The sequence below is a fragment of the Perca fluviatilis genome, chromosome 18 (assembly GCF_010015445.1).
Source record: "Perca fluviatilis chromosome 18, GENO_Pfluv_1.0, whole genome shotgun sequence".
Classification (NCBI taxonomy): Eukaryota; Metazoa; Chordata; class Actinopteri; order Perciformes; family Percidae; genus Perca; species Perca fluviatilis.
The window spans coordinates 35378751-35450839 of NC_053129.1; the positions used below are offsets into that span (position 1 = coordinate 35378751).

The 72089-nt window shown below is 41.2% G+C and overlaps 2 protein-coding genes across 2 annotated transcripts; one reads left to right on the forward strand and one right to left on the reverse strand.

The window, feature by feature from the left end:
* The first annotated feature begins 10958 nt into the window (after nucleotides 1-10958).
* ccr6a (chemokine (C-C motif) receptor 6a) lies at nucleotides 10959-24519 on the forward strand. Its single transcript, XM_039781774.1, has 4 exons — nucleotides 10959-10970; nucleotides 11487-12112; nucleotides 15384-15902; nucleotides 24196-24519. Exons 2-4 carry the CDS (start codon nucleotides 11496-11498, stop codon nucleotides 24260-24262), a joined length of 1203 nt encoding a protein of 400 aa, XP_039637708.1. The 5' UTR covers nucleotides 10959-10970; nucleotides 11487-11495; the 3' UTR covers nucleotides 24263-24519.
* Nucleotides 24520-35140: 10621 nt separating this feature from the next.
* Nucleotides 35141-43281, reverse strand: LOC120546663 (kelch repeat and BTB domain-containing protein 11-like). The gene is made up of 2 exons (XM_039781782.1): nucleotides 42488-43281; nucleotides 35141-36570 (listed from the first exon to the last, which is right to left on the reverse strand). The coding sequence occupies exons 1-2, from the start codon at nucleotides 42725-42727 to the stop codon at nucleotides 35671-35673; spliced, it is 1140 nt and encodes a 379-aa protein (XP_039637716.1). The 5' UTR covers nucleotides 42728-43281; the 3' UTR covers nucleotides 35141-35670.
* Between the last annotated feature and the right edge of the window lie 28808 nt (nucleotides 43282-72089).

Genomic DNA, 72089 nt, shown 5'->3' on the forward strand with positions numbered 1-72089 from the left:
GTATCTGTCCCTATTCAAATAAACAACAAATAGTCAAGTCAAGTCATTTTATTTGTATAGCACATTTAAACGAACAACAGTTGACCCAAAGTGCTTTACAGGTAGAACAGGGAAGGCAGAGACAATATGCCTTAAAAATACATAATCGTATATGCGAGGTACCATGAATATAAATAGGCAAAGAAATAATTAATAACGTAACATAGATTAAAACAACAAAGGAACAATGTTTGTTAAAATAAATAAACTAGGAATTAAGGAGAGTTAAAAGCAAGAGAGAAAAAATGCGTCTTCAGATTTGATTTAAAACTAGCAATTGTATTACATGATTTGATCTGGGGTGGCGAGGAGTGGTTGGGTTGTGGACCTGAGGGCCCTGGTAGCAGAGTCAGTAGACAGCAGATCAGAAATATACGGAGGGGCTTGACCATGGAGTGCTAACGCCGACTGTCGCTAATTAGCATCAAACCGCTTCCATTCCGACTGCAGGCGAGATACATAGCGTGGGTGTATTCCCCCCAATGCCGGTTTGTTTACATGCGATACATACCTAGGAACCTTTTGCATGCACTGGTTTCTCGTAGGACCGGTCGGAGTGGGAGATACATCCGGTTCACGGAAGCAAAATTAAACCTAACCCCTACACCTAACCCTAAACTTAACCCTAACCCTAACCCCTAAAAAGACTACTGTCAATGTTAGGGAGTAGGAGAGTGTTTTCTGTCTTGCCGTTGTCAAGATTCATTTATTTGTCAATTACAGTTTAGAAGTTCTAACAACTTTGTGACATGAATAAAATCTAATGTGTTTTATTAATTTTACCATTTTGTAAAGAATTTTACCATAATGCCTGTTGTCGCTAATTTGCATCATACCTAAATTTATATCTATTCCATATGCTGTAGACAAATTAACAATCTCAACTTAATTTAGCATCAGCTTGGAGCCAGAAACACACATGATATTTTGTTTATACAATTGTGAATAAATTCAGGCGTAAAGGGGTTAAAAACAAAAAGTAAAACTTCTAAATCAATTCTGAATTTCACTGGCAACCCATGAAGCTCAGCTAAAACAGGAGTTATGTGGTCGTACTTCTTGGTGCCAGTGAGGAGTCTAGCAGCAGCATCTGGACTAACTGGAGTCTGTTCAAATGATGTTGGGTTAGGCCAGTGTACAGTCAGTTACAGTAATCTAGGCGTGAAGTAATAAAGGCATGAGTGATTGTAAATACATTTAAATAAAGTGTTTGCGAAAAACAATGAAAAAAAGGCGACAAATACATTATTATGAATACATTGATAAATATTAAACTGTTGAAAAGCAACAATGTAGAAAAAAGCGACAACATTTTTTCAGTTACACCACACAAAATATAAATTAGTTAGCTAAAAGCTCTCATATATAGGTATGTTTTTATTTGTTTTTTATATTCAGTGATGTCGTCTGATTGCAGCGTGCTCCATAGCTCTGGTGCATCGCGGCTAACAGCAGCTTCTCCACTCAGCTTGTCGAGCACTTTGGGTACAATTAACCAACAGTAGTCTGCAGAGAAGAGCAGCCAGCATCACCCCCCACTGGCTATATCCTGTTTGACACCCTACCCCCCCAGGCAGGCTCGGGGTCATGAGGGCGCAGACAAACCACATGAGAAACAGGTTTTTTCCCAGGGCCATGCATGAGCAGCTGACAGGCTGAGCTAAGCTGGACTTGAACCATACTGTGTTTGACAATGCACCGTGCTTTCTTATTCTATATTTATCTATTTATTTATTGATTTATTTGACAGGGACTATGCATATTTGTGAACATAGTTGTATAAAAACACCATGTAAATATGCCAGAATTAGTTAAAATAACTACTTTCCACCTGCAGTCCCCTAGGCAGATAACATAGGACTAACAAAGACAACCAGCAGTCATTCACTACATTACATTAAAAGGTACACATAGTAGTGACATAGACAAAACAAAACAAAACAAAACAAAACAAAACAAAAATGCATATTGCTGCTAACACTACTGCTGTCACTTTTCATCCTTCTATCGTTTACGCTGCTAAGTGAGTGATTGATGTCATCTTAATTTCGTTGTGCAGTGATATGCAATGACAATAAAACTGTCTGTCTACTGAAGGAATCAGAGGCGCTGATTCTGTTCTGGCTCATTCAGCATTTGTCGCATTTTCCAGAGTTTTTGGTGCTTTTTTCTGACATTTTCGACGCCTTTTCCGGCAGTTTGTGCACTTTTTTTCAATGCTTTGAGCGCTTTGTTTGAAAGTTTTTGACACTTTACTCAATGTTTTGCCACTTTTTTTGGAAGTTTTTGGCGTTTTTTTACGATGTTTTTGTCACTTTCTGATGTTTTTGTCACTTTCTGATGTTTTTGGCACTTTCTGATGTTTTTGGCACTTTTTCAGACAATTTTGACGCTTTTTTTCGGCCTTTTTCCAACTTTCTTGGCGCATTATTCAACGTATTTGTCGCTGGCTGAGGAACTTTTTTGACAAACGTTTTTGGGGCTTTATGAGGCCCAAAATGTAAGCGAGACATGAGTCATGCAATAATACAGTCAAAATATTGACTGCACAAGGTGCCCTACCACACGTATACTTCATGACTTTGTGGTGATGTCTGAAGGTCTACCACAGACTCTGTAACCGTGGTTACCTTGTTCCAAGCCGTTCTAGCGCGGTGTAGAAAGCCTGCAGGAAGACTCGGCTCGATTTGTGCCAGTTCTCATTAATATTCAACAAGCTAAGCTGCTTGAATCTGATTGGCTAACAGCTAGCCAGTGAGAGCCTGGCTGTTTTGGCTCATTTCTAACCTAAAACTAGAGAAATGCAAGCTACAGCTCAAAAACTATTATTAGCAACATTAGTAAAAATGAAACTAAGATACTGGTACTAAAAATGAAACATGACACAATTTACACATTCTGTTCTGGCTCAAAAAGGCCAGAGCTTTACTGACTCCACTTGGTCACTTCTCAAGCTAGAAGTGACTGGTAGGCAAGGAAATCAACACTCAGGATTCGTTCAATTTAAGTTATAATAAAAGCTTTAGTAAATGATATTGCAAGCAGAATACAACTTATGCATCATGACAAACAGGTACCCATGCATGAGGACCAGACCCCCCTTTAAGACACTCGTCCTAACCAGGGTTCAAAATGAGCACCATCTACCAGCAGCCAAATGCTGCTTAAATATGTAATGTAAGCGGCTGGTAGATTTGGCCAAAACAACAATGGTAGTCTATTGAGTGGCCGGTCCAATTTGATCGTCCAGTAGCCATTTGGCTTGGTGACAGAAATGTTCATTTTGAAGCCTGATCCTAACGCCAACAGTCTGTTTGGGAATCTGGTCCCGTCCTATCCTCTTCCCTCTCTCTCTTTCATCCTTCTCCAGGTCCCTCCTTCCGTCACGGTGTCTGTGCCGCTGATCAGGTGGTCATAGCTCGTACGTTCGGTCTCTCGTGAAGATAGCGAAATATGCGCGAAGCCCTGGAATCACTCCTCTTCTCCTGGCCTCCACATTCTCTGTCACTATTATTATTATTATTATTATTATTATATTGGATGCATTCTGTCACACATGTTTATCAGGAGCAATTGGCTCCTTTTGTCTTATTTTACACATTAGAATAGATTAGATTAGATAATACTTTATTCATCACACAATGGGGGAAATTCACTTGTTACAGCAGCAGTGTTTCCACTGTAAAAACCAACCAACAGCAGACAGTGTGCAGAAAGTACTGAATGAATGTAAAGTGGCATTATATAAAAAGTAAAGTAAAGTGAGGTGGCCATAGTACAAAAAATATTGTAATATAAGTAAGTAATTGACGTGAAATTAGATTGAATAATATGTAATTAAATAACATAGCAAAAGTAATTAACCATAATATAAATCATATTGAAAAAGTAAGTACTCTGAGTGGAAAAATACAAATACAGATAATAACAATAAAGATATACATAGATCACGTGTCAAACTCGAGGCCCGAGGACCAAATCGGGCCCCTCACAGGTTTTGATCCGGCCCACCTAGTCTTTGTCGCTTTTTCCAGAGTTTTTGGTGCTTTTTTCGACGTTTTCGACACCTTTTCTGGCAGTTTGTGCACTTTTTTTCAATGCTTTAGGCACTTTGTTTTAACGTTTTTGATGCTTTACTCAATGTTTTGCTACTTTGTCTGAATTTTTTGGCGCTTTCTGATGTTTTTGTCAGTTTTTCAGACAATTTTGACGCTTTTTTTGGCATTTTTGCAACTTTCTTGGCGCTTTATTCAACATATTTGTCGCTGGCTGAGGAACTTTTTTGACAAACCTTTTGGGGCTTTATGAGGCCCAAAATGTAAGTGAGATGACTACAGCACATGAATCATAATACAGTCAAAATATTTGACTTTTTCTCTTAAAGGTGCCCTGCCACACATATATTTCATGACTTTGTGGTGATGTCTGAAGGTCTACCATGGACTCTGTAACCGTGGTTACCTTGTTTCAAGCCATTCTACCGCGGTATAGAAAGCCTGCAGGAAGACTCGGCTCGATTTCTGCCAGTTCTCATTAATATTCAACAAGCTAAACTGTTTGAATCTGATTGGCTAACAGCTAGCCAGTGAGAGCCTGGCTATCAGAATCCTTTACCCAGCCCAACTGGGGGAGCTCATGAATAGTAATGAGCTCAGGCAGTATGATGTCAGACTGACCAGCTGTTGTGATTGGTCTGATTTCTCTGATTATTTCTGATCAGTGTCTAGAGCTGACAGAGGAGGTAGCAGTTCATTTTCACATTCACCACATAACACACACACACATATGGACCGTACAGATTTAAATAAATACAAGGAAAAACGGTTTTGTATGGCAGGGCAACTTTAACATGAAACAGACCCGAAATCACCATCACCAAACTCCACCAGACTCCATGTAAATAATCAGGACTTTTAGCGTGTATAGAGCCAGCATATCTACACCAGACTCCATGTTAATAATCAGGACTTTTAGCGTGTATAGAGCCAGCATATCTCCACCAGACTCCATGTAAATAATCAGGACTTTTAGCGTGTATAGAGCCAGCATATCTCCACCAGACTCCATGTAAATAATCAGGACTTTTAGCGTGTATAGAGCCAGCATATCTCCACCAGACTCCATGTAAATAATCAGGACTTTTAGCGTGTATAGAGCCAGCATATCTCCACCAGACTCCATGTAAATAATCAGGACTTTTAGCGTGTATAGAGCCAGCATATCTCCACCAGACTCCATGTAAATAATCAGGACTTTTAGCGTGTATAGAGCCAGCATATCTCCACCAGACTCCATGTAAATAATCAGGACTTTTAGCGTGTATAGAGCCAGCATATCTCCACCAGACTCCATGTAAATAATCAGGACTTTTAGCGTGTATAGAGCCAGCATATCTCCACATGTAAATGGGTGAATTAAGGGTTTATTTTAACCAAACCAGTTGAGGTGAGTGTTGGGTAATTGAAACAGGAACAGAAAACTACAACATTATGTGGTGGTGCTGCAGGTGTTGTAGAGGCCAGGCAAGGACCTGCGGTGCCTCTCCTTCTTACGCTGCGGTTAACATGTCAGCCATGGGGAGAGAGCGAGGCCTTCCCCAGCCTACAACTCAGTCTATTCTTAAAACAATATATTTCTACACCCTCTTTTTCCACAGCAGAACGCTGTGGAACCTAAAAAAACCCTAATCTCTAAAAATGAAACTATGATACTGGTACTAAAAATGACATTTTGGTGTGGTGCGTGCGTCTTATATGTAGATTTTAGCCGCTGGTGTAAGCTGCACATTTACTTTGTCTTTTATATATTGTACCCAGACTGATGTCATGAAGTGGCGCCTATTCATTGCCATTTTAGTCACTTGTTTTGAAGTTCTTGTCATTTTTTCGACATTTTTGACCCTTTTTCAACGTTTTTGTCACTTTTTTTTTAAATTGTTGTCCCTTTTTCAATGTTTTTGACAATTTTTTAAACGTTTTTGTCACTTTTTTTGAAATTTTTGTCACTTTTTTCAAAGTTTTAGTCACTTTTTTTGACAGTTTTGTAATTTTTTTCAACATTTTTGCACTTTTTTTTGACATTTTAGTCACCTTTTTCAACTTTTTTGTCACTTGTTTCGACATTTTTGACATCTTTTTCAAAGTTTTTGTTACTTTTTTCGACATTTTTGTCACTTTGTCAACATTTTTGCACTTTTTTCAACATTTTAGTCACTTTTTTCGCCTTTTTTTCACTTGTTTGGACATTTTTGACACTTTTTTCAAAGATTTTGACACTTTTTTCAAAGTTTTTGTCCCTTTTTCGACATTTTTGTCAATTTTTCAAAGTTTTTGTCACTTTTTTTTAATATGTTGTACCCAGACTGATGTCATGTAGTGGCGTATGTATGACACGCCAATTCGTATGCCATTATTGGCGTGTTATCAAGACGCATACTGGCTTTTCAGCGTGTTTATCAACGCCATTTGGCTTCCGTTGACTTACATTACCTTGCGATTGTGTGTGAATTGACACCGTAGTGAGTAGTATGAACGGGAGAAAACACACAGGACCTTCACCCAGGAGACCGGGGATCAGGTCCTGTGTGTAGCCTCACGATAACACGCCACGTGGCTTTAGAAAGTGCCGTGTTTTCGCCCTTTCATACTACTCGCTACGGCGTCAATTCACACGCAATCGCAAGGTAATGTAAGTCAACGGAAGCCAAACGGACGTTTATAAACACGCTGAAAAGCCAGTATACGTCTTGATAACACGGCAATAATGGCATGACGAATTGGCGTGTCGTACATACGCCACTACATGACATCAGTCTGGGTACAACATATAAAAAGACAAAGACAGTTTTGGGGTCTTTCTTGGCATCTTAACTTTTATTCCCCTGATCAACATGACGTCATGACTTCATGTAAACATACAAGCCCACTTTCCTAAAGCCAAGTGGCGTGTTATCGTGAGACTACGGTTGGGTTTAGGAAACGTCACATGCGGGTTGGGTTTAGGAAAAGAAGAACTGGTTGGGTTAGGGTTAAAAAACAACAAAAATGTTGAAAAAAGTGACAAAACTGTTGAAAAAAGTGCAAAAACATTGAAAAAAGTGCAAAAACATTGAAAAAAGTAACAAAAAAGTGATAAAATCGTTGAAAAAGGACAAAAAAATTTACAGAAGTGATAAAAACGTTGAAAAAGGACAAAAAAATTGAAAAAAATGTCAAAACAATGTGGAAAATAGTCGCAAAAAGTGACTAAAATGTCGAAAAAAGTGGCTAAAATGACGAAAAAAGTGATAAAAACGTTGAAAAAGGACACAAAAATTGAAAAAAGTGACAAAAATGTCAAAAAAAAGTGACTAAAATGTCGCAAAAATGTGGAAAATGTCACAAAAAGTGACTAAAATGTCGAAAGAAGTGCAAAAACATTGACAAAAGTGACTAAAATGTCGAAAGAAGTGCAAAAACATTGAGTAAAGTAACAAAAAAGTGATAAAAACGTGACTAAAATGACGAAAAAAATGACACCTGAGACAATTTCATTATTTTTTAGCAGCAGAACAAACTCCAACCCTCCTGTTACACCAGTATCAGTCTGAATACAACACATATTTAAAAGACAGAGAGAGTTTTGGGGTCCTTCTTGGCATCTCTAAGCCTTTGAGCAGCCAGTCTGAGAACAGTCGTGCGAGAGAGGAGAAGAAACCACACGGTGCTGATGATCTGGGTCACTCGGCGCTTCACACCCAACTGACCTGGTTTCTGCACACTTCCTCTCGCCGAAAAGACGCATTCGCTCCACCACAACTGGGACAGTTTCATCACTTTTTACCAGCAAAACCAGCGCCAGACCTCCTGTTACACCAGATCATCAAACACTGTGCCACTTTCATATCATCTGAATATTAAAGTTATTGTTCAGCTTGTTTTTACACATCAGACTGAAGGAGAGCTGGAGACAGTCAGAGTGAGATCAGGCGTATTACTGTGTGTGTGTGTCTGTCTGTGTGTGTGTGTGTGTGTGTGTGTGTGTGTGTATGCGGGTGCGTGTGTGTGTACTGTGTGTGTGTGTGACTGTGTGTGTATGTGTGTGTTTGTGTGTATCTGTGTGTGTGTGTCTCTGTGTGTGTATCTGTGTGTGCGTGTGTGTATCTGTGTGTGTGTTATTGTCTCTCTGTGTCTGTGTGTGTGTGTGTGTGTGTGTGTGTCTGTGTGTGTGTATCTCTGTGTGTGTGTTCTATTATCAATGTTTCTTTACATGCTATTAAATTGACTAAAACACCCAAATCCAACCAAACATAGTGACCTGATTATGTGCTTATCTTGTGCAGAGCGTTGTAGAGAACCATCCACGTTAAATTTCTGAAATCTAAACTTTATGAAAATGGGTCCCGAGGACAACAGCAGGGCTAACGGTTATAGTCTGAGTTACAGACAAACTCTTCAAAATCCTTAAGGTGAAACTACTTTTTGTCAGTTTGATCAGAGGAGGAATATATATATATATATATATATATATATATATATATATATATATATATCACTATATAGTTTATATTACTCTGTTCCACCTTCCTTTTCTGCTCTTTTTGCACTTCTGGTTGGACGCAAACTGCATTTCGCTGACATTGTACTCTGCACAATGACAATAAAGTTGAATCTTATGTAATGTAATGTAATGTAATATAATCTAATCTAGGCAAGGCAGCTTTATTTATAGAGCACATTTCAGCAACAAGGCAATTCAAAGTGCTTTACATGAAACATTAAAAAACAGTTAGAAAACAATTAAAAACAATTTCAAAGCATTAAAAGACAAGAATAAAATGGAAAAGAGCAATTAGAAAATAATTAAAAACAATTTAAAATCATTAAAAGACAAGAATAAAATGTACAGTGCAGTATAAGAATTTTAAAGAAAGAGCAGTTAAAAATAGGTTATTTAAAGAAAGGCAACATTAAAAAGATATGTCTTCAGCCTGGATTTAAAAGACGTGAGAGTTGCAGCGGACCTGCAGGTTTCTGGGAGTTTGTTCCAGATATGTGGAGCATAAAAACTGAACGCTGCTTCCCCCTGTTTAGTTCTGACTCTGGGGACAACAAGTAGACCTGTCCCAGACCACCTGAGAGGTCTGGGTGGGTCATAGGGTAGCAGACCTGTCCCAGACCACCTGAGAGGTCTGGGTGGGTCATAGTGTAGCAGACCTGTCCCAGACCACCTGAGAGGTCTGGGTGGGTCATAGGGTAGCAGACCTGTCCCAGACCACCTGAGAGGTCTGGGTGGGTCATGGTGTAGTAGACCTGTTCCAGACCACCTGAGAGGTCTGGGTGGGTCATAGTGTGGTAGCAGATCAGAAATGTATTTTGGTCCTAAACCGTTTAGTGATTTATAAACCAGTAAAAGTATTTTGAAATCAATTCTTTGGGGCACTGGAAGCCAGTGTAGAGACTTCAGAACTGGAGTGATGTGATCCACTTTCTTGGTCTTAGTGAGGACTCGAGCAGCAGCGTTCTGAATCAGCTGCAGCTGTCTGATCGATTTTTTAGGGAGACCTGTAAAGACACCGTTACAGTAGTCAAGTCTACTGAAGATAAAAGCATGGACAAGTTTTTCCAGATCCTGCTGACACATAAGTCCTTTAACCCTTGATATATTCTTAAGGTGATAATATGCTGATTTTGTAATTGTCTTAATGTGGCTTTTAAAATTTAGGTCTGAGTCCATGACTACACCAAGATTTCTGGCTTTGTCTGTTGTTTTTAACATTGTCGTTTGAAGCTGAGCGCTGACTTTCAATCGTTCCTCTTTAGCTCCAAAAACAACCACCTCCGTTTTTTCTTCATTTAATTTAAGAAAGTTCTGGCACATCCAGTCATTAATTTGTTCAATGCACATATTCAATTTTTGTATTGGGCTATAATTCCCTGGCGATAAGGTTATGTAAATTTGTGTGTCATCTGCATAACTATGGTAATTTATTTTGTTGTTTTCCATAATCTGAGCCAGTGGAAGCATGTAGATGTTGAACAGAAGAGGCCCCAGAGCTGAGCCTTGGGGAACTCCGCACGTCATATTTGTATGCTCAGATGTATAATTACCTATAGACACAAATTAGTCTAATGTAATGTAATGTAATCTAATAGATTGGTTCGTGTTTCAGAGTGTTACCAGAGACTGCTGCTCTTATCCCTCCTGTTGTTCTCTAATCTGACCCATTTTCAACAAGTTTCTACATCAGAACATTTGGGTTTCTTTCAAACTAATGTTAAAACAAAATAACATGGGTGGTTCACAAGTTAGGGTTTTAGTCAATTTTATAACATGTAAAGAACCATTGATAATAGAACACGAACACACACACACACACACACACACACACACACACACACACATACATAGTGTGTGGTACTATCTTTGTGGGGACCGCCATTGACATAATGCATTCCCTAACCTTAACCATCACAACTAAATGCCTAACCTTAACCCTAACCCTCACCCTAACCATAACCTAATTCTAACCCTAATCCTAAAACCAAGTCTTAACCCTCAAACAGCCCTTTAACCTTGGGAGGTCCAGCATTTTGGCCCCACAAAGCTGTTGGGACCCCACAAGTATACTGGACTCCCGGTTTTTGGACCCCACGAATATAGTTAAACAAGAACACACACACACACACACACAAACACACATAGACACAAACACACATAGACACACACACACACACACACACAAACACACACAGCCTCCCTCCCTTCCTGAGAGTCCCTGTTATTTTGCCTACTCCTTACCACATCGTCCTCTACTCTCTTCTTCCATCTTTTCCTCACTCGCTCCCATGGCCCTGTCGTGGTCACTCTCCTCCTCCTCGGCTTCTTCCCTGTCATGATGCTGTTTCTGCTTCTCTGTATAGCCAGCCACCTCTCCTCCTCCTCTACTTCAGGTAATGCTGATGTTGAAGCAGCTACTGCAGCCCCAAACAAGTCAGAAAGTTTGGCACATGTTGAGGAATCCGCCTGTAGATTCTTAATATTTTTCTCCGGTAATTTCTCTGCACCTCCCTTTGCACTTTGGTGGTCGTTTGTCCATTTTAACGTGGATGCTAAACTTCCAGCATCACTATTACAGCTCGTGTCTCAGGGCCCAGGAGTGGGGAAGGGGGTTCCTGGATTTGATTGGATCAGGCCAGTGCCAATAAAGACAATTAACCAATGGGCCGCTGTCAGTTCACAATAGTATAAAATAGCAAAAGAATTGCCAGTGCAACACAGATGTCTTCTTACTTGATGGTTTTATTTCTTAAGGTGCATAACAGTCACTGTTATGTGACAAAAATTGTGTCACTTTTTTTTCAATGTTTTTTCCAACTTTTTTGTCACTTTTTTCCTATGTTTTTGTTGCTTTTTTCCATCTTCGCTGCACAGTTTGACATTTCTCTCTGTTCTGTCTTTGTTTACAGTGGAAGAAGATGGAGCAGGAAACGTATCATATAGCTGACTACGACTACAACTATACCGACTATACCAATGAGCTGATTGGACCTTGTACCTTCCAGAACAACAACAGCGTTGAGCTGGTCATCGGCCCGTACGTGCACTCCATCATCTGCATCCTGGGCTTCGTGGGGAACAGCCTGGTGATCGTCACGTACGCCTTCTACAAGCGGACCAAGTCCATGACGGACGTGTACCTGCTGAACGTGGCCATCGCCGACCTCCTCTTCGTGGTGACGCTGCCTCTCATCGTGTACAACGAGCTGTCGGCGTGGCCGATGGGGCCGATAGCGTGCAAGCTGCTGCGCGGCTCCTACAGCGTGAACCTGTACAGCGGCATGCTGCTGCTCGCCTGCATCAGCACCGACAGGTACATCGCCATCGTGCAGGCTCGCCGCAGCTTCAGGCTGCGCTCGCTGGCCTACAGCCGTGTCATCTGCGCCATTGTGTGGGCGTCCGCCGTACTGCTGTCCGTCCCGGACTTTTACTTCTACCACTGGTACGAGCCGTCCCACAGCGTGGAGATGTTCATGGACGAAGACGAAGAATCAACAAATATCTCCACGCCTCCTAGGCACGTCTGCGAGTTCAGGTGGGTAGATCTGACATAGGATAGGCATTCATGAGCTTTAGCTTCAGCCTAATCCTTTCAGTCACTATTTACTGTTTGTGTTTGCACTGTGATGGGAGCGTGGCTATGTTCCCACAACCCTATGTTCCCAAAGCCCTATGTTCCCACAGCTCTATGTTCCCAAAGCCCTATTTTCTTTCAAAATTAGGCCCTATGTTCCCACATTTCTAAGATTTCTTTCCAAAATTAGGCCCTATGTTCCCACATTTTCTTTTTAATAAATTTGTATCACATTTTATCCCCCTAACCCCTCATGTGTTTTAAACCTAACACTAACACTCTTGTGGGAGGATAGGGCTTAAATGGAAGGGAAATGTAGGAACACAAGACCTCATTTTGAAAATGTCCTAGAAATGTGGGAACATAGGGCTGTAGGAACATAGGGCTGTGGGACCATAGGGCTGTGGGAACATAGGGCTGTGGGAACATAGGGCTGTGGGAACATAGAGCTGTGGGAACATAGGGCTGTGGGGACATAGAGCTGTGGGAACATTGGGCAGTGGGAACATAGGGCTGTGGGACCATTGGGCTGTGGGAACATAGGGCTGTGGGAACATCGGGCTGTGGGACCATAGGGCTGTGGGAACATAGAGCTGTGGGAACATAGGGCTGTGGGGACATAGAGCTGTGGGAACATTGGGCAGTGGGAACATAGGGCTGTGGGAACATAGGGCTGTGGGAACATTGGGCTGTGGGAACATAGGGCTGTGGGAACATTGGGCTGTGGGAACATTGGGCTGTGGGAACATAGGGCTGTGGGAACATAGAGCTGTGGGAACATTGGGCAGTGGGAACATTGGGCAGTGGGAACATAGGGCTGTGGGAACATAGGGCTGTGGGAACATCGGGCTGTGGGACCATAGGGCTGTGGGAACATAGAGCTGTGGGAACATAGGGCTGTGGGAACATAGAGCTGTGGGAACATAGGGTTGTGGGAACATAGGGCTGTGGGGATATAGAGCTGTGGGAACATTGGGCAGTGGGAACAGAAACTGGTAACTTCACAGACACACATGCCAAAGTCGGGGCCTTCTGTGTGGTGCAATTTCCTCTTCTATTCTCTTAACTTTAACTGTTTTTCCTGTTTTGCTGCTTATCTATGTGATACACAATGCACCTTATGTTCATCTGAGTTCACCCGGAGTACAGCCACTTCCTCAATGACTGCACATAGCCCTTTTGTAACACAATGCAATTTTAACAGTCAGCAACTTTCATTCAACCGTAGATCTAATTGATGAGAACAAAGGACATGCATATCTACACAAACGTCCGTAGAAATACGGGCTGATATTCTGTGTTGATATGAAGGAATTTTCTGCAATGACTTCTCTCCGGAGTGTTTCTGTATTTAGATTTTTGGATTAACAGAAACATCTGTTAAAGGTACAGAGGATATAACTGTAAATCTACATCTACTATTTTCTGCCAGGACATTATCCGTTTTTCAATGAATTTGTTTCTTATGGGCCGGCTGCATTGCATGCGCAACGAATGCGGAGCGGACGTCCCAACTAGGGATGCACCGAATCCAGATTTTTGGGGTTCGGCCAAATACCGAACCCACTGGTTGAGATTGTGCTGACTCCTCCTCCCATCCTCAGTCCATGAACCCAGTAAACACATGAATGAAGTAAACAGGGACTGTCCTTCCTTTGCCGTACCTGAAGTTGCTGCATTCTGGCTGCTGTCTGGAGATTCCTTCGTGCACAACTCGTATTCTTTCGGATGTTTCAGACCAGATGTTGTACCAGCGGCCATGTTGTGTATAGTTTAGGGTCCTCACCACCACCAGACCAATCAGCATTGAACAGATTGAACATGTAGCTGGACTTGAATGGCCTTCTTTTGACTGAAAGTACTGCCAAACAACAACTTTTTCTGCTCACCAGTTCCATTTCCACTTTCTCACAGCCTACTGCATTGAACGCTCCACCTACGTAAACACCTTCCCGTAATCAACGGCGCCGCCATTACGTGACCAGCGTAGCGTGCATAGTGCAAGCGTAGGGTTTGCCTCGGTGGGAAAAAATTCTAAGGTTCGGCAGAAACCTAACCCCCGTCAAAAAGCCCAATATTCAGCCCAATCAGAAGCCCAATCCTGGATTCGGTGCATCCCTAGTTCCAACACTACACTTCCACTATGATCAATAAAACTGGCGACACCAGACAGAGAGTAAGTGGTGCATCTGCGTGAGGTGTGTTTGGCTATTTCACACAGAAATGGATCATAAATTGTCTTTATTTCTTTTAAATCAAACTACCGATATACAGGAAACGACTTAATGACTGTCAGTGAGCGTGATGGCCGTTTCGTTTTGAGAGTTTCTGTTTTTATTCCTTGATTCCTCTGATAACAGCTGACAGTAAATTAATGTTTCACAGCTCTGTGCCGGCTCCAAAAACTGAAGAAACAACAACAATCCCAAAGCAAAAGCTCTCCGTCTCGCGTGTGATTCACACAATCCTACGCCGTGCGGCGCTGCAGGTGGAAACGGTTAAAAGATATCCGCTATCGGTCCCCATACGTCATGTGTTCAATGTAGCCAAAAGGTTAGGCCTCCTGCACACTGGCTGCCTGGTGTGAGCGTTTTTATTTCAGCTCCCATGTTAACAGGTTAGAGCGTGCACACTGCCTGTGTAACATTCACGTCTCAGGCGCTGCTTGAACCGCGCCGAAAACACGTGCATGCTAGAAATGGGACCAATTTCTATTTTTTACGGGACATACATAGGGGGTTGGATGCGTTTCCATTCAAAATAGAATACAAAAAGATGTTTATAGGTCATTTTGACATAAATACATTTAATAAATGACATTTTGAGTCTCTAGGTTTTGACATAAATGTAATTTAAACCGATAACATGGACTTTACTATCTCAAGAAAGGGAATTGAAATATAATATATATATATCTATCGAAATATGTGCAAACACAAAAATATTGACAAAATAAAGTTGAAGAACATCCTATTATTTCATTTTATCAATTGGAAACATACATGTGTCCAGACAAGGCTAGCAACAGCAGCGCCGCGTCAGACACCTTTCTGGTGTGCAAAGATGCACCCAGGCCTAAGAGTGTAGCAGTAGCTTAGGATGGGATAGGCATGAGCTTTAGCTTCAGCGTAATCCTTTTAGTCACTATTTACTGTTTGAGTTTATACTGTGATATGTATATAATTATTATTTTAATGATGACTGAATAAACTACTACTGCTACTAATACTAGGTTCACAGACAACAACACAGCGTTGACTACCAAGATAGCAGTGCCCAGCACCCAGCTGGCCGTGGGTTTCATCCTGCCCCTGCTCGTCATGGTCTTCTGCTACACCGCCATCATCGTCACCCTGCTGAAAGCCAGAAACTTCCAGCGACACAAAGCGGTGCGGGTGGTGCTGGCCGTGGTGGCCGTGTTCGTCATCTGCCACTTGCCGTACAACGTGACGCTGTTCTACGACACGGCCAGCATGTTCGAGCTGCAGTCGTGCCAAGACTCGGACATCCTGCAAGTGGCCAAGACGGTGACGCAGACCATCGCCTACCTGCACTGCTGCCTGAACCCGGTGCTGTACGCCTTCGTCGGCGTGAAGTTCAGGAACCACTTCAGGAGGATCATGCAGGATCTGTGGTGTCTGGGGAAGAGATACATCGCCCCTCGGCGGTTCTCCAGGGTAACCTCCGAGATCTACGTGTCCACCCGCCGCTCGGTGGATGGATCCAGCGAAAACGGCTCGTCTTTTACCATGTGAGGATGCCCGGCGGGTTCATGTGTGGACCAGTAACTTCCCTCATGGACCCAAAGATTAGAAACTTCCCTCCTAGACCCAAAGATTAGAAACTTCCCTCCTAGACCCAAAGATTAGAAACTTCCCTCCTAGACCCAAAGATTAGAAACTTCCCTCCTAGACCCAAAGATTAGAAACTACCCTCTTAGACCCAAAGATTAGAAACCCTCCTAGACCCAAAGATCCAGAAACTACCCTCCTTGACCCAAAGATTAGAAACATCCCTCCTAGACCCAAAGATTAGAAACTACCCTCTTAGACCCTAAAATGAGAAACTACCCTCCTTGACCCTAAGATTAGAAACTACCCTCCTAGACCCAAAGACCATAAACATCTCTCCTAGACCCAAATATTAGAAACTACCCTCCTAGATCCAAAGATTAGAAACTACCCTCCTAGACCCAAAGACCCCAGAAACTTCCCTCCTAGACCCAAAAGATCCAGAAACTACCCTCCGAGACCCAAAGATTAGAAACCCTCCTAGACCCAAAAATCCAGTAACTTCCCTCCTAGACCCAAAGATTAGAAACTACCCTCCTTGACCCTAAGATTAGAAACTACCCTCCTAGACCCAAAGATTAGAAACTACCCTCTTAGACCCAAAGATCTAGAAACTTCCCTCCTAGACCCAAATACCAGAAACATCCCTCCTAGATCCAAAGATTAGAAACTACCCTCCTAGACCCAAAGACCAGAATCTTCCCTCCTAGACCCAAAGATCCAGAAACTACCCTCCTAGACCCAAAGATTAGAAACTATCTTCCTATACCCAAAGATCCAGAAACTACCCTCCTAGACCCAAAGATTAGAAACTACCCTCAGAGACCCAAAGATTAGAAACTACCCTGCTAGACCCAAAGATCCAGAAACTACCCTCCTTGACCCTAAGATTAGAAACTACCCTCCTAGACCCAAAGATTAGAAACTACCCTCTTAGACCCAAAGATCTAGAAACTTCCCTCCTAGACCCAAATACCAGAAACATCCCTCCTAGATCCAAAGATTAGAAACTACCCTCCTAGACCCAAAGACCAGAAACTACCCTCCTAGTCCCAAAGATCCAGAAACTACCCTCCTGGACCCAAAGAATAGAAACTACCTTCCTAGACCCAAAGATTAGAAACTACCTTCCTATACCCAAAGATCCAGAAACTACCCTCCTAGACCCAAAGATTAGAAACTACCCTCCTAGACCCAAATATTAGAAACTACCCTCCTAGACCCAAAGATTAGAAACTACCCTCCTAGACCCAAAGATTAGAAACTACCTTCCTAGACCCAAAGATCCAGAAACTACTCTCCTTGACCCTAACATTAGAAACTACCCTCCTAGACCCAAAGATCCAGAAACTACCCTCCTAGACTCAAAGATTAGAAACCACCCTCCTAGACCCAAAGACCAGAAACTTCCCTCCTAGACCTAAAGATCCAGTAACTTCCCTCCTAGTCCCAAAGATTAGAAACTACCCTCCTAGACCCAAAGATTAGAAACATCCCTCCTAGACCCAATGATCCAGAAACTACCCTCCTTGACCCTAAGATTAGAAACTACCCTCCTAGACCCAAATATTAGAAACTGCCCTCTTAGACCCAAAGATCTAGAAACTTCCCTCCTAGACCCAAAGATCCAGAAACTACCCTCCTAGACCCAACGATTAGAAACTATCCTCCTAGACCCAAAGATTAGAAACTACCTTCCTAGACCCAAAGATCCAGAAACTACCCTCCTTGACCCTAAGATTAGAAACTACCCTCCTAGACCCAAATATTAGAAACTACCCTCCTAGAAACAAAAATTAGAAACTACCCTCCTAGACCCAAAGACCAGAATCTTCCCTTCTAGACCCAAAGATCCAGAAACTACCCTCCTAGACCCAAAGATTAGAAACCCTCCTAGACCCAAAAATCCAGTAACTTCCCTCCTAGACCCAAAGATTAGAAACTACCCTCCTAGACCCAAAGATCCAGAAACTACCCTCCTTGACCCTAAGATTAGAAACTACCCTCCTAGACCCAAAGATTAGAAACTACCTTCCTATACCCAAAGATCCAGAAACTACCCTCCTAGACCCAAAGATTAGAAACTACCCTCCTAGACCCAAAGATTAGAAACTACCTTCCTAGACCCAAAGATCCAGAAACTACTCTCCTTGACCCTAACATTAGAAACTACCCTCCTAGACCCAAAGATCCAGAAACTACCCTCCTAGACCCAAAGATTAGAAACCACCCTCCTAGACCCAAAGACCAGAAACTTCCCTCCTAGACCCAATGATCCAGAAACTACCCTCCTTGACCCTAAGATTAGAAACTACCCTCCTAGACCCAAATATTAGAAACTGCCCTCTTAGACCCAAAGATCTAGAAACTTCCCTCCTAGACCCAAAGATCCAGAAACTACCCTCCTAGACCCAACGATTAGAAACTACCCTCCTAGACCCAAAGATTAGAAACTACCTTCCTAGACCCAAAGATCCAGAAACTACCCTCCTTGACCCTAAGATTAGAAACTACCCTCCTAGACCCAAATATTAGAAACTACCCTCCTAGAAACAAAAATTAGAAACTACCCTCCTAGACCCAAAGACCAGAATCTTCCCTTCTAGACCCAAAGATCCAGAAACTACCCTCCTAGACCCAAAGATTAGAAACCCTCCTAGACCCAAAAATCCAGTAACTTCCCTCCTAGACCCAAAGATTAGAAACTACCCTCCTAGACCCAAAGATCCAGAAACTACCCTCCTTGACCCTAAGATTAGAAACTACCCTCCTAGACCCAAAGATTAGAAACTACCTTCCTATACCCAAAGATCCAGAAACTACCCTCCTAGACCCAAAGATTAGAAACTACCCTCCTAGACCCAAAGATTAGAAACTACCTTCCTAGACCCAAAGATCCAGAAACTACTCTCCTTGACCCTAACATTAGAAACTACCCTCCTAGACCCAAAGATCCAGAAACTACCCTCCTAGACCCAAAGATTAGAAACCACCCTCCTAGACCCAAAGACCAGAAACTTCCCTCCTAGACCTAAAGATCCAGTAACTTCCCTCCTAGTCCCAAAGATTAGAAACTACCCCCTAGACCCAAAGATTAGAAACATCCCTCCTAGACCCAATGATCCAGAAACTACCCTCCTTGACCCTAAGATTAGAAACTACCCTCCTAGACCCAAATATTAGAAACTGCCCTCTTAGACCCAAAGATCTAGAAACTTCCCTCCTAGACCCAAAGATCCAGAAACTACCCTCCTAGACCCAACGATTAGAAACTACCCTCCTAGACCCAAAGATTAGAAACTACCTTCCTAGACCCAAAGATCCAGAAACTACCCTCCTTGACCCTAAGATTAGAAACTACCCTCCTAGACCCAAAGATTAGAAACTACCCTCCTAGACCCAAAGACCAGAATCTTCCCTTCTAGACCCAAAGATCCAGAAACTACCCTCCTTGACCCTAAGATTAGAAACTACCCTCCTAGAAACAAAGATTAGAAACTACCCTCCTAGACCCAAAGACCAGAATCTTCCCTTCTAGACCCAAAGATCCAGAAACTACCCTCCTTGACCCTAAGATTAGAAACTACCCTCCTAGACCCAAAGATTAGAAACTACCTTCCTAGACCCAAAGACCAGAATCTTCCCTTCTAGACCCAAAGAACCAGAAACTTTCCTCCCAAAGATCCCTTGAAAAGCCTGCTGGTCTCTGGAAATCTAAAACTGACTCAAGTAAATAATTCAGTTGCCTTTTTTTTTATTGGATAGGACAGCTAGGTGAGACAGAGGGGGGAAGACATGCAGGAAATCATCATAGGCCGGACTCGAACCCCAGACCTCTGTGTAAGGCATAAACCTCTCAGTATATGTGCGCCTGCTCTACCCACTGAACCAACCCGGCCACATTGTCACATATTTCAATGTTTTTGTCACTTCTTTTCCACGTTTTCGATGCTGTTTTTCACTAACACCAACTTATTGCCAATAGTTTTACACGTATTTTTGGAATTCATGGTCAATAAATCTCATTTCTAGGAGATTATACCTGATTTTGAAATGATGAATGATTTTGAGTAATATTTGAGGAATGTATGTTTGTGGAGAATCTCAGAAGTGTGTATGTCAAAGTTTAGTCAGGTTTTGAAACCATTTACATTTTTTCAAATGCTATGAGATTTAATACCCACAAGTCAATGAAAGTAGTAATTAAGTACCTACAATTGTACTTAATTTTTTGATTAATTTGGTTAAAAAGAAACCCATATTTCTGATATAGAAGTTTTCAGAAAGGGTCAAATTTGACCCGAGGACAACATGAGGTTTGAACTGTAGGTGTGACAACATAAATCTGATGGTTTTAAGATGATTCAAAATGTAAGAAAGGAGACCAAAACTTGCACAAATTCAAATAATTTAGAGACTTTGTTTTAGTTTTTTTGCCAAAATCCTTTAAGTCTTCAGCTCCGAACCGCTGGAGCTGTTTTATCTGCAGCAGCTTCTCTCTGTTTAAAGTTAATCAGAAGATGTCACACACACCTACACACAAACACACACACACACACACACACACACACACACACACACACACACACACACACACACACACACACACACACACAGACACACACACCCTCCACCACCAGGATTAAAAACTGCTGATAAGTTTCTGTAGAAGGAGTCTGAGGATCAGTCAGCTTTGGATTTAATTCAGACTTTTAAATGTCAGATTGGACTCTGTGTAACCTGAGATTCAGATGTTATGTAATGATCTTCCTCTCATCATCCTCTTCCTTTTCTTTAGCCTTTGTGTCCTGTAATATTTGACTTCTGTCACTTTATCTTTTTTTTATAACATTGAAAGCAAAAAGAAACCGACGAATGTGTTTTTCTGCTGTTCATTCGTACTGTGTAGATGTATAAGAATAAATGTTTGTTGTAATACAGGACGTTTTTTATCATCGTTTTATCACTTTTTTGTCATCTATGTGTCGCCCTTTTTGTCGCCATTTTTTGCCTTTTGTTGTGTTTTTGATGCATTTTTGTTGTATTTTTGTCGCGTTTTTGTCACATTTTTGTGGCTTTTTTGTGGCCTCTTTGTTGCCGTTTTGATGCCTTTCTGTCGCCTATTTGTCGCCTTTTTGTCATGGTTTTGTCGCCCTTTTCGTCCAAAACTAACAAAGCGGTAAATTGTCTCAAAACTCTAAACTTGTAATTCTGCGTGTCAACACCAGATGACAGCATCCACAAAGATTTAATGAAGATGTCACTCTTCAGTTTTTTGTCAGGAAAACAGGAAACTCACCACACACACACACACACACACACACACACAATTGATTTATGGTCCTGTGGAGGCTCCGCGCACAGAGCTTTCTCGTAAATGGCCTAAAGATTATACTATTATACTACCTATTATACTTATATTATAAGAGTGTTTGTGTGTTTGTGTGTGTGTGTGTGTCTGTGTCACATAGATATGGTTATATATACAGTGTGATGTGCAGTGTGAGGTATTGATATTGCACAGTAATGAAATTGCACAGAATTATCAATATTATCAAAAGTATTAAATATTAATATTGCACAGTAGGTGGGTAGAAGAGAGTCCGGGGGTTGGGGGTAGGACTGTGAAGTCAGTGCATGTGAGGTTATGGATTTTGGGAAGAAACTTTAGAGCGGCTTTGATTCAATTTGCAGGGAGTGATGATGTTGTTTCTGTGTTTGATTTGATTCTGCAGGAAACAGGATGTTGGGGGGGGGGGAGGGAGGAAGTTTTTGTCTGCTCATGGAGAGACTTCTGCTCAGAAGTAATATATTTTATTTTATCATTACAGTTTTTTACGATCGCTATGACACTTTTTCCAATACTTTTAACAACTTTCCTAAACTCTTAACACAGTTAGCACAACATCTGTCTGTGTAGGCTATACAGTTAACACATTTCTTGTTGCTTTGACACAAAATGCATACAGTTAACACACATTTTAAAAGCTTGAACTTCTTTTACACACAAGCTCAAAACCAAAACAATGGATCTTTATTACCAAATTTAAATGCTTTTACTCTGTATGTCAGAACAGATAACATCATGTTCTAAACCTAACTTATAGGCTAAAGTCAAAGTGAACAGCGGATCATATTGTAAATTGAAACACAAATATATCCCCTGCATTTTATACATGCATTTATTGAGAAACAGCTGATTGAAGTTATGCAAATAGATCAATCATAGCTGATTCCCTTCTAGGAAACATACTCAGGTGTTGAGGTTCTTTCAATCGCATGATCATATGGTAGTCCAGTAAAAGAGGACCTATGGTAGTCCAGTAAAAGAGGACCTATGGTAGTCCAGTAAAAGAGGACCTATGGTAATCCAGTAAAAGAGGACCTATGGTAGTCCAGTAAAAGAGGACCTATGGTAGTCCAGTAAAAGAGGACCTATGGTAATCCAGTAAAAGAGGACGTATGGTAGTCCAGTAAAAGAGGACCTATGGTAATCCAGTAAAAGAGGACGTATGGTAGTCCAGTAAAAGAGGACCTATGGTAATCCAGTAAAAGAGGACGTATGGTAGTCCAGTAAAAGAGGACCTATGGTAGTCCAGTAAAAGAGGACCTATGGTAATCCAGTAAAAGAGGACGTATGGTAGTCCAGTAAAAGAGGACCTATGGTAATCCAGTAAAAGAGGACGTATGGTAGTCCAGTAAAAGAGGACCTATGCTAATCCAGTAAAAGAGGACGTATGGTAGTCCAGTAAAAGATGACCTATGGTAGTCCAGTAAAAGAGGACCTATGGTAGTCCAGTAAAAGAGGACCTATGGTAATCCAGTAAAAGAGGACGTATGGTAGTCCAGTAAAAGAGGACCTATGGTAGTACATACAGTAAAAGAGGACCTATTTGAACAATATACTGTAGATGAATACAGAAAATAAGAAAAATGCCTTCACAAGGGAGAGGAAGAGGAGTACCAGGACAATTCTGTCTCCTTTTTTTTTCATAAACCGTACATTCTATAAAGCTACTCTGAGATGGGTCAATAATTTTTTCCATTGAATTACTGCAGCAACAAAAACAAAACGGTGGCCGGGTTGGATCAGTGGGTAGAGCAGGCGCACGTATACTTGGAGGTTTATGCCTGGACGCAGAGGTCCAGGGTTCAAATCCAACCTGTGATGATTTCCTGCATGTCTTCCCCTCTCCATCTCTCTTTCTCCCCTTTCTCAGCTAGCTGTCCTGTCAAATAAAGGCGGAAAAGCCCAAAAAATGATCTTTAAAAGGAAAAATAAATATGCATGAACATGTATTAAATCAACAATTACGAGTTTTTCATTATACTATTGTCTGTTATATATCAGTCCCTCCAGAAAAACGTGATTATGCAATCGCATAATTCAACGCATAATCAGCCAATATTTTTTCAAATATGCCGCACTTTTGCCGCATAAATTGCCGATTTCCGCGCAAAATATGCGGTTATTTGCATGATTTCATAACCCCCGCATTTTCGTTGCAAAAAAGTCCCGTAATATATCTTAGCAGAAAGTTGAAAAATGTTACGTTTACTTCACACAAGAGCAGCCGTTTCCCCCTGTTGCCATGGGAAAGTTATGAAGTGACGAAATTATGCGATGTGAACATCATCGAAAAGCAGGGTGTTGGGGGGAAATCACTTTTTTTTGTCTTTGTCATCAAACCGCAGTTTTTGCAAGTTTCATCACATAAAATTGCATAAATATCATATAGCATATTCCATCGCATTTTTTAAGAAAACGTGGCGCATAATCAAGGATTTTTGCCCGCAACAATCACTCCACATTTTTCTGGAAGGACTGATATAAGGGCAGACCTGACACATATAAACTAATGTAGTTTCTGTAATTCCATGGGATGTTAGTGTTTTGTATGATATTGTGCTATGATTGACTAAATGTTCCTGTTGGGAGAGAACATGTGTTAGTGATTTGGAAGAATTATTTGACTTGACTGAGACATGATTGCATTGTTTTGGTAGACATAGTGTATTGTGTTAGTGAATTATTGTATTTTGAAAATCAGTGTTAGAGTTTAGTTTACAATGTGTGATTTTGAGCATGAAATTAACCTTTTAGCCAATTGTGTGTAGTAGTGAAGTATCTGTTGTTGTAAGTTTATTTGATTAGGACAATGCATATTAATCAACATTTCTGTAAATTACCATTCTATATAGTTTGTACTTGAGTTTTGTCTGAATTATTATCATTATCTATATGACTTGTAGGTTCGGCATAATGATGATCCAAATGAACATAGGAAATGACCACAGGAAAACATCAGGGAAGCATTAGTCGTGAGGCCTCATCTTCATTACAGAGGGGTCTTTGATGGACATGCGCCAATTAGTCAATTATTGCTCCCACCCCCACCTTATGTTACTCAAATTAGAGGACATATATACCATGGTTTAACAGCAGAACGTCTCAGTGACTATTCAGAGAATTGGTTGCTGTCGCTCTCCGGGCTCTGCAGGACTCTGCAGGACTCTGCAGGACTTGTAAATTGATGCTGAATTCTTTGATGTAAATAAACCTTTATGATCAAGAACAGTGTCAGCGGATTCCTCTCCATACAGCATTACAGCATCGCTACTTAAATACGCCACATATTGAATTGTTGTATTTTGAAAATTAGTGTTGGAGTTTAGTTTACAATGTGTGATTTTGAGCATGAAATTAACTCTTTTGCCAATTGTGTGTAGTAGGTGTGTTGGTGCGTTAAGAGTTTAAGAAAGTTGTTAAAAGTATTGAAAAAATTGTCATAGCAATTGTAAAAAAACTGTAAATAATAAACAGCTCCTGGAAACAACCATGTGATATTTGAATCTGTGTTGTTGGCTGTAGATGTTTCTTTCCTTAAAGGGTAATCACCATCACCAAACTCCACCAGACTCCATGTAAATAATCAGGACTTTTAGCGTGTATAGAGCCAGCATATCTCCACCAGACTCCATGTTAATAATCAGGACTTTTAGCGTGTATAGAGCCAGCATATTTCCACCAGACTCCATGTTAATAATCAGGACTTTTAGCGTGTATAGAGCCAGCATATCTCCACCAGACTCCATGTAAATAATCACGACTTTTAGCATGTATAGAGCCAGCATATCTCCACCAGACTCCATGTAAATATTCAGGACTTTTAGCGTGTATAGAGCCAGCATATCTCCACCAGACTCCATGTAAATAATCAGGACTTTTAGCGTGTATAGAGCCAGCATATCTCCACCAGACTCCATGTAAATAATCAGGACTTTTAGCGTGTATAGAGCCAGCATATCTCCACCAGACTCCATGTAAATAATCAGGACTTTTAGCGTGTATAGAGCCAGCATATCTCCACCAGACTCCATGTAAATAATCAGGACTTTTAGCGTGTATAGAGCCAGCATATCTCCACCAGACTCCATGTAAATAATCAGGACTTTTAGCGTGTATAGAGCCAGCATAACTCCACCAGACTCCATTTAAATAATCAGGACTCTTAGCGTGTATAGAGCCAGCATATCTCCACATGTAAATGGGTGAATTAAGGGTTTATTTCAACCAAACCAGAGTGGTGATTGTTGGAACAGTGGAAAGATGAACCAAGATGGATGTTGATAGTTTTATTTAGTTTCTGTCCACTTTGAGTGTTCTCCACAGAAGCTTTTTGTTGATGAAGATTAAGATGCAGGAAGACAACAGATCGACTGTGTATGTGTGTGTGTGTGTGTGTGTGTGTGTTTGTGTGTGTGTGTGTGTGTTCTGTGTGTGTGTGTTTGTCTGTGTGTGTGTGTGTGTGTCTATGTGTTTGTGTGTACGTGTTTGTGTGTGTGCGTGTTTGTGTATGTGTGTGTATGTGTGTGTTTGTGTGTGTGTGTGTGTGTATGTGTCTGTGTGTTGTGTCTGTGTGTGTGTGTGTTTGTCTGTGTGTGTCTAACAGATCAAAGACTTGTTACTTGATGATTGATTTTATCAGATAATACTCACATTGTTACTACTCAACCATCTTTTTCCCACAGAAACACAGAAACCTTCCTGTTCTCTGTAATACCCAGAAGTCTTTGCATGAAGCATCGTTTTATTGGCTGTCATGCAGCGACAAAGATCCAGTTGTGAGTCATGTGACAGACAGATGTTTCCTCTGTTAGTCACTGTGCGGTTCATTGAATGGCCTAACTATCTAGGGACGTCCTGGGACATAGCAGCATGGCTTGAGAAAAGTGACAAAAACAAGAACATATGTATGTAGAGAGACAGCAGTAGAGAGTAGTATGTAGAGAGACACCAGTAGAAAGTAGTATGTAGAGAGACAGCAGTAGAAAGTAGTATGTAGAGAGACAGCAGTAGAGAGTAGTATGTAGAGAGACAGCAGTAGAGAGTAGTATGTAGAGAGACAGCAGTAGAAAGTAGTATGTAGAGAGACAGCAGTAGAGAGTAGTATGTAGAGAGACACCAGTAGAAAGTAGTATGTAGAGAGACAGCAGTAGAGAGTAGTATGTAGAGAGACAGCAGTAGAGAGTAGTATGTAGAGAGACAGCAGTAGAGAGTAGTGTGTAGAGAGACACCGGTAGAAGTTAGAGACAGCGTGAGAGTAGTATGTAGAGAGACACCAGTAGAGAGTAGTATGTAGAGAGACACCAGTAGAAAGTAGTATGTAGAGAGACAGTAGAGAGTGAGTATGTAGAGACAGCGTGAAGTGAGTATGTAGAGACAGCAGTGGAGAGTGAGTATGTAGAGACAGCTGAGTAGAGAGTGAGTATGTAGAGGCAGCAGTGGGGAAGTGGTATGTAGAGACAATGTTCTGGTAGAGTGAGTATGTAGAGAGACAGCAGTAGAGTGAGTATGTAGAGAGACAGCAGTAGAGGTAGTGTAGAGAGACAGCAGTGGTGAGTATGTAGAGACATGATGAGAGTGTGTAAGGGGTGTGATGAGAGTGGTATGTAAGAGAATTGTTTTAAGTAGAGAGTAGTCTGTAGAGAGACAGCAGTAGAGAGTAGTATGTAGAGAGACAGCAGTAGAGTAGTATGTGGGGAACAGCAGTGAGAGTAGTATGTAGAGAGACAGCAGTAGAGAGTAGTATGTAGAGAGACAACAGTGAGAGTGGTATGTAGAGAGACAGCAGTGAGAGTAGTATGTAGAGAGACAACAGTAAGAAGTGGTATGTAGAGAGAGACAGCAGTAGAGAGTGAGTATGTAGAGAGAGACAGCAGTGAGAGAGTAGTATGTAGAGAGACAACAGTAGAGAGTGGTGTAGAGAGACAGCAGTAGAGAGTGAGTATGAAGAGATAAGGTTGGCCATGTATTGCTAACAGGAACTCACCACACACATCACACCACACACACACACACAATTGGATTTATGGTCCTGTGGAGGCTCCGCGCACAGAGCTTCGTAAAATGGCCTAAAGAGATTATACTATTATACTACCCATTATACTCTATATTATAAGAGGTTTGTGTGTTTGTGTGTGTGTGTGTGTGTCTGTGTCACATAGATATGGTTATATATACAGTGTGATGTGCAGTGTGAGGTATTGATATTGCACAGTAATGAAAATTGCACAGAATTATCAATATTAATAAAAGTATTAAATATTAATATTGCACTGTAGGTGGGTAGAAGAGAGTCCGGGTTGGGGGTAGGACTGTAAGTCAGTGCATGTGAGGTTATGGATTTTGGGGAAGAAACTTTAGAAGCGGCTTTGATTCAATTGCAGGGAGTGATGATGTTGTTTCTATGTTTGATTTGTGGATTCTGCAGGAAACAGGATGTTGGGGGAGGGAGGAAGTTTTTTGTCTGCTCATGGAGAGACTTCTGCTCAAGTAATATATTTTACTTTATCATTACAGTTTTCAACGATCGCTATGACACTTTTCCAATACTTTTAACAACTTTCCCAAACTCTTAACACAGTTAGCACAACATCTGTCTGTGTAGGCTATAGCAGTTAACAACATTTGTTGCTTTGACACAAAATGCATACAGTTAACACACATTTAAAAAGCTTGAACTTCTTTTACCAACACAAGCTCAAAACCAAAACAATGGATCTTTATTACCAAATTTAAATGCTTTTACTCTGTATGTCAGAACAGATAACATCATGTTCTAAACCTAACTTATAGGCTAAAGTCAAAGTGAACAGCGGATCATATTGTAAATTGAAACACAAATATATCCCCGCATTTTATACAGGCCATTTATTGAGAAACAGCTGATTGAAGTTATGCAAATAGATCAATCATAGCTGATTCCCTTCTAGGAAAACAACATACTCAGGTGTTGAGGTTCTTTCAATCGCATGATCATATGGTGAGTCCAGTAAAGGAGGACCTATGGTAGTCCAGTAAAGAAGGACCTATGGTAGTCCAGTAAAGAAGGGACCTATGGTAATCCAGTAAAAGAGGACCCTATGGTAGTCCAGTAAAGAGGACCTATGGTAGTCCAGTAAAGAGGACCTATGGTAATCCAGTAAAGAGAGGTATGGTAGTCCAGTAAAAGAGAGGACCTATGGTAATCCAGTAAAAGAGGACGTATGGTAGTCCAGTAAAGGAGGACCTATGGTAATCCAGTAAAGAGGACGTATGGTAGTCCAGTAAAAGAGGACCTATGGTAGTCCAGTAAAAGAGAGGACCTATGGTAATCCAGTAAAAGAGGACGTATGGTAGCCCAGTAAAAGAGGACCTATGGTAATCCAGTAAAGAGGGATTATGGTAGTCCAGTAAAGAGGACCTATGCTAATCCAGTAAAGAGGGACTTATGGTAGTCCAGTAAAAGATGACCTATGGTAGTCCAGTAAAGAGGACCTATGGTAGTCCAGTAAAGAAGGGACCTATGGTAATCCAGTAAAGAAGGGGCATTATGGTAGTCCAGTAAAGGAGGACCTATGGTAGTACATACAGTAAAGAGGACCTATTTGAACAATATACTGTAGATGAATACAGAAAATAAGAAAAATGCCTTCACAAGGGAGAGGAAGAGAGGTACCAGGACAATTCTGTCTCCTTTTTTTTCATAAACCGTACATTCTATAAAGCTACTCTGAGATGGGTCAATAATTTTTTCCATTGAATTACTGCAGCAACAAAAACAAAACGGTGGCCGGGTTGGATCAGTGGGTAGAGCAGGTACGATATACTTGGAGGTTTATGCCTGGACGCAGAGGTCCAGGGTTCAAATCCAACCTGTGATGATTTCCTGCATGTCTTCCCCTCTCCATCTCTCTTTCTCCCCTTTCTCAGCTAGCTGTCCTGTCAAATAAAGGCGGAAAAGCCCAAAAAATGATCTTTAAAAGGAAAAATAAATATGCATGCATCTATTAAATTCAACAAAACAGAAATGTGGAGAGGCTTCAAGAGAAACTGCAGTGCAAAACGCAATCTGTGATCAATACATTATACTATTGTCTGTTATATATCAGTCCCTCCAGAAAAACGTGATTATGCAATCGCATAATTCAACGCATAATCAGCCAATATTTTTTCAAATATGACGCTTTTACGCTATAAATTGCGATTTCCGCAAAATATACGGTTATTTGCTGATTTCATAACCCGCATTTTAGTTTGCAAAAAGTCCCGTAATATATCTTAGCAGAAAGTTGAAAAATGTTACGTTTACTTCACACAAGAGCAGCCGTTTCCCCCTGTTGCCATGGGAAAGTTATGAAGTAGGAAATTATGCGATGTGAACATCATCGAAAAGCAGGGTGTTGGGGGAAATCACTTTTGTCTTTGTCATCAAACCACGATTTTTGCCAAAGTTTCATCACATAAAAATTGCATAAATATCATATAGCATATTCCATCGCATTTTAAGAAACGTGGGCATAATCAAGGATTTTTGCCGCAACAATCAACTCCACATTTTCTGGAAGGACTGATATAAGGGGCAGACCTGACACACTTATAAACTAATGTAGTTTCTGTAATTCCATGGGATGTTAGTGTTTTTGTATGATATTGTGCTATGATTGACTAAATGATGTTCCTGTTGAGAGAACATGTGTTAGTGATTTGGAAGAATTATTTGACTTGACTGAGACATGATTGCATTGTTTTGGTAGACATAGTGTATTGTGTTAGTGAATTATTGTATTTTGAAAATCAGTGTTAGAGTTTAGTTTACAATGTGTGATTTTGAGCATGAAATTAACCTTTTAGCCAATTGTGTGTAGTAGTGAAGTATCTGTTGTTGTAAGTTTTATTTGATTAGGACAATGCATATTAATCAACATTTCTGTAAATTACCATTCTATATAGTTTGTACTTGAGTTTTGTCTGAATTATTATCATTATCTATATGACTTGTAGGTTCGGCATAATGATGATCCAAATGAACATAGGAAATGACCACAGGAAAACATCAGGGAAGCATTAGTACGTGAGGCCTCATCTTCATTACAGAGGGTGCTTTGATGGACATACCGCCAATTAGTCAATTATTGCTCCCACCCCCACCTTATGTTACTCAAATTAGAGGACATATATACCATGGTTTAACAGCAGAGCCGTCTCAGTGACTATTCAGAGAATTGGTTTGCTGTCGCTCTCCGGGCTCTGCAGGACTCTGCAGGACTCTTGCAGGACTTGTAAATTGATGCTGAATTCTTTGATGTAAATAAACCTTTATGATCAAGAACAGTGTCAGCGGATTCCTCTCCATACAGCATTACAGCATAAGCTACTTAAATATGCACACACATATTGAATTGTTGTATTTTGAAAATTAGTGTTGGAGTTTAGTTTACAATGTGTGATTTTGAGCATGAAATTAACTCTTTTGCCAATTGTGTGTAGTAGGTGTGTTGAGTTCGTTAAGAGTTTAAGAAAGTTGTTAAAAGTATTGAAAAAATTGTCATAGCAATTGTAAAAAAACTGTAAATAATAAACAGCTCCTGGAAACAACCATGTGATATTTGAATCTGTGTTGTTGGCTGTAGATGTTTCTTTCCTTAAAGGGTAATCACCATCACCAAACTCCACCAGACTCCATGTAAATAATCAGGACTTTTAGCGTGTATAGAGCCAGCATATCTCCACCAGACTCCATGTTAATAATCAGGACTTTTAAGCGTGTATAGAGCCAGCATATTTCCACCAGACTCCATGTTAATAATCAGGACTTTTAAGCGTGTATAGAGCCAGCATATCTCCACCAGACTCCATGTAAATAATCACGACTTTTTAGCATGTATAGAGCCAGCATATCTCCACCAGACTCCATGTAAATATTCCAGGACTTTTAGCGTGTATAGAGCCAGCATATCTCCACCAGACTCCATGTAAATAATCGCAGGACTTTTAGCGTGTATAGAGCCAGCATATCTCCACCAGACTCCATGTAAATAATCAGGACTTTTAAGCGTGTATAGAGCCAGCATATCTCCACCAGACACCATCTCCCCTCCATCCCTCCATCCATTCTCCTTCCTCTCTCTCTCTCCTTCCTCTCTCTCTCTCTCTCTCTCTCTCCCTCTCTCCATTCCATTTCTCCTCCTCTCTCCTCTCCTCTCTCTCCTCTCCTCTCTCTCTCCTCCTCTCCTCCTCTCCTCTCCTCCTCTCTCTCCTCCTCCTCCTCTCCTCTCCTCTCCTCTCTCCTCCTTTCCTCCTCTCCTCTCCTTCCACTCCTCTCCTCCACTCTCCTCTCCTCCTCCTCCTCCTCCTCTCCTCCTCTCTCCTCCTCCTCCTCCACCCTCCTTCCTCCACTCCTTCCACCTCCCCCCTCTCCATTCCTCCTCCTCTCCTCCTTCCTCCTCCATCCATCCTCTCATCCTCCTCTCCTCCTCCTCCATCCTCCTCATCATCTCCATTTCCTCCCCTCCTCTCCCCCTCTCCTTGCCTCTCTCCATCCATCCTCTCACTCACCTCTCCTCCTCTCCATCTCACTCATCTCTCACTCATCTCACCCTCTCCATCCATTTCCTCCATCATCTCGCTCGCCCATCATCTCCGTCTTTCATCATCTCATCTCTCATCTATCATCTCTCACGTTTCTCATCATCTCGCCCTTTCATCTCATCTCGTAAATTTCTCGCTCATCATCATCGCGCTCTTCATCGTAAATATAAAGACAATAAAAATGTCTCAAAGACAATAAAATGTCATGAACAACAATAAAGTTATATAAAACAATAAAATGTCTCGTTTCTCAATAAAGTAAATATACCGGCAATGTTACGGCAATCGCTCCTTCAGTTTCAGACTCACAATCATCAAACATATTATATATTATATTATTAAAATATTCACATTGAATCTCGTCCATCAGCTGGATTCTCCAGATGTTTAATCTCTTTTTCATGCAGCAGCAAGTCAAAACATGTGTCCAGTTAACTGAATATCTTTGAGTTGTGGACAAAACAAGACATTTGATGACGTCATCTTAGGCTTTTTGGGAAACACTGATCCATATTTTTAAAGACAGAACAACTCATCCATTCATCCAGAGAATAATACACAATAAAATAATTGGTAGTTGCAGCTCTAGCAGTGGTGTAGTCTACATGATACACTGGTATACGCAGCAAAGTCATGATGCCATGTTGGTAAATTGGTGTATAAAAGTGTATCCGAATACAGGAAATGAAGTTGTTGACACTCAAAACTCCCTTGGGGGAGGACACCCAGACCCCCCACTATTATATAACCCAAAGGCAGATTCTGGCCAATATATATATACAGTACAGTATACCCATTACAATACATTTGACTACACCACTCACATTCAGTCACTTCTCCAGATGTTTAATCTCTTTTTGCATGCAGCAAAACATCAGCACATGTTTCCAGTAAATTGAGTAATTTGTTGAAATCAGAAGTTACAGCAAAAGGCACAGCTGAGGAAGAGGAAGGTCCGCTTTCATGCCAAACAATGATCGTCTGCCCCGTACCCTAAATTACAACCCATCCGGTCCTTGCCAAAAAGTGATCGCAGCTCCTACTTTAAGGACTGGAAAGCTGTGAATGAATGTCCTGTTTGGTTTAATTAATCCTCCTGTTGTCCTCGGGTCAAATCTGACCCCTTTTCAAAGTTGTCTAATATCAGAGATGTGGTTTCTTTCAACAAAATTTCCCAAAAATAACATGGATGGTTGAACGCAGCGCTCTTCGCAGTTAAAATGTTTTAAAAAACGTCAACGAATGTTGACTAAAATGACATAAAAGCGCCAAAAACATTGAAAAAAAAGCGACTAAAAGGCATTGAAAGCCTAGAAAAACAGCAGAATAAAGCTTTGAAAAAAGCGTCAAACACAACAAGGCACTGACAATGTTTTAAAAAGCGACAAAAATGTTAAAAAAAACCCGTCAAAAATGTCAGGTAATAGAGGCAAAAACTGTCTGATGTTCCATAGCACAGGTGGGGTAGTAAACAGCTTTACTGATCCTGAAATGAAGGCGATAGTTTCCCAGGAAGGCCTCCTGCACACTGGCTGCGTGGTGTGAGCGTGTCTGCTGCGTGGCCTGTCTGTTTATATTTGGGCTCCCATGGTAACAGGTTACAGCGTGCACACTGCCTGCGCGACACGCACGTCTCAGAAAAAACACGTGCGTGCTAGAAATAGAACCAACGACTATTTTTCACGAAGCGCTTCCAGACAAAATAGAATAGGAAAAGATGTTTATATGTCATTTTAACACAAATATATTTAATAAATGACATGTTGGTGTTCTGGGTCTGCCGAGGTTTCTTCCTAAAAGGGAGTTTCTCCTCGCCACTGTTGCAACAGCCACTGCTAATGCTTGCTCTTATTGGAATTGTTGGGGCTTTGTAAATTATAGAGTGTGGTCTAAACCTACTCTATCTGTAAAGTGTCTCGAGATAACTCTTGTTATGATTTGATACTATAAATAAAATTGAATTGAATTGAAAGTCTCTAGGTTTTGACATAAATGCAGATATATAAATGTCATATTTAAATGTAAAATTATTGCACCTGTCAATCCAGAAGGAAATATTCTGGAGCCTATTCTGCCGTCAATACGGCCGACATGGTCTCTGCTGTAATCAGATCAGAATATATTTATGTTTATGTTTATGGAAAACATCCATGTGTCCAGACAAGGCTACGCAACAGTAACACCCAGCCAGTGTGCAGGAGGCCTTAGAGAACTTTTGCTACAGAGAGACTGAACGACTGAACGGGAAATGACACACACACAAGTTAAAGTTATTTTAAAGCCCTCTAAGATTGGGGTGCTTGGGAGGAAAAACATTGGGCGCTGCAGCCCGAGAGGCTCCGCCCCCCCGAGACAGCTGTCCCGGTTTAGACCAGTGTTTTTCAACCTTTTTTGAGCCACGGCACATTTTTTTACATTAAAAAAATCCCGCGGCACACCACCAACCAAAAATGTTACAAAATGACACATTGTAGCCTAATCAGATCAGAATCTGCATTTTTCCTTTTTAAAAATGTATCCATCGCTGTTGCAGGCTTACATCGATGATCTGGGCCCTACTGCTTACATCCTGGCACTGCCACCAGGTGGCAGTAAGTCATTATTGCGCTATACTGCCACCTACTGACACAGAATAGGATTTAATTTCTCTGCCAGTCATCACATTGTTAGGCACAGATGCGCAACAATGGCACATTATTTGCAGTAACTCAATAAAAAATGTTGTTGGACCAATTAAGTAAAATCTGATAATTTCCCACGGCACACAGGACGATCTCTCACACTAGTGTGCCGCGGCTCAGTGGTTGAAAATCACCGGTTTAGACCCTGTTTACACGTACGTGGTTATTTTTACAAACGGAGACATTTCTCTTTGTTTACACGCAAACGGAGAACTCTCCTCTGAACCGAGTCTTTCTAAAAACTCCGGCCAGAGAGGAGTTTTTTGAAATCTTCGTTTGCGTGTTTGCACGTAAACTGAGACAAACGGAGGTTTAGGCAGCCGAGAGAGAGGAAGAGGAAGTGATTGGTTGCTGTTGTTGCTATTTTCTGGATTCTGATTGGCTAACGTGGGCTTGAGCTTCTCGTTACACCTCCACCTACAGGTCTGGTTACACCTCCACCTACAGGTCTGGTTACACCTCCACCTACAGGTCTCGTTACACCTCCACCTACAGGTCTCGTTACACCTCCACCTACAGGTCTCGCTACACCTCCACCTACAGGTCTGGTTACACCTCCACCTACAGGTCTCGGTACACCTCCACCTACAGGTCTCGTTACACCTCCACCTACAGGTCTCGTACACCGCCACCTACAGGTCTCGTTACACCTCCACCTACAGGTCTGGTTACACCTCCACCTACAGGTCTCGCTACACCTCCTCCTACAGGTCTCGGTACACCTCCACCTACAGGTCTCGGTACACCTCCACCTACAGGTCTCGCTACACCTCCACCTACAGGTCTCGTTACACCTCCACCTACAGGTCTCGTTACACCTCCACCTACAGGTCTCGCTACACCTCCTCCTACAGGTCTCGGTACACCTCCACCTACAGGTCTCGTTACACCTCCACCTACAGGTCTCGGTACACCTCCTCCTACAGGTCTCGGTACACCTCCTCCTACAGGTCTCGGTACACCGCCACCTACAGGTCTGGCGTGCTCTTGGCTGCATTGACGGCACATATATACACGGGTACGTGTAAACGAACACTTATCTGAAGACTGACAGCTGTGCGCGATGTTACTTTTGAAAACAGAGAGGTTGAAATGTCCGTTTATGAAAATAGCCGACCACGTGGAAACGTAGCGTTAGAGAGCGAGAACGAAAGGCACGAGCGCTCCTCGGGTATCCGGCGGCGAGGGCAGCGCGTCGGGCAGGAAGCCCTCTCTGTCCTCCCGCACGTCGAACAGCAGCGTGCCGCTCCGGTTCACGCAGTAGATCCGCTCGCCGAGCACGGCGCAGCGAAACGGCAGCGTCTCCGAGAGCGGGAAGCTGGCGCCGCCGTGCCACGCCTTCGCCGCCGTGTTGTACTTGTACACGCTCACCGCGGCGCGCTCGCGCTCCACGTCGAAGCGGTACACGAGGCCGCGGTGAGCCACCATGTCCGTGGAGCGGCGCCGGCTCTCGTTGAACGGACACTCCTCCCACTCGTCTCGGCGCGAGTCGTAGCGCAGCAGGCGGTAGAAGAGCGAGCCGCCGGACACGAACAGCTCGCCGCCGCACGAGGTCGCCTCGTGAGCCACGGCGAAGGAGCCTTTCGGCAGCGGCGCCACGGCGCTCCAGCGGTCGGCGCGCGGGTCGTAGCGCTCCACGGTGAACAGACACTCCCCTCCGACGGCGTACAGATGCCCGTCCATGGACACGAGCCGAAGCTGGCAGCGCGGCTCGCCGAGCGGTCTGATCTGGCTCCACCGGCGCGTCCGCGGGTTGTAGCAGAAGACTCGATCCGACGCTTTGGCGCCGCTCATGCCGCCCGCCACGAACAGGTAGTTGTACAGCGTGCACATCGCCGAGCCTTTGGCCGGGATCTCCTCCGGCAGTCGGGTCAGCTCCTCCCACTGCCAGCGCGCCGATTTATGACCCGCTTGGCTTTCCGTATCGAGGTAAAACAGCCGCCTGGCGCCGTCCTGCTGCGGGCTCTGTGGCCGGCTGCTCTCCCGGCTGCCCCCCCGCTCGTACACCTCGCTGGTTTCAGCCACCGCCAGCACCTTCACATGACAAAAACATACATGGCATGAAAATGTCACTTTGAGTTTTTTTTTAACATTAATATGAGTTCCCCCGGCCTGCCTTTGGTCCCCCAATTGGCTAGAAATGGTGATAGGTGTAAACCGAGCCCTGGGTATCCTGCTCTGCCTTTGAGAAAATGAAAGCTCAGATGGACCAATCAGGAATCTTCTCCTTATGAGGTCATAAGGAGCAAGGTTACCTCCCCTTTCTCTGCTTTGACCACCCAGAGAATTTGGCCCACCCATGAGAGAGAGACATCATGGCTTTCAAACGAGCAAAGTGGCAGCTGGTCAAGGCCACACCCCCACCCTTCACCTTCCCCCCTCTCCTCCTCAATAGCTACCGACACAGAAATGGCACATCCTAAGGAAAGCTCATTGTGGGACTGGCTCTAGTGGCTGTAATTCTGCACCAAGGCTGAATTTCGGGAAAGAGACTTCAGATACAGTATTAGGGGACCACTAAGGTCTATATAAAAGAGACTTCAGATACAGTATTAGGGGACCACTAAGGTCTATATAAAAGAGACTTCAGATACAGTATTAGGGGACCACTGAGGTCTATATAAAGAGACTTCAGATACAGTATTAGGGGACCACTAAGGTCTATATAAAAGAGACTTCAGATACAGTATTAGGGGACCACTAAGGTCTATATAAAAGAGACTTCAGATACAGTATTAGGGGACCACTAAGGTCTATATTAAAGAGACTTCAGATACAGTATTAGGGGACCACTAAGGCCTATATAAAAGAGACTTCAGATACAGTATTAGGGGACCACTAAGGTCTAAATAAAAGAGACTTCAGATACAGTATTAGGGGACCACTAAGGTCTAAATAAAAGAGACTTCAGATACAGTATTAGGGACCACCAAGGTCTATATAAAAGAGACTTCAGATACAGTATTAGGGGACCACTAAGGTCTATATAAAAGAGACTTCAGATACAGTATTAGGGGACCACTAAGGCCTATATAAAAGAGACTTCAGATACAGTATTAGGGGACCACTAAGGTCTAAATAAAAGAGACTTCAGATACAGTATTAGGGGACCACTAAGGTCTATATAAAGAGAGACTTCAGATACAGTATTAGGGGACCACTAAGGCCTATATAAAAGAGACTTCAGATACAGTATTAGGGGACCACTAAGGTCTATATAAAGAGACTTCAGATACAGTATTAAGGGGACCACTAAGGTCTATATAAAAGAGACTTGGATACAGTATTAGGGGACCACTAAGGCCTATATAAAAGAGACTTCAGATACAGTATTAGGGGACCACTAAGGTCTATATAAAAGAGACTTCAGATACAGTATTAAGGGGACCACTAAGGTCTAAATAAAAAGAGACTTCAGATACAGTAATAGGGGACCACTAAGGTCTATATAAAAGAGACTTCAGATACAGTATAGGGGACCACTAAGGTCTATATAAAGAGACTTCAGATACAGTATTAGGGGACCACTAAGGCCTATATAAAAGAGACTTCAGATACAGTATTAGGGGACCACTAAGGTCTAAATAAAAGAGACTTCAGATACAGTATTAGGGGACCACTAAGGTCTATATAAAAGAGACTTCAGATACAGTATTAGGGGACCACTAAGGCCTATATAAAAGAGACTTCAGATACATATTAGGGGACCACTAAGGTCTATATAAAAGAGACTTCAGATACAGTATTAGGGGACCACTAAGGTCTATATAAAAGAGACTTCAGATACAGTATTAGGGGACCACTAAGGCCTATATAAAAAGAGACTTCAGATACAGTATTAGGGGACCACTAAGGCCTATATAAAAGAGACTTCAGATACAGTATTAGGGGACCACTAAAGGTCTATATAAAAGAGACTTCATATACAGTATTAGGGGACCACTAAGGTCTATATAAAAGAGACTTCAGATACAGTATTAGGGGACCACTAAGGCCTATATAAAAGAGACTTCAGATACAGTATTGGGGACCACTAAGGTCTATATAAAGAGACTTCAGATACAGTATTAGGGGACCACTAAGGCCTATATAAAAGAGACTTCAGATACAGTATTAGGGGACCACTAAGGTCTATATAAAAGAGACTTCAGATACAGTATTAGGGGGACCACTAAAGGTCTATATAAAAGAGACTTCAGATACAGTATTAGGGGACCACTAAGGCCTATATAAAAGAGACTTCAGATACAGTATTAGGGGACCACTAAGGTCTATATCAAAGAGACTTCAGATACAGTATTATAGGGGACCACTAAGGCCTATATAAAAGAGACTTCAGATACAGTAATAGGGGACCACTAAGGCCTATATAAAAGAGACTTCGGATACAGTATTGGGACCACTGAGGTCTATATAAAAGAGACTTCAGATACAGTAATAGGGGACCACTAAGGTCTATATAAAAGAGACTTCAGATACAGTATTAGGGGACCACTAAGGCCTATATAAAAGAGACTTCAGATACAGTATTAGGGGACCACTAAGGTCCTATATATAAAAGAGACTTCAGATACAGTATTATGGGACCACTAAGGTCTAAATAAAAGAGACTTCAGATACAGTATTAGGGGACCACTAAGGTCTATATAAAAGAGACTTCAGATACAGTATTAGGGGACCACTAAGGTCTAAATAAAAGAGACTTCAGATACAGTATTAGGGGACCACTAAGGTCTATATAAAAGAGACTTCAGATACAGTATTAGGGACCACTAAGGTCTATATAAAAGAGAGCTTCAGATACAGTATTAGGGGACCACTAAGGTCTATATAAAAGAGACTTCAGATACAGTATTAGGGGACCACTAAGGTCTATATAAAAGAGACTTCAGATACAGTATTAGGGGACCACTAAGGTCTATATAAAAAGAACTTCAGATACAGTATTAGGGGACCACTAAGGTCTATATAAAGAGACTTCAGATACAGTATTAGGGGACCACTAAGGTCTATATAAAAGAGACTTCAGATACAGTATTAGGGGACCACTAAGGTCTATATAAAAGAGACTTCAGATACAGTATTAGGGGACCACTAAGGTCTATATAAAAGAGACTTCAGATACAGTATTAGGGGACCACTAAGGCCTATATAAAAGAGACTTCAGATACAGTATTAGGGGACCACTAAGGTCTATATAAAGAGACTTCAGATACAGTATTAGGGGACCACTAAGGCCTATATTAAAAGAGACTTCAGATACAGTATTAGGGGACCACTAAGGCCTATATAAAGAGACTTCAGATACAGTATTAGGACCGCTCCACCAGGCCTATATAAAAGAGACTTCGGATACAGTATTAGGGGACCACTAAGGTCTATATAAAAGAGACTTCGGATACAGTATTATTGGGGACCACTGAAGGTCTATATAAAAGAGACTTCAGATACAGTATTAGGGACCACTAAGGTCTATATAAAAGAGACTTTCGGATACAGTATTAGGGGACCACTAAGGTCTATATAAAGAGACTTCAGATACAGTATTAGGGGACCACTAAGGCCTATATAAAAGAGACTTCGGATACAGTATTAGGGGACCACTAAGGTCTATATAAAAGAGACTTCAGATACAGTTTATTAGGGGACCACTGAGGTCTATATAAAAGAGACTTCAGATACAGTATTAGGGGACCACTAAGGCCTATATAAAAGAGACTTCAGATACAGTATTAGGGGACCACTAAGGTCTATATCAAAGAGACTTCAGATACAGTATTAGAGGGACCACTAAGGCCTATATAAAGAGACTTCAGATACAGTATTAGGGGACCACTAAGGCCTATATAAAAGAGACTTCAGATACAGTATTAGGGGGCCACTAAGGTCTATATAAAAGAGACTTCAGATACAGTATTAGGGGACCACTAAGGCCTATATAAAAGAGACTTCAGATACAGTATTAGGGGACCACTAAGGTCTATATAAAAGAGACTTCAGATACAGTATTAGGGGACCACTAAGGTCTATATAAAGAGAGACTTCAGATACAGTATTAGGGGACCACTAAGGTCTATATAAAAGAGACTTCAGATACAGTATTAGGGGACCACTAAGGCCTATATAAAGAGACTTCAGATACAGTATAGGGGACCACTAAGGTCTATATCAAAAAGAGACTTCAGATACAGTATTAAGGGGGCACTAGTATAAAAGAGACTTCAGATACAGTATTAGGGGACCACTAAGGCCTATATAAAAGAGACTTCGGATACAGTATTAGGGGACCACTAAGGTCTATATAAAAGAGACTTCAGATACAGTATTAGGGGACCACTGAGGTCTATATAAAGAGACTTCAGATACAGTATTAGGGGACCACTAAGGCCTATATAAAAGAGACTTCAGATACAGTATTAGGGGACCACTAAGGTCTATATCAAAGAGACTTCAGATACAGTATTAGGGGACCACTAAGGCCTATATAAAAGAGACTTCAGATACAGTTTATTGGGGACCACTAAGGTCTATATAAAAGAGACTTCAGATACAGTATTAGGGGACCACTAAGGTCTATATAAAAGAGACTTCAGATACAGTATTAGGGGACCACTAAGGCCTATATAAAAGAGACTTCAGATACAGTATTAGGGGACCACTAAGGCCTATATAAAAGAGACTTCAGATACAGTATTAGGGGACCACTAAGGTCTATATAAAAGAGACTTCAGATACAGTATTAGGGGACCACTAAGGTCTATATAAAAGAGACTTCAGATACAGTATTAGGGGACCACTAAGGCCTATATAAAAGATACTTCATATACAGTATTAGGGGACCACTAAGGTCTATATAAAAGAGACTTCATATACAGTATTAGGGGACCACTAAGGTCTATATAAAAGAGAATTCAGATACAGTATTAAGGGGACCACTAAGGTCTATATAAAGAGACTTCAGATACAGTATATAGGGGACCACTAAGGTCTATATATAAGAGACTTCAGATACAGTTTATTAGGGGACCACTACGGTCTATATAAAAGAGACTTCAGATACAGTATTAGGGGACCACTACGGTCTATATAAAGAGAATTCAGATACAGTATTATTGGGGACCACTAAGGTCTATATAAAAGAGACTTCAGATACAGTATTAGGGGACCACTAAGGTCTATATAAAAGAGAATTCAGATACAGTATTAGGGGACCACTAAGGTCTATATAAAAGAGACTTCAGATACAGTATTAGGGGACCACTAAGGTCTATATATAAGAGACTTCAGATACAGTATTAGGGGACCACTAAGGTCTATATAAAAGAGACTTCAGATACAGTATTAGGGGACCACTAAGGTCTATATAAAAGAGAATTCAGATACAGTATTAGGGGACCACTAAGGTCTATATAAAAGAGAATTCAGATACAGTATTAGGGGACCACTAAGGTCTATATATAAGAGACTTCAGATACAGTATTAGGGGACCACTAAGGTCTATATAAAAGAGACTTCAGATACAGTATTAGGGTTTATATTATTTATATTTATATTAGTATTGGATGCTATATAAAAGCATCCAAAAAGCAGCATGTCATAGGACCTTTACGATTCTGCCTAATACCAAATCCTCCTCCCATCCTCAGTCCATTTGTCATTTTTTCCTGACGTTTTTTTTCCTATATTATTGCCGCTATAATCATATGTTTTGTCACTTTTTTTTTTTGTATTTTTAACTTTCCTTAACTCACTTGGACTACCTTTAGCATTTTCCTATACACTGCCTATGAAAAACATGTTATTACACAAGTTATTACAATAAACTTAATAATAACGTGATACCGAAACGTTTTTCTTGGCAGAAATATGCATAACCTTAACCCCGGTAACAACCCGGCTGGCAGCAACATGCTTCCATTCATATCTAACATAAAGAGAGAATAAAAGAGACCTTCCGCCCCTCCATCCTCCGGGCCAGGATGTGCTCCCTCTCCCCGGCTGTGAGCCGGCCGAACACACCGGGGGTCCGCAGCACTTCCAGGTAGCGGTCGCTCATGTGGCGGTAGAGCCGCTCCTTCTCCCCCTCCCTGCCTTCCCTCTTGGCTGTTATCAGCAGCTCCAAGCACTTCTCCAGCGACATGTCTGCAGAATCTGCGGGTCCTTCTGCCTCTTTGCCCTCACTGCTCTGCATTTGATCCGGGTTTCTTGCGGATCAGATCGATCCTGCAGCCTGTCAGAGACGATTATAGGTGCTATGCGTCTGGAGAGATCCAGACTCCTGTCCTCTGGCTCTCCTCGCCACAATAAAACGCCCCTCCTCTCCACTCCTCCCTTTATTCTCTCTGTTGCTTCAAGTTTCCATTCTCCATCTCTTCACACACGAACAAAGTCGGCAGAAAATTCACCCTCCCTTCTTTTTCCCCTTCTAATCCTAACAAGTCGTTTTAGTGCCTAATCTAAAATCGCCCTTTGTCGGCTTAATCTGTAACTGTAAAGACTGCTAAACGCGAAAACGGGGGAAGAATTGTCTGCACCTAACGACACCTGTTCTCTCTAAAAACCGTCTCTTCGGGATCCTCCATCCTGCGCTCTTTTCAGCGGGGCGCGGTGCCTGGTGAAGCCGGGATTCTGCGCCTACTGGGCGGGGAGGTTTGCTGCGTGTGTCCGCTGCAGAGCCCGGAGGTGTCTGCGGACACAAAGGCTTTCAGTGGCTGCACACTGGCTCTGTGTTCTCCGAGCTGACGCCCCGCTGTCCCCTGAAGAACAATGAGTCTCTGCAGGACTCACACTGCGTCCTTTATACAGTAAAGATAGGCCTACGTTAGAGAACAAATACAAAATGATCCGCATCAAAATCAACCTAAAGGGCCAATATATATATATATATTACTCTGCAGAGGTCACAGTGTGTGTGCGTGTGTGTGTGTCTGTGGGTGTCTGTGTGTGATATTTATATTATATATATATATATATATTTTATTTTTTAATTTTTTTAATTTTATTATAAATATGTCTGGGTATCGCCCTGATTTCTTGATTTGATAAGATTCAGAAGGTCCAGATTTGATTTGATTTTTTAAAACATCTTCTTTGGTGTTTTTTGGCAATTTTTCCCCTCTCCAAAATCTCCTAACTTTGAAAGTTCTGTTTTTGCCGCTGACAGACTCAGATTATATTATAATAAATAGTACATAGAATATAGATAGATAGATAGAGATATATAGATAGATAGAGAAAAGATAATATATAGAGATATAATAGATAGATATTAGGTAGATAGAGAATGTAGATAGATAGATAGATAGAGAGAGAATAGATAGATAGATATATAGATATATACAAGATAGATAGATATATAGATAGATATATAGATATATAGAGATAGATAGATAGATAGATAGAGAGATATATAGATATAGATAGATAGAAGAGATAGATAGAAAGAGATAGAGATAGATGTAGATAGGTAGGAGAGATAGGTAGATAGAGAGTAGCTAAATAGATAGATATATAGATATATAAGAGATAGATAAAATAGATAGAAGAGATAGATAGATAGATAATAGATAGATAGATAAATAGATAGATAGATAGATAAGAGATAGATAGATAGATAGATAGATAGATATATAGATATATAGATATATAAGAAGAAGATAGATAGATAGATAGAAAGAAAAAGAATATAGATAGAAATAGATATAGATAGATAAATAATAGATGATACAAGATAGAAGATATAGATAAAAAGATAGATAGATAGATAGATAGACAGATAGATAGATAGATAGATAGAGAAAGAGAGATAGAGAGAGAGAGATAGATAGATAGACAGATAGATAGATAGGCAGATCGATAATAGATAGAGAGATAATCTGTATTTATTGCCTCAGGGTGTCAGTAGTAGTACATAAAATTACTTAAAAGAAATGTATAAAAACTACACAAAGAGAAGACTGTTGCTCAGATGAAAAGAGAGAAGGTGACTTTTGATTGTGTGAAGGTCTTGAGCTGGGATTAGAAAGAGGAGTTAATTAGTTCAGGCGGTTTGAGGCTCACGAGTCAGGACTGGGTAGTTTTAATGACAGATTTCTCTCATTCTGAGATGTTAAATTGATCTGATCTGAGAGCTGCACCGACAGTCTGAGAGTTAGAACATAAACTCGCAGAAAGAGGATGGAATTAAACCAATGAAAGAAAGGCTACGTTCACACCTCAAGTCTTAATGCCTAATTCAGATTTTTTTGCTCAGATCTGAGTTTTTGTTTGGCTGATCACATGACCTTTGAAAATGTGGTCTATATCAGATTCCAGTGTGAACTGTTTGCGGTTTCGAACTGACCTGCATGCCCAAAAGACAGTAGCAGAGATAGCGTGGGTGCCCCAGGGCCCCGAGCCAATTAGGGGCCCTTGCCAAGTGACACATGCAAATTATTATCTGAAAGAAGCTTATTACTGCATATGATCTCACGTTCTAATAATCCAACTCTTCTTATCAAACGTAACAGTCACTTAAACTCATGGTTACCATGGTAAACCAGCACAACAATGACCATCACCAGGCGACCAAACTCTACATTCTAAGCAGACACATAAAAAAAAATAAAAAATTGAAGTTACATTTGTATTTCGAACAAATTGCAAACTTATCGGCACATTTTAACACAACTCTATTTACCGGCTTGCATCATGGGAATTGACCAGCCAACGAGCCACGCTCTCTTTATTTTTTCATGTCGTTATTTCGTTCTTGAGTCAGTATGACAGTATGTAACCTTCAAATGCATGATGCAACCCCTTGTGTCTGCTTCTTTCTCAAATAGCTTTTTCATTTTTTCCCAAAGTTAGAATTTACCTGATGAAGGTCTGAGACCGAAACGTTGTATTTTTCTTAATAAATTATTGTTTGCGTAATTGGCAGTGTGCGGGATTTTCTCTTAAAAAATTCCCAAAATTAGACAATTTATCCAGGGTGTAGTGGCAATCTGTCCACAAAAAAAGCCACTGCAGGGAATTTGAAGCCATTTCCAACTCTTGCTGTTGCAAAAAATGAGGTCCTGCATCGTCATATGGTTAATCCTTTATTGTATAAATGTATACACATACTAAAGACTGACTTGAAAGATTAAAAACGAACAGACGAGATCTAAAAACCATCACTATCACACAGCTGAGGTTGAAAAACTGTGTGGCTTCCCAGAACCTAATTCCCCCTCTGGCTCACCTGTGATTCCCTTACTAGCCTGGCTGATTAGCACATACACACAGGTGCGCAGGTGACGTAACGAACAAACCATTCATGTATTTTATTTACTCTTCTGTACAGCACTTTGGTCAATTTTGGGTGTTTTAAAGTGCTTAACAAATACAGTTGGATTGGATTGGATTCACACAAACCTACCACCCCACACACACACACTGCTACATGCACACACATCCAAATTGGCCAAAACACAGGGAGTACAGTTAGACAGTGGTTTTAATTTTAAAATGACTTAAGTAGCAGAGGGCCCCATGATGAAGCTCCGCCCCCATTGTACTGAGAGTCTAGCTCCACCCCTAAAAAGACCAGTACCAATGACATCAGACGCAGCACGCTGCTGCACTAAAGTTAGGGAGATCATGGAGGAAGTCAGCATTTTCACTTTTATTTCAAAATGTTTGTGTAATGGCAGCCGTAACATTAATGAGCATAACACTAATTAGGTCTAACCCCTCCCTCTCCCTCCATTGACTTGCTCCATCACTGGTCTCCATGTTCTAGGCCTAGTCTAGGTTTTTAATGTGACTGTCTGTGTCTGTGTAGGCAACACGGTGGCTCAGTGGTTAGCACTTCTGCCTCACAGCAAGTTGGCACTGCAGAGTTGGATCCCCCCCGGGCCAGGCAGGGCCTGTCTGTGTGGAGTTTGCATGTTCTCCCCGTGTTTGCGTCGGTTTCTTCCCACCATAAAGACGTGCATGCTGGGTAACTAGGACTAAAGTTGAAAATTAGCTGATTGGCCAACACTGGTGCCTTTACAGAAATGTTGATTAATGTGCATTGTCCTAATCAAAATTAATAAATCTTTGGGCTAACTCCCACCGGAGCAGAATTGGGACAAATGTTGATGTAGATAGACGTAAAAGTGGCATCAAATCCGCCTTGGTTGTTCACACTGCGGCCGCATTGACCTGGGTCTGATTCAGGACCACATATGGAGGTGGTCTACAGCAGACCTGGGTCTGAATTGTTAGCGACACGTCTCACGTTCTGGTAGGAGGGTGAGACTAAACCCTTTCAACAACTCATTTATACCAGTGTGTCTATTAAGCTTCTAAATAGCAGCAAGTAACAGGCCTGCATGACGATGGAGATATGTAATTGTTGTATTTGTGATCTCTCTTTTTTAATTTAATTTAATGTATTTATTTTGAGTAATGTTTAACCAGTGTATTGCATGACACCGTGTTGGGTTTTTATACACAATCAGGACCATACTACAGCCTGTGGTATAGTATTGTACAGTATTTGTTGTTTGTACATGCTGTCCGTGTTTATTTGTTTTTTTACTATGGCTGCAGCATGGGTTGAGTGCCCAAGACAAATTTCCCACGTTGTGGGACAATAAAGTTAATCTTGAATCTTGATTCATGACCACATATGGAGGTGGTCTACATTAGACCTGAGTCTGATTCAGGACCACATATGGAAGTGGTCTAAATCTGATTTGAGTGTTCACACTACTTCTGAAGAAGTCTGACCTGCTCATTTGACCCCCCCAAAAAAATCTGATTTGGGCCCCGTTTGCCTGCAGTCTGAACGTAGCCTTAATACAGTTTTTTCCAACTGCTTACACACAAAAATCTTTTTCATGTCACACGATTTTTGAAACCTCTCACTCAAAGTGCAAAACTACACAGCAAATCTCCAAAACCATAAACTATTTCTCAGCCTTTCACTCAGTTTTCAATAGCATAAAACACTTTCTTCAAAACATTACACACAATTCTCTACCTAAGACACAAAAATCTAACAGGAAGTGACTTGCTTTCCTTTTTTAAACACAACCAATCAAAATGCTACACTTACTCACCAGGGCACACACACACTTCTCACATTTACAAACACATTATGTCATAACTGAACACTAACCAATCACTGCTTTAGTATAGGCCTATACATAGGTCAAAGGTCAGATGACCTGTTTTGAACAATGGATGCCAACAATAGACAGAAAGCAAGGGGAGGAGGAGGGAGAGACAGGGGACAACAACGGAGGAGGAGGAGGAGGAGGGAAGAAGAGGCAGAAGGGAGAGCCATCTCTGATGAGATCAGGGCCACACTTATTCATCATGTGATCAACCACGGATTGACCATGAGAGAAGCCCATCTTGAGTAGCTTTACAGTGGCGTCCATACTGCATGCAGCTATCTAATAACTATTTCTAATGACTTTGTTTTACACAGTGTATACAATCCGCCCCCTTCTCTCTAGAACATTGTAAATGTAGATATCAGCCTATGAGAGACCAAAGAGCTTTAGATTTAGAACAACAGTGTGTACATGGTATATCCAAAAATGTACTATTATGAAAAAAAGTGTTTGCCAGTTGATGCAAATGCTTCATTTTGAGATGTGTTTATGGTATTTTGAATGCAGTGTTTCATTTTGAAGGAGATGTGAGGTATTTAGCATTTTGTTTGTGCAGTTTTGGGAATTGTGTGTAGAGTTTTGAAAAAGGAGACATAGTTTTGAAAACGTGTGTAAGCTGATGGAAAAAACTGTAATAAAGGAGTCTGAGTGAACAAGAACTCAGAGAGACATGAATGAATTTGTTAACCAACGGCTCCCTCTAGTGTCAGAAAGACAGAACCACACCATCAAGCATCTTCTGTTTACAGTTTTTTCCAACTGCTTACACACAAAATCTTTTCATGTCACATGTCACCTCTCTTCTAAAAATGATACCTTTGGTTTACATATGTTTGTACTGTTGTGTTCTTGTGTCATGCTACTGTATACAACACTGTGGTACTCATGGTACAAATGTAATGTTTTGCCCAATAAATATTTTCTGTTTTACTGTAACATTAAATATTTTAAAGTGCACTTTTCAACCACTTTCAGCAGATTACTCTCTCTAGAACATAGTCATAACACAGTATGTCAAAAAAAGTTTAAAAAAGTCATAGTATAGTATGTCAAAAAAAATCATAAACAAGTCATATAATAGTATAGTATGTCGAAAAAAGTCATAAACAAGTCATAGTATCTCAAAAAAAAGTTTAAAAAAGTCATAGTATAGTATGTCGAAAAAAGTCATAAAAGTCTATTATAGTATGTCCAAAAAAATTCTAAATAGTCATAGTATAGTACTTCCAAAAAAGTCTTAAAAAGTCATAGTATAGTATGTCGAAAAACGTCGAAAAAAAAGTCATATTATAGTATGTCAAAAAATGTAAAAAAAAGTCATAGTATAGTATGTTGAAAAAGTCACAAATAGTCATAGTATAGTATGTTGAAAAAGTCACAAATAGTCATAGTATATACTTTACTCCTCAAAAAAGAGATGACCTTCTCTCTAGAACATTGTAAATGTAGATATAAGCCTATGAAAGACCAAAGAGCTTTAGATTTAGAACAACAGTGTGTACATGGTATATCCAAAAATGTACTATTATGAAAAAAGTGTTTTGCCATTTGATGCAAATACTTCATTCTGAGATGTGTTTATGGTATTTTGAATGCAGTGTTTCATTTTGAAGGAGATGTGAGGCATTTTGCATTTGGTGTGTACAGTTTTGGGAATTGTGTGTAGAGTTTAGAAAAAAGGAGACCTAGTTTTGAAAACGTGTGTAAGCTGATGGAAAAAACTGTAAGAGGATTTATTACTAAAAAATAATTTCTATGAGGATTTCTTTCGGCTGGAAGATTATGAAAAATGTGAGTTTTTGCTTCAAGCAAGGAACGTTTTTGTAGCAGATTTTAATGCCAATCTCTGTAGAGAAGACATAAGACTTTGTTTAAGAACGAGCTGTAAAATAACCTGTAAGTTTGTGAAATGTTTGAACCCTGAAGCTGAAATGTCGGTGTCTTATAAACCTATAGAAGGAATCAATCACCTGTTTCTGTTTAAATGTGAATATTTCAAACATAAATTAATTATGAGACTAAAAAATTAATTCTTCTCATGAAACCTGATGGACGGTCTGAAGTCAGGATGACTGTGATATTGTGTGTTTGGTTTTATTTAAATAAGGACAATAATATGTAAAGATAATTAAAAAAAATAGGCTTTTTAAAGTCCCCATTCCCTCCACAATTAATCTACCTGGGTTTTGTCAAGCCACCAAGTATTTAAAATAACAATAATGACAATTTCTTATTTATTCATATAAGTGTCCAGTTCTAGTTTTTGTATTTAATCTCAGTACATTATGGTCAGTGCCATTCATGCAATCCTTTTCTATGTCAACTTATTTCATTTTCTTTGTCTAGAAACTCAAATTTCAGATCAGATTTTATGTAAAAAAGAATCAGTCTTCAACCAAACATCTGTGTGTTATCATGAAATCTAGGGGAGATCGGGCCGTGAGTGCAGAGACAGCTGTGCATACGACAGTAATACAAGTACTACACAGCGACTCTAGGGGTCGCTCTTTGACAAAAAACGGAAACAGCATAGTATGCCTTTAAGTGGTTTCTTTGAAACCTCTGAGGACTCTGGAAACCTGATCATATTTTTGCATCTGTATTTGTAGTATGTGTGTGATTCTAACATTAGGCAGCAGGAGACCGCCGAGATAAAAGTGAATCTGAAATGATTTGAACTCCTGAGAAGTTTAATAACGGCGAGGAGAGTCATTCAAGTATAGAATCCAATCAGGTTTGTTTTCCTGATGAAAACGTGCAGATCGGCTTCAGAAACTGAAAGTTGTTGCAGATTTTATTTTGAAGGAAGAACACTTGTGTGAAATGTTTTTATGAGATTTTATAATGTGACTTTTTTTCAACATACTATACTATGTCATATATACTTTATACATGCTATGACTTTTTATGATTTTTCAACATATTACACTATGACTTTTTATGAGTATTCAACATATTACACTATGACTTTTTGTGACTTTTTTCGACATACTATACTATGACTTTTTGAATTGTTACAAGTCTCCATTGAAGCAGAATGTGAGCATCAGATCGGCACAGAGAAAGAGTCTCCTGGTTGAATTGCACCGACACTCCAGGATCCAGCCACGTCTCAGTAAAGGGGGTCCACAGCACCCGAAATCCTGTTGGAAACTGACCGAGGCCCCCCAGCTCTCTGTCAGAAGCCTGCACAGTGGCAGGATGACAGAGACAGCAGTTGATTGGCTATTTGATTTGCCAATCCTGATGCCATCAACATCCAACGTCTACCATATAATGCACAACTAATATTTTTAAAATGACAAACGACTGATGTGCTTTAGTTTTGCTTTTTGTGAATTTGGTTCATGGTAAACATGTAATCAATCAATCAATCAATCAATCAATCAATCAATCAATCAATTTAATATTTGTCCCAAAGGGCAATTTGTGTCACAGAAGCATAAAAACATAGATACATGTATAAAATAGCACACAAGATATACAGCAAAATGTATAAACAAGACATATCATCACCTTATCAAGAACCAAAAAGCTACAGGTACAGTGATGATTGTTACTGTCACCCTATGATCATCATCATAATACAGCTCAGTCTCCAGCAGTTTGGCCACATCTGGAAAGAGCTCCTGGATGAAGGGATTGTCAACGCCCGATCTTGACCTGGCTGACATTTGAAAGGCTCTGGGATCCATTTTCTTCAAATGTTTACATTTCATGTGTAATTTTTTTTCTGTGAATTGTCAATACTTTTATTTCAGTATGTGGGCAATTCTATAAACCTGATATTTGCTTCCGTCTGTCCATTTTCCTCAGTTTCTCTTTCTCAGATTTCTTCCATGTTTCCCCATTAAACTTTTTTGTGGATTGCTTTCTTATCTGTAGTTATTATGAAAAAGTCAAAGTATAGTATGTTGAAAAAGTAAAAAAAAGTCATGGTATAGTATGTCGAAAAGAGTAAAAAAAAAATCATAGTATAGTATGTCGAAAAAAGTTATAAAAGTCATAGTATAGTATGTTGAAAAAAGTCATAAAAAAGTCATAGTATAGTATGTCAAAAAAAGTCATAAAAGTCATAGTATAGTATGTCAAAAAAAGTCATAAAAGTCATAGTATAGTATCTCGTAAAAAGTCATAAAAAAGTCATAGTATAGTATGTCAAAAAAACTCATGAAAAGTCATAGTATAGTATGTCGTAAAAAGTCATAGCATAGTATGTCGTAAAAAGTCATAGCATAGTATGTCAAAAAAAGTTATAAAAAGTCATAGTATAGTATGTCGAAAAAAGTCATAGTATAGTATGTCGAAAAAAGTTATAAAAAGTCATAGTATAGTATGTCGAAAAAAGTCATAGTATAGTATGTCGAAAAAAGTTATAAAAAGTCATAGTATAGTATGTCGAAAAAAGTCATAAAAAGTCATAGTATAGTATGTCGAAAAAAGTTATAAAAAGTCATAGTATAGTATGTCGAACAAAGTTATAAAAAGTCATAGTTTAGTATGTCCAAAAAAATTCAAAATAGTCATAGTATAGCATTTGCAAAAAAGTCATAAAAAAGTCATAGTATAGTATGTTGAAAAAAGTCATAAAAAAGTCATAGTATAGTATGTCGAAAAAAGTCATAAAAAAGTCATAGTATAGTATGTCGAAAAAATTTATAAAAAGTCATAGCATAGTATGTCGAAAAAAGTCATAAAAGTCATAGTATAGTATGTCGAAAAAAGTCATAAAAAAGTCATAGCATAGTATGTCAAAAAAAGTCATAAAAAGTCATAGCATAGTATGTCAAAAAAAGTCATAAAAAGTCATAGTATAGTATGTCAAAAAAAGTCATAAAAGTCATAGTATAGTATGTCGAAAAAAGTCATAAAAAAGTCATAGTATAGTATGTCGAAAAAAGTCATAAAAAGTCATAGTATAGTATGTCAAAAAAAGTCATAAAAAGTCATAGTATAGTATGTCGAAAAAAGTCATAAAAAGTCATAGTATAGTATGTCGAAAAAAGTCATAAAAAGTCATAGTATAGTATGTCGTAAAAATTCATAAAAAGTCATAGTATAGTATGTCGAAAAAAGTCATAAAAGTCATAGTATAGTATGTCGTATAAAGTCATAAAAAGTCATAGTATAGTATGTCGTAAAAATTCATAAAAAAGTCATAGCATAGTATGTCAAAAAAAGTCATATAAAAGTTAGTATGTTGCGAAAAAAGTCATAAAAAGTCATAGTATAGCATTTCCAAAAAAGTCTTAAAAAGTCATAGTATAGTATGTCAAAAAAGTCATAAAAAGTCATAGTATAGCATTTCCAAAAAAGTCTTAAAAAGTTATAGTATAGTATGTCACAAAAATTCACAAAAATGTCATTGTATAGTATGTCGAAAAGAGTCATAATAATAATAACTTCAGGACACAAATGGAAGTCCATAGCACATTAAAAATGGCAACATTTACAAACACATAGCAATCAATATACAGTACAAATCATATAAATTAATAATAGGTCAACAACCTTCACCTGTAATATTCAAACAGGAGAGCCAATGTCTCCACAGTCTAGATGCATACCTGACAGAGCTGAAATCATAGTGGGCTAAAGCTTGTATAATTCAGACACACACACACACACACACACACACACACACACACACACACACACACACACACACACACACACACACACACACACACACATTTTCATTATTATCAATATTTTCCACCTCAAAAGTATTCCTCCCAACACAGTTAAAAAAGTTACAGAAAAAAGTAAAAAAAAGTCATTGTGTAGTATGTCAAAAAAATCTGTGTTTCTACACAGTTTTCCTTAATTATCCCTTTTACAAAATGCTCCATGTCTAAGTTGTATTACATCTATAAAAGCCTAATCAACGAAATAAACAAACGTCTAAACAGAGAAGAAATTAAGATTAACCTAAGTCTCCATTTTTAACCGACAGGGAGTGTGCTGTTAGGGGGGAGGGTTTAAAGCCAACAGCTCATGAATATTAATTAGCTTGGCTTTCTATTCCTGCTGTTAATTAACAGTGAATTAAACTGTTGAGAAAAACACTGAACATTAACACAGACCTGGCAGCCTGCCAGCTTAGTAACCCACGGCAACAACCTGTGTGTGTGTGTGTGTGTCTCTTTACGTGAGTATGTGTGTGTGTGTGTGTGTGCGTGTGTATGTGTGTGTGTGTGTGTGTGTGTGTGTGTGTGTCGGCGTTGTCTGTGTGTGTGTGTGTGTGTGTGTTGCGTCTGTCTGTGTGTCTGTGTGTGTGTGTGTGTGTGTCTCTTTACGTGAGTATGTGTGTGTGTGTCTGTGTGTGTGCGTGTGTATGTGTGTGTTTCTGTGTGTGTGTGTGTGTGTACGTGCGTCTCTGTGTGTCTGTGTCTGTATGTGTGTGTCTGTGTGTGTGCATCTGTCTGTGTGTCTGTGTGTGTGTGTTTGTGTGTGTATGTGTGTGTTTCTTTGTGTGTGTGTGTGTGTGTGTGCGCGTGCGTCTGTGTCTCTGTGTGTGTCTGTGTGTGTGCGTCTGTGTGTGTGTGCGTCTGTGTGTGTGTCTCTCTGTGTGTGTGTGTCTCTGTCTGTCTGTGTGTGTAGGGTATGTGTGTGTGTGTGCATCTGTGTGTGTCTCTGTGTGTGTGTCTCTCTGTGTCTATGTGTGTACAGTATGTGTGTGTGTGTGTGCGTCTGTGTGTGTGTCTCTCTGTGTCTGTGTGTGTACAGTATGTGTGTGTGTGTGTGCGTCTGTCTGTGTGTCTCTGTGTGTGTGCGTCTGTGTGTGTCTCTGTGTGTGTGTCTCTCTGTGTCTATGTGTGTACAGTATGTGTGTGTGTGTGTGCGTCTGTCTGTGTGTCTCTGTGTGTGTGCGTCTGTGTGTGCGTCTGTGTGTGTGTCTCTCTGTGTCTGTGTGTGTACAGTATGTGTGTGTGTGTGTATTTCTGTAGTTACATGCCTGCATTTCATCTCTTTCATGTGTTTATGTGACTGAACATTTTAATTGAGTCTTTGCTGATTGTTCTCACAGTAATGAGTTTTATGTATGAACGGCTTTAAACTTTAATTTATCTTCTAACCAGCAGCTGTGAGTTAATATTCATAGTATTTAAATAACAATATGACAGATTAATTGATTGGTTCCTATGTTAAACATCACATCACATGTTCAGGCAAACTAATGAAATATGTTGTCACTCAACAGCTGTATTATGTTACTTCTACATTATATATTTTGCATTAATTTGAATATATTATACGTTTTAAACTTAGAATACAGAGTTTACAAACAGTAACGTAAAAAAGTTAAGTAAATTATTAGGAAAGGATGGCCCTGTAAAATAAAAGCATGACTATAAATCTACGAAATCAATTGAAGTTTGAAGCCATGAATAACTTTCAGGAGTTTATTCATGTCAGCGTGGAGCTTCTGTCTAAACTACAGAGTTAAAAATGTACAAGGGTGGTATTTTATTTGCTGAATCCAGTAATTTTGAACCGACCGAACCCGTCTCCATTTTAACCGACAGGAGTGTGCTGTTAGGGGAGGGTTTAAAGCCAACAGCTCATGAATATTAGTCAGCTTGGCTTTCTATTCCTGCTGTTAATTAACAGTGAATTAAACTGTTGAGAAAAACACTGAACATTAACACAGACCTGGCAGCCTACCAGCTAGTAACCACGGCAACAACCTGTGTGTGTGTGTGTGTGTGTGTCTCTTTACGTGAGTATGTGTGTGTGTGTCTGTGTGTGTGCGTGTGTATGTGTGTGTTTCTGTGTGTGTGTGTGTGTGTGTGTTCTGTGTGTGTGTGTCTGTGTGTGTCCGTTGTTTGTTTGTCTGTGTGTGTGTGTGTGTGGTCTCTTTACATTGAGTATGTGTGTGTGTGTCTGTGTGTGTGCGTGTGTATGTGTGTGTTTCTGGGTGTGTGTGTGTGTATATGCGTGCGTCTCTGTGTGTCTGTGTCTGTATGTTGTGTGTGTGTGTGTGCATCTGTCTGTGTGTCTTGTGTGTGTGTGTTTGTGTGTGTATGTGTGTGTTTTTTGTGTGTGTGTGTGTGTGTATGTGTCTGTGTGTCTGTGTGTGTGGGGCGTCTGTGTGTGTGTCTGTGTGTGTGTCTCTGTGTGTGTGTGTGTCTCTGTGTGTCTTGTGTGTATGTATGTGTGTGTGTGTGTGTCGTCTGTGTGTGTCTCTTGTGTGTGTCTCTGTGTGTCTATGTGTGTATGATGTGTTTCTGTGTGTCGTCTGTGTGTGCGGTGTCTGTGTGTGTCTTGTGTGTATGTGTGTGTCGTATGTGTGTTGTGTGTGCGTCTGTCTTGTGTCTCTGTGTGTGATCGTGTGTGTGTGTCTCTGTTTGTGTGTCTCTCTGTGTCTATGTGTGTACAGTATGTGTGTGTGTGTGTGTGGCGTCTGTCTGTGTTGTCTCTGTGTGTGGCGTCTGTGTGTGTGCGTCTGTGTGTGTCTCTCTGTGTCTGTGTGTGTACAGTATGTGTGTGTGTGTGTATTTCTGTAGTTACATGCCTGCATTTCATCTCTTTCATGTGTTTATGTGACTGAACATTTTAATTGAGTCTTTGCTGATTGTTCTCACAGTAATGAGTTTTATGTATGAACGGCTTTAAACTTTAATTTATCTTCTAACCAGCAGCTGTGAGTTAATATTCATAGTATTTAAATAACAATATGACAGATTAATTGATTGGTTCCTATGTTAAACATCACATCACATGTTCAGGCAAACTAATGAAATATGTTGTCACTCAACAGCTGTATTATGTTACTTCTACATTATATATTTTGCATTAATTTGAATATATTATACGTTTTAAACTTAGAATACAGAGTTTACAAACAGTAACGTAAAAAAGTTAAGTAAATTATTAGGAAAGGATGGCCCTGTAAAATAAAAGCATGACTATAAATCTACGAAATCAATTGAAGTTTGAAGCCATGAATAACTTTCAGGAGTTTATTCATGTCAGCGTGGAGCTTCTGTCTAAACTACAGAGTTAAAAATGTACAAGGGTGGTATTTTATTTGCTGAATCCAGTAATTTTGAATTCTTAATCATTTAGGCTATTGGTTAATAATGGGTTAACATTGGGAGGATTTACAGCTGCTCTGTAGCAGAAGACGTCATTATAAAGTCATCATCCCAGCACATCGCTGACGGCAGGATAGAAGCGAGAGCCGAGATGTCTTCATCGTCTCCATCGTCTTCATCGTCTTGTCAGAGCTCAGACAGCAGAGTGAAACAGGAAGTCTGCAGGGAAACACAGAGATCAGAGAGCCACAGATTAACAGGTGACTGCAATCACTCACCAGCAGGCAGAGAGACAGAAACTGGGTTTTATGGAAAACAGTAGCTCTATAAATACCTTCAGCTGTGAGGTGAAGCCTACTTTACCTGAGTATTTCCATGTTCTGCTGCTTTCTACTTGCACCCCACTACTCACTAGCGTGGTCCTACCAGACTCTGGTCCACTAGCCTGGTCCTACCAGACTCTGATACATTATCCTGGTCCTACCAGACTCTGGTCCTCTAGCCTGGTCCTACCAGACTCTGGTCCATTAGCCTGGTCCTACCAGACTCTGATACATTATCCTGGTCCTACCAGACTCTGGTCCTCTAGCCTGGTCCTACCAGACTCTGGTGCATTAGCCTGGTCCTACCAGACTCTGGCTGGTACATTATCCTGGTCCTACCAGACTCTGGTACATTAGCCTGGTCCTACCAGACTCTGGTACACTAGCCTGGTCCTACCAGACTCTGGTACACTAACCTGGTCCTACCAGACTCTGGTACACTAGCCTGGTCCTACCAGACTCTGGTCCAATAGCCTGGTCCTACCAGGCTGGTACACTAACACCGACCTACCAGACTACGGTACACTAGCCTGGTCCTACCAGACTCTGGTCCAATAGCCTGGTCCTACCAGACTCTGGTACACTAGCCTGGTCCTACCAGACTCTGGTACACTAGCCTGGTCCTACCAGACTCTGGTCCAATAGCCTGGTCCTACCAGACTCTGGTCCATTTCATGTGTCCAGAGAGTCTGGCCTCTCCATTGATAAGTGTTAACTTCCTTGAAGGCGGGTACTCTGTTGAAGTTTAAAACTATTGGATCTGCCCAGAGCCACTCTGGATCTGCCAGAACCAATCGCTAACGTTTGGTCGTGACGTGGGCTTAGCATTGCTAGCGTTAGCCTTTAGCCAACTCCTTCACCGCTAACGGAGCGAGCTGGAAAATCAAACTGTTCCCGAACCCCGTGGGGGAGGAGGGCCACGACATCATGACCCCCCAACACAACTCAGCAAAGATCGTTCTGGCTCGGGCTTTAACTTCTGGATATTCGGCAGCGTTGCCACAACGTACCGCATGGCTTCGCTCGCATCTTTCCAGCACACAACCTCAACGTCATCGTTCTGAGCCACTCCCTCTGTTCGCTGATTGGACCGCCAAACATTTGGCCGGAGAACACCCAAGACTATACCGCGAACCCAGACTTAGTACTGAAGGGAAATGAAAATTGAGCGTAAGTACGTAGGAGGGCGGAGCCAGGCTAACTACTCACTATCTCAGAATGAAACTACATTTATCGGACAGTCTTTGTTTCTTTACAGATTCAGATTATTAAAACTAAATATTACCAGCAGGGCCACACGCAATCTACCGAAAGCAGATTTCAAACAAATAAAACTAAAAACTGTATTGTTAAGACACATCTCCAGCCCCGAGCTGAAAAACAATCCGCTAAATTTGGTACAACTGCAGATTCAGATTCAGTCTGGTAATCAGCTATGTGTATGTATTTATATATATATAAACAAATAGATGCATTTCTGTTTTTGACAGTCAACCTGCGCTGCAGCTCACTTCCTGTTTGATCAGAGCTGCATTTGAAGCGGTGACAGAACAGTTCAGCCAAAGTTCAGCTCATCCATCAAACCAACAAAGTACTGAAAACTCACTTTGATCTGAGTCCTTCTTGCAGGAGCTCTCTGTCAACTCTTTCTCCTATATGTTACATCTAATTTGTTTTTCAGTTTGGAGCAGCCTGAGATTCCACTGAACACTGTGATATTTTTTATCAAGTCAAGGCAGCTTCAATTATTTCTTTATTTTCACTTTTTCATTTTCTGGGCAAGTAAAAACAATAGTACTTGCCCAAAGTAAATTTTTACTGGCCTGATAATTGAACGAGCAACTGGGTCATTATATTTTAAAGTCTTGTTGGTCTGCTTAAAGGTCCACTGTGTAGTGTTTGAAGTATTTTTATTAGCTAAAATTACTGTCTTCATTCATAAATATGTCCTCATTGGTGTAAAGTGACCTCTGCCAATGATCTGACTTATTCAATTCAATTTAATTCAGTTCAGGAACATTTATAAGAGATCTTTTATTCCCCATGCCATACATGAACTTCATTTAAAATTTTAAATGTGTTAATTGTAGATCGAAACTTACTTTATCTTAATCGTCTGCACTGTTTTCCATTCTGTTGTTGCATGTTGATGGTATTGGTGTTGTACTGTTAACTGTGTGTATTTTAATGTAATTTTAAATTGGTGTCATTGATGTATATCTGTCGGAGAAGTCGAAGACAAATTTCCACTAAGGTGGACAGTAAAGTCTAATCAAATCAAATCAATTCAGTTTTATTTATAGTGTCAAATCATAACAAGAGTGATCTTAGGACACTTTACAGATACAGTAGGTCTAGACCACACTCTATAATTTACAGAGACCCAACAATTCCAGTAATTCCCCCCAAGAGCAAGCATTCAGTGTGACAGTGGCGAGGTGAAACTCCATTTTAGGAAGAAACCTGGGACAGACCCAGGCTCTTGGTAGGAGAAGAATTTCTTATCTGTATTTTCATTGGACGGGCAAGTCCAAGGAGGAACTCTAATGGCTGAGAGGGACATCAAGCACTAGCCTAGCTGTCCAGCTAATCAGCACCGAGTTTTCATTCAGAGCCAGCGTCACGTGACTGGAACCAGCTGGAACGGAGAAGGAGATCAGTGAGAGGTGCTGGTCACTGCCCTTTAGTTCATAATGGAGGATCAGACTGATGTATGCCGAGAATTATAGCTTCTTGGTACATAACGGTTACCATAGTAAAAGCGAGGCGCTAGAGAACACTATTCATTTGAATGCAAAATACAATTTCACTGCTAGATGAAATTCCTACACAGTGGAGCTTTAACTTCTTCCGGGGCATTTACACCCATTTCCAGGGTGAAAGTCACACATCTGCCGAGTTTGTAAAGACTTTCGTTCTGAGTCCCCGAAGACTAAATCTTTGTGACGACTAGAAAAGAATCTGCTGTTATAAAAATATGTCCTCACTGTCCAAAAAAATCAATTTGTCGCTACAAAGATAGATAGATAAGAACACACACACACACACACACACACACACACACACACACACACACACACACACACACACACACACGTACATAAATACACACATACATACACACACACACACAAACACACACATACATACACGCACACACACACACACACGTATACACACACACATACACACACACACACGTACATACACATACATGTACATACACACACACACACACACACACACACACACACACACACACACACACACACACACAAACACGTAGATACACACACACACACACACACACACACACACACACGCCCGCGCCGCCGCCCGCGCACGCACACACACACACACACACACACACACACACACACACACACACACACACACACACACGTGATAGATACACACACACACACACACACACACACACACACACACACACACACACACACACGCACACACGCACACACACACACACACCTCTGTCCTGGTTTCTCCGGAGCCCTGCTCTGTCGTTCAGTCAGCCTCCATGGCAACAGTTACCATGGTGACTCCTGCTGCCTCCGGGCGAGGTGAGTCGGTACCTTCCTCTCGTCATCTGTGAGGGTCTCTGCTGACAGACACCCAAGGTCAAAGGTCAAAGGTCACACAGAGAGAAAGCTGTTATTATTTATAGATTATTAATTATAATGGACTCATGTCCTACCTGCTCTGGTTCGCTGTTCTTTTTAAGTCAAGTCAAGTGGGTTTTAATGTCATTTCAAACATATATCAGTCCTTCCAGAAAAATTTGGAGTTTTTTTGGGATTGTTGCAGGCAAAAATCCTTGATTATGCGGCACGTTTTATTAAAAAATGTGATGGAATATGCTATATACAGTACAGGCCAAAAGTTTGGACACACCTTCTCATTCAATGTGTTTCCTTTTTATTTTCATGACTATTTATATTGTAGATTCTCACTGAAGGCATCAAAACTATGAATGAACACATATGGAATTATGTACTTAACAAAAAGTGTGAAATAACTGAAAACATGTCTTATATTTTAGTTTCTTCAAAGTAGCCACCCTTTGCTTTTTTGATAACTCTGCAAACCCTTTGGTGTTCTCTCAATGAGCTTCATGGGGTAGTCACCTGAAATGGTTTTACCTTCACAGGTGTGCCTTGTCAGGGTTAATTAGTGGAAGTTTTTTTCCCTTATTAATAAAAAGCAAAGGGTGGTTACTTTGAAGAATCTAAAAATATAAGACATAGTTTTCAGTTATTTACACTTTTATTAGTACTTAATTCCATATGTGTTCATTCATAGTTTGATGCCTGCTCAGATCTGAAATCAAAATGTAAATAGTCATGAAAACAAAATACATTAATACGCGTGAATCAAATTTATTTGGGCAGAAATGTCCCAGATCTTCACTAGATAGATCACAACCACCCCAGCCCCCAATATTGAACCCAAAGTGACACCCTTGAGTATGAATAAACAATCGGCATGTTTTGTAGTCTAACAGGAAGCTGACGCAGGTGAAGGACCTGAGATGGGACGCACTGAGCGCGCTCAGAAATGCACAGCCTATGAGGGCACACACACACACACACACACACACACACACACACACACACACACACACACACACACACACACACACACACACACACACACACACACACACACACACACAGACGTCCTTTCCGTCCTCTAAATGTCTGATTTGAGATGTTATTTAGTTTTTGGATGAATCTTTCTGATCTTCAGTCCTCGTGCGTTTCGAGCAGATTAAACTGCCGCCAGACAGACTCGTCACTCTGCGTCCACTCGTCTGACATTTTAGATTTTGGTTTTATCTCCTGACACCGTTGACCGTCGGGGATTAAAGGCCCAGACGTCTCTGGAATCGGATGAGAGGGAGCCGAAATGTCAGGCAGCGAAGTGATGGACGGCCGGCTGGACAAATATCAGCTGAGCTGGAAACACTTTCCCTTTTCAGACACTTCAAAAGCTTCAGTACCGACCACATACACTGTCAGAAGAAGAGGTACAATCATAGACTGTTAACATTAATGCACAGAGCATGTGTGATGTCACCCAGTGGTTTGTGGGGATCTGATATCTTTCGTTTGAGTTTGCCGTTACAGGCGCAGCCATCCTGGTTGGAGATGTGAGGATTTTAGACGAGAGGGAAGAGTGAGGGAGGAGAGAGGGAGGAGTGAGGGAGGAGAGAGGGAAGAGTGAGGGAGGAGAGAGGGAGGAGAGAGGGAAGAGTGAGGGAGGAGAGAGGGAAGAGTGAGGGAAGAGTGAGGGAGGAGCCATGTTACATTACACACTTTCACTGGCATTCACATCATAAGCCCTATTTGCACGGGATAAGTATTACTTGGTGACCTCCAGTCATTTGTAATAATCGGCATCTCTGTGATTTGGGGTCTAATTGGCTGCGTTGTCAATTATAAATGAAAAGGTTTGACATCATATCCGGGGGATAATGTCTGTAAATTTGAGTAAAATACAGACTTCAGTTATCCCGTGTGAATGTGCCACACGAAACACAGACGTGTGGGGGTAATTTCTACACTACAAGAGGTCCCCTGGTAATACTAGTCCTGTGCGAATAGGGCTATAGCCACGCCCCCTAAAACACCCCCTGTTTAATGGCCGATTTTAAAATCAACGAGACCATAATTCAAAAAATGAACATCATCATCAAAACGAAACATACATGTGTACAGACGAGGCTAGCAGCAGCAGCAGCAGCAGCAGCAGCAGCAGCAGTAGCAGTAGTAGTAGTAGCAGCAGCAGCAGCTAGCAGCAGCAGCAGCAGTAGTAGTAGTAGTAGTAGCAGCAGCAGCAGCTAGCAGCAGCAACAGCAGCAGTAGCAGTAGTAGTAGTAGCAGCAGCAGCAGCTAGCAGCAGCAGCAGCAGCAGCAGCAGCAGCAGTAAATATAGTAGTAGTATAGTAGCATAGCAGCAGCAGCAGCAGCAGCAACAGCAGCAGCAAAGTAGTAGTAGTAGTAGCAGCAGCAGCAGCAGCTAGCAGCAGCAGCAGCAGCAGCAGTAGTAGTAGTAGCAGCAGCAGCAGTAGCAGCAAGCAGCAGCAGTAGTAGCAACAGCAACGGCAGCAGCAGCAGCAGCAGCAGTAGTAGTAGCAGCAGCAGTAGTAGTAGCAGCAGCTAGCAGCAGCAGCAGTAGCAGCAGCAGCAGCAGCAGCAGTAGTAGCAGCAGCAGCAGCAGCAGCAGCAGCAGCAGCTGTAGTAGTAGCAGTAGCAGCAGTAGCAGCAGCAGCAGCAGCAGCAGCAGCAGCAGCAGTAGTAGTAGCAGCAGCAGTAGTAGTAGCAGTAGCAGCAGCAGCAGCAGCAGCAGCAGCAGTAGTAGCAGCAGCAGTAGTAGCAGTAGCAGCAGCAGCAGCAGTAGCAGTAGCAGTAGTAGCAGCAGCAGCAGCAGTAGCAGCAGCAGTAGCAGTAGCAGCAGCAGCAGCAGTAGCAGCAGCAGCAGTAGCAGTAGCAGCAGCAGCGGCAGTAGCAGCAGCAGTAGTAGCGTAGCAGCAGCGGCGAGTAGCAGCAGCGGTAGCAGCAGTGTAGTAGTAGCAGTAGCGCAGCAGCGAGCAGCAGTAGCAGTAGCAGCAGCAGCAGCAGCAGCAGCAGCAGCGGCAGCAGCAGTAGCCGTGTGGCGGTAGCGTGATACAGCAGCGAGTAGTAGCGGTAGTACAGCAGCAACGGTAGTAGTAGCAGTAGTAGCAGCAGCAGCAGTAGTAGCAGCAGCAGTAGCAGTAGTAGCAGTAGTAGCAGTAGCAGTAGTAGCAGTAGTAGCAGTAGTAGTAGCAGTAGTAGCAGTAGTAGCAGTAGTAGTAGCAGTAGCAGTAGTAGAAGTAGTAGCAGTAGTAGCAGTAGCAGCAGTAGTAGTAGCAGTAGTAGCAGTAGTAGCAGTTAGTAGCAGTAGCAGTAGTAGCAGTAGCAGCAGTAGTAGTAGCAGTAGTACGCAAGGCGGTAGCAGCAGCGTAGCAGTGGTAGCAGCAGTAGTAGCAGTAGTAGCAGCAGTAGTAGCAGTAGTATGTGGGTGGTAGCAGTAGTAGCAGTAGCAGCAGTGGTAAGTAGCAGTGGTAGCAGCAGCAGTATTAGTAGCAGCAGCAGTAGTAGCAAGCGTAGCAGTAGTAGCAGCAGTAGTAGTAGCAGCAGTAGCAGCAGCAGCAGCAGTAGTAGTAGCAGCAGCAGTAGCAGTAGTAGCAGTAGCAGCAGTAGTAGTAGCAGCGTGGCGGCAGCAGTAGTAGTAGCAGCAGTAGTAGTAGCAGTAGCAGCAGTAGTAGTAGCAGCAGTAGCAGCAGCAGCAGCAGCAGTAGTAGTAGCAGCAGCAGCAGTAGCAGCAGCAGCAGCAGCACCGCATCAGACACGTTTCTGGTGTGTAAAGACGTAGAAAACACCATGCAGCTGACACTCAGCTGACACGCAACAGAAACCAGCAGCAGCCAGTGTGCAACTGGCCTTAGTCATTAGAAAGTGCAATAAATAATGAAAAGCACTCGGTGTGTAATTCAATCAGGAGAGACTTTTTTTTTGCAGATATGCAAAGATATTTATTGTACAACTGTATGATATTAAATGTACAAAGTCTTTTGGAGATTGGACTCCATCGAATTAATAATCTTCTTAAAGGGGTAGGAAATAGGAACCTAACCCCCCGATGGAGCCCAGACACTGGTGGCGGCGGTGAAGAGACCAGAGACCAGAGACCAGAGACCAGAGACCAGAGACCAGAGACCAGACACCAGAGACCAGAGACCAGAGACCGGACCGAAGAGGCAACGGAGCGATCAGCCGGGAGAAACACAACGACCGGAGGCGGCAGGGGAGGAGGAGGGCAAGCGCTTCGCCTGAAACGACAGCTGACAGCACAGGGAGAGAACAGATTTAAAGCAGAGTTTGTTTGGACTTGTCTTACTCTGGGGGTTACGGTGAATAAGATAAAGTCCCAATAAGAGATGAGAAGGGTATGTATGGACTAGTCTAACTCTGGGGGTACAGTGAATAAGATAAAGTCCCAAGAAGAGATGAGAAGGGTCTGTATGGACTAGTCTAACTCTGGGGGGTACGGTGAATAAGATAAAGTCCCAATAAGAGATGAGAAGGGTATGTATGGACTAGTCTAACTCTGGGGGTTACAGTGAATAAGATAAAGTCCCAATAAGAGATGAGAAGGGTCTGTATGGACTAGTCTAACTCTGGGGGGTACAGTGAATAAGATAAAGTCCCAATAAGAGATGAGAAGGGTATGTATGGACTAGTCTAACTCTGGGGGTTACGGTGAATAAGTAAAGTCCCGATAAGTCGCCGTGTTCCTTTAACATAACATGACCGAGCGCATTTAGATAAAGCGCTTTATACGTCAATAACAATGACAAAAGCACCTGACCAAGCGTCCGTATTTTACGAGATGGGAGTGAGAACCTGTTGCTTATCTTTATTATTAGTATGACACGAGGTTCTGCATCCCGAACATTTCCACTCGTATCTCAACCCGTTCTCACTCCGAACTCGTAAAATACGGATGTTTGGACAGTGGCCGTCAGCGTCTGAAGCGACTATAAAAAGCACCCTTCAGCGTGTTTGTAGAAGGAACCGGGGAGAGCAGCAGCTCCACAAGGTTTAGAGCAGGGGTCACCAACCTTTTCTAAACTGAGAGCTACTTCATGGGTATTGAGTCATATGAAGGGCTACCAGTTTGATACACTCTTCTGAAATAACAAATGTGCTCAGTTTGCCTTTAGTTATATATGATTATTAATGATTAATGATAGTTATATATGATTATTAATGATTAATGATACTCATCTATGTGAAGACACTGATCATGTTAATGATTTCTCACAATAATTATCAACAATGACTTAACAAGGTGGGAAACAGATAATATCAATATTCAATTTTCATTTTTCATTTTTAGAACATGCCTGAGGGCTCCTCATGTGGTCCTTGGGGGCTACCTGGTGCCCGCGGGCACCGTGTTGGTGACCCCTGGTTTAGAGAGTAGTATGTAGTCGTCTTCAGTTAGTCCAAAATGCTGCGGCCAGACTTATCCTTAACTGTCGCAAATATGACCATATCTCTCCGATTCTCAAATCTCTACACTGGCTGCCCGTTCGACAGAGAATAGATTTCAAAATCCTTCTCTTTTTCTTCAAATCTCTACATAACTTAGCTCCTGTCTATCTATCCGAACTTATTCATCCGTACACCCCTCCCAGAAGCCTAAGATCACACGACCAGGCTCTGCTGCCTATAGAGATCAGAACGGCCCCCAACCTTGCTATCTTCAAGTCGTTGGTAAAAACCTATTTATTCTCATTAGCATATTGATCTCCTTTTTAGGTTGGTTTGTCTTTTTTACACTTCAGTCTGTGTTTTAAGATTGCTCTTAGCTTTGCTGTTTTTGTTTTTGTTTTATGCGTTATCTTGCTGCTTTTATTTTCTTATATGCTTGCTCTGTAAAGCACCTTGGTCTGTCTAGCGGCTGTTTAAATGTGCTATATAAATAAATGAACTTGAACTTGAACTATATAAGGATGTTGGTCAGGGAGGTGGATGGGTCTTGGACCGTCCCGTTATTCCAGCATGTCACGGAAACGTAAGCCCACCCATGACCTTTCACTTAACGTAACTGCGTCAAAAGGGTCGCCAATAGTCCCGACCAAGCACGTTTAGAAATAAACGCGTTATATGACGCTAAAGGAGACTTTTACCGTCAATAACAAGGACAAAGGCACGTGACAAAGCTTCCGTATTTTGGTTCAATTCCCAGACCGACAGGATAAAATCTGGGTGGGGAAAGAGAAAGAGCAGCACTTGTCCCCTCCCTCATTCCCATAACTGAGGTGCCCTTGAGCAAGGCCCTTAACCCCAACTGCTCGTGGAAATGCTCAGTGGCCAGCAGATCAGACTGTGGTGGTACTGGGCAGCTTCCAGGTATGAATGTGATCAGATCAGACTGTGGTGGTACTGGGCAGCTTCCAGGTATGAATGTGATCAGATCAGACTGTGGTGGTACTGGGCAGCTTCCAGGTATGAATGTGATCAGATCAGACTGTGGCGGTACTGGGCAGCTTCCAGGTATGAATGTGGAACTGTGTGAATGTGACAGGTCATGGTTGCAAATGAGAATTCCCAACATTTCCACTCTTATCTTTATTATTAGTATGACACGTGCCTATGCATCCCAAACATTTCTACTCTTATGCACACTCTTCAGTATCTTTTCTTTACAAATAATTATAAAACTGTACAGTACCAAAAGAAATAAAAAAGTCTGAAGATATTATTAAAAGGTTTAACAAACTCTCTTTGTTTCTCTTCTCCTGAAACAAACTCAACCTCAGAAACAAACTCTTGATGCAGAATGTCACATATGACACTGTCATAACTGTGACATGACACTGTCATGAATGTGTCATAAACAAGTCATAAACGTTTATGACTTCTGTGATTAAGTGTCATTCGGTTTTTGTTGTCTTGGTCATGACAAGTTGACATTGTTTGGGTTGTCTTGATTATGACAACTTGACATTAACCAGGATGACATTACCAGAAGATGTATTTGTAATGACAAGTTGACATTACATTTCTTTGGAGTGTCCTTATTAAGACAACTTGACAGTAAACAGGATGACATTATGTCGATATGTCATGACAAAGACATCCTCCTGGTTAATGTCAAGATGTCATAATCAAGACAACCAAAACAATGTCAACTTGTCATGACCAAGAAAACTTCTGATGAAGTCACTTTGATTAATGTAAAGATGTCATAATTAAGACAACCCAAACAAATGTCAAGTTGTCATAACAAAAACCGAACAACACTTAATGACAGAAGTCATAAATGTTTGACTTGTTTATAACATTTATGACACGTTCATGACAGTGTCATGTCATAGTTATAACCGTGTCATGTCATAGTTATAACCGTGTCATGTCAGAGTTATGTCATAGTTATAACCGTGTCATGTCAGAGTTATGTCATAGTTATGACAGTGTCATGTCATAGTTATAACCGTGTCATGTCAGAGTTATGTCATAGTTATGACCGTGTCATGTCATAGTTATAACCGTGCCATGTCAGAGTTATGTCATAGTTATAACCGTGTCATGTCAGAGTTATGTCATAGTTATGACCGTGTCATGTCATAGTTATAACCGTGTCATGTCAGAGTTATGTCATAGTTATGACCGTGTCATGTCATAGTTATGACAGTGTCATGTCATAGTTATGACCGTGTCATGTCAGCGTTATGTCATAGTTATGACCGTGTCATGTCATAGTTATAACCGTGCCATGTCAGAGTTATGACAGTGTCATGTCATAGTTATGACCGTGTCATGTCAGCGTTATGTCATAGTTATGACAGTGTCATGTCATAGTTATGACCGTGTCATGTCAGCGTTATGTCATAGTTATGACAGTGTCATGTCATAGTTATGACCGTGTCATGTCATAGTTATGACAGTGTCATGTCACGATTGTGTCGATACCTTATAAAAAATAATACAATGTTACCAAGAAAACTTTTCATGCAGCAACTTTAAAAAGAGCCTGAGAATGTTTTTAACATTTAGGAGAGAAGAAGGTGAAGGAGGAAGAGACACAGCGAGCAGTTTTATGAAAAGATAAAAGAAAACATGCTTTACAATTCTTCTTCTAATCTACATTTTTAATTTAAAGATATTTGCATTATAGTATCCAACGTAAACTTCCGTTTACCTTTGCAAAGGGAAAATTATCATCAATAAAAGAAGTCTTAAATTACTTTAATACTGAAGAAAAGTCAAACAGAAAACATGAAGCGATGCAGATTCTGCAGAAGACAGAGAGAGAGACAGAGAACAGAGAGACAGAGAGGACAGACAGAGAGAGGACAGAGAGACAGACAGAAAGAGACAGAGAGACAGACAGAGAGAGGACAGAGATACAGACAGAGAGAGGACAGAGAGACAGACAGAGGACAGAGAGGACAGACAGAAAGAGACAGAGAGACAGAAAGAGAGAGGACAGAGAGACAGACAGACAGAAAGAGACAGAGAGACAGACAAACAGAGAGAGATGACAGAGAGACAGACAGAGAGACAGACAGAGAGATGACAGAGAGACAGACAGAGAGAGGACAGAGAGAGAGGACAGAGAGAAAGACAGAGAGACCCACAGACAGACAGAGAGACAGACAGACAGACAGACAGACAGGAGGGAAGCGAGGGATGAAGTGAGGGAGAAGGAGAGAGAAGGACAGCAGCATCACATTTTGTATTGTTTGGATGTATTAATACGCATCAGACTCAGTGTGTTCATAATTCAGCGAGTCATGACTGAGACGGACTGGGATTATTTATTTATCTAAAAGAGAAAACAGAGAAACTGAGCCAGTGTGAAAATAACGCAGTAAGACTGAGGTCTTCTCCTCTCTCGGGTTGTTTCTCCTTTTCTTTCCCAAACTTAAAGCTCCTTTGTCTCAAATAAACCAAATATCTTGACTCCTAAATCACATTTTACTCTCTTTGCATAAAGAATATATTAAAAGTTTAAGATCAGCACCATAAAATGTGATAAATAAATAAGGTAAGTAATACTTAAAGTGCCCATATTATGAAAAAAATCCCTTTTTCTGGTGATTTGGGGTGTTATTTTGTGTCTCTGGTGCTTCCACACACATACAGACTTGGAAAACAATCATCCATGGTGTTCTGAGTGAGATCTGGTTTCTGAATGTGTCCTGCCTTCAGTCTCCTGGTGAGCTGGTCAGAATCGGCACGGCTTTCTACGTCACTATCCGAAACGAGCTGGCTAACCTTAGCATGCTAACGCTAGCATGCTAGCTCGTTCTCAATGGCAAAGCACTGCTACAACACACACTAGTCCACCATAATCTCCAGAAGAACTACTTCCATGTGCTCCCTGGTTTAGAAGAAGTCTCCCAGCTGATCCTGCCTTGGAACTGACTGAAGTTGGAGAAACAGCCTTTCTTTTACTGGCTATGGAGCTAGCTGACATGATCTACGATCTGAGCTACTGAGCATGTGCGAGTGCAATCAAAGATAGCACAGAAGAAGAGATGTCTCACTCTGTAGCTAAAACAGAGACCTGAACACAGGGTGAAAAGAGGAGCTGCAGCAATGTGCAGTACAACAAAAATATGGTGTTTTTTGATAATTAAACCATGTAAACTTATTCTGGTACAACCTTAAAATACAATTATGAACCTCAACATGAGCATAATATGGGCGCTTTAAGTTTCTAAGTTAGATAATAAATATAAAAAGGCACTTCCAGAGCTTTCAACCCTTTTTTTTTTTAATCTTCAGTATTCTGCTGTGACAGGATGTAAAACCAAAATCCAGAAAAGTTAGATACCCCAACATCTTGAGTCACAGCCCAGTCTCACGGCAGTTCGTGAAATGGTCACATGGTGTACAGCACAGGTGTCAAACTCAAGGCACGCGGGGCAAATCTGGCCCTTTCAAATCTGGCCCTTTTCGCAAATTCTGATTCGGCCCGCATATCAATTTAGGTTCACAATCAATTTTGACCCACCTAGTAGTTAGTGCGCCAAACCATAAACACGGGAAACTGTGTTTCAACTTGCAATTACGTCACACTCAAAGCAGAATTTGGCAAATTTGCCGATGTTGGGATTCAGAAATTCCCCCAGAACCAAAACCAGAACCAGAACCAGAACCAGAGAGTTTGCATATTCAGGCTGTGAAAGAGCTTGTTGTGGGTCAGCTGTGTGGTAGCATACTTAGAAAATGTAATCATGGTTTTGCTTTATTTGCTAAATTCTAGGATGGCTTTGGAAATGTTTTGCTGACTTTTTCAGGGCTTTATGGGGACCGAACTGTAAGGCCGGTTACACACTGGCTGTGTGGCGTGTCCGTTTTTATTTCGGCTCCCATGGTAACAGGTTAGAGCGTGCACGCTGCCTGCGTGATTCGAGCCGCGCCGATAACGCGTGCGTGCTAGAAATAGAACCGACGCCTATTTTTCATGCAACACGCAAATGTGTTGGAAGCGTTTCCAGACAACATAGAATAGGAAAAGATGTTTATATGTCGTTTAGACATGAATACATATTAATAAATGACATGTTGATGTTTGGTTTTGATATAAATGCAGATTTATAAATGTAATAAAAAAAAAATCAATTTTCTAACATGTCACCTGTCAATCCAGAAGGAAATATTCTGGAGCCTATTTTGCCGTCAATACTGCCGACGTTGTCTTTGCTGTAATAAGATCAGAATATATTTATGTTTAACATGAAGTATAGTACTGCTTGAATGCATTTTATCAATGAGAAACATCCATGTGTCCAGACAAGGCTATCAGCAGCAGCGCGCGCGTCAGACACCTTTCTGGTGGGGAAAGACGTAGAAAAATCCACTCAGCTGACACATGCAATAATTGAGTCAAATATATTTGACTTTTTCGATGAAATAAAAGCCTGTCGATAAACTCTCCATGTCTGGCCCTTGGTGTGATTCTCTTTTTCCAGTGTGGCCCTCTGGGAAACTGAGTTTGACACCGCTGGTGTACAGAGACACGTTCATGTCGTTTTTATTTCTTGTGGTGAGCACGTATTTTAAACTAATGTATTTCACTGGGAAGCGTCTTTCGTGATCACAGAATGACCCCACGTAGGGAGGTTGTGTCCCGCGGCAGTTCGTGAAGTAGTCACGTTCCCATTTCGTGGTGACCACCAAGAAATAAACAGAGAGTGGTAATAAATTGGTTATAGGGGGTGTATATAAGGTACCGGTGGCAGTACAAATCAAAAGAACTGTTGGTTTTGACCCTGAAGGACAACACAAGGGTAGCCTGGCTCCGCCCTCCTACGTACTTACGCTCAATCTCCATTTCCCTTCAGGACTCTGTCTCTGTATATTCTTGGGTTTTCTCTGGCCAAATTTTCAGCGCACAGAGGGAGAATCTGAGAACGATGGCGTTGAGGTCGTGCGCTAGTTTGAGTTGTAGTTCCGTAATGGCGGCGGAGAAAGATGCGAGCGAAGCCATTC

Excerpts from the sequence above, each read along its gene's own strand:
- ccr6a (XM_039781774.1), top strand. The coding sequence starts at position 11,496 with ATGGAGCAGGAAACGTATCATATAGCTGACTACGACTACAACTATACC. Across the intron at positions 12,113-15,383 it reads AGGCACGTCTGCGAGTTCAG|GTTCACAGACAACAACACAG; the intron begins GTGGGTAGATCT and ends TACTAATACTAG. Across the intron at positions 15,903-24,195 it reads AACGGCTCGTCTTTTACCAT|GTTCGGCATAATGATGATCC; the intron begins GTGAGGATGCCC and ends TATGACTTGTAG.
- LOC120546663 (XM_039781782.1), bottom strand. The coding sequence starts at position 42,727 with ATGCAGAGCAGTGAGGGCAAAGAGGCAGAAGGACCCGCAGATTCTGCA. Across the intron at positions 36,571-42,487 it reads GGAGGATGGAGGGGCGGAAG|GTGCTGGCGGTGGCTGAAAC; the intron begins GTCTCTTTTATT and ends TGTCATGTGAAG.